This window comes from Lolium perenne, chromosome 2 (assembly GCF_019359855.2).
Source record: "Lolium perenne isolate Kyuss_39 chromosome 2, Kyuss_2.0, whole genome shotgun sequence".
NCBI classification, from domain to species: Eukaryota; Viridiplantae; Streptophyta; class Magnoliopsida; order Poales; family Poaceae; genus Lolium; species Lolium perenne.
The window spans coordinates 60467817-60539905 of NC_067245.2; the positions used below are offsets into that span (position 1 = coordinate 60467817).

Below are 72089 nucleotides of genomic sequence, written 5' to 3' on the forward strand. Positions count from 1 at the left end.
TCTCTCCCACACAAGCATGATGTAATCCAATTTATTCAAACAAAAACAAAAACAAAAGCACACAGACGCTCCAAGCAAAGCACATAAGATGTGACGGAATAAAAATATAGTTTCAGGGGAGGAACCTGATAAGTTGTCGATGAAGAAGGGGATGCCTTGGGCATCCCCAAGCTTAGACGCTTGAGTCTTCTTGATATATGCAGGGGTGAACCACCGGGGCATCCCCAAGCTTAGAGCTTTCACTCTTCTTGATCATAGTATATCATCCTCCTCTCTTGACCCTTGAAAACTTCCTTCACACCAAACTTCTCATAAACTTCATTAGAGGGGTTAGTACATAATCGAAAACTCACATGTTCAGAGGTGACACAATCATTCTTAACACTTCTGGACATTGCTCAAAGCTACTGGAAGGTAATGGAACAAAGAAATCCACCCAACACAGCGAAAGAAGCAATGCGAAATAAAAGGCAGAATCTGTCAAAACAGAACAGTCCGTAAAGACGAATTTCTAATAAATACTTCCGTTGCTCAAATCAGAAAACTCAAAACTAATGAAAGTTGCGTACATATCTGAGGAACACGCACGTAAATTGGCATATTTTTCTGATTTTTATACAGAGAAAACAGCCCAGATTCGTGACAGATAGAAATCTGTTTCTGCGCAGAAATCCAAATCTAGTATCAACCTTCGATTAGAGGCTTCACTTGGCACAACAAAACACAACACTAAGATAAGGAGAGGTTGCTACAGTTGTAAACAACTTCCAAGACACAAATATAAAACAAAGTACTGTAGCAAAATAACACATGGGTTATCTCCCAAGAAGTTCTTTCTTTATAGCCATTAAGATGGGCTCAGCAGTTTTAATGATGCACTCATAAGAAATAGTAATTGAAGCGAAAGAGAGCATCCAGAGGCAAATTCAAAACACATTTAAGTCTAACATGCTTCCTATGCATAGGAATCTTGTAAATAAACAAGTTCATGAAGAGCAAAGTAACAAGCATAGGAAGATAAAACAAGTATAGCTTGAAAAATTTCAGCACATAGAGAGGCATTTTAGTAACATGAAAATTTCTACAACCATATTTTCCTCTCTCATAATAACTTTCAGTAGCAACATGAGCAAACTCAAAAATATAACTATCACATAAAGCATTCTTATCATGAGTCTCATGCATAAAATTATTACTACTCCCAACATAAGCATAATCAATTTTATTAGTTGTAGTGGGAGCAAATTCAACAAAGTAGCTATCATTATTATTCTCATCAAGTGTTGGAGGCATAGTATAATCACAACAAAATTTACTCTCCATAGTAGGTGGCACCAAAAGACCACTATCATTATAATCATCATATATGGGAGGCAAAGTATCATCAAAGAAAATTTTCTCCTCAATGCTTGGGGGACTAAAAAGATCATGCTCATCAAAACCAGCTTCCCCAAGCTTAGAATTTTCCATATCATTAGCAACAATGGTATTCAAAGTGTTCATACTAACATGTTCCATGGGTTTTTTAATTTTCGGATCAAACCATCCATGTCTTAAATCAGGAAATAGAGTAAAAAGCTCATTGTTGTCCATTATGCCTTACTAGTGTAAACAAGAAACAAAAAGATGCAATTGCAGGATCTAAAGGAAATAGCTTCGAGTACTTACAATGCGCCGGAAAATAGCTTGGTAGCCGAGGTCCGGAGTGTGAGTACCTTTTACCTTTCCTCCCCGGCAACGGCGCCAGAAAATAGCTTGATGTCTACGTTCCCCCTCCTTTCCTGTAGACAGTGTTGGGCCTCCAAGAGCAGAGGTTTGTAGAACAGCAGCAAGTTTTCCCTTAAGTGGATCACCCAAGGTTTATCGAACTCAGGGAGGAAGAGGTCAAAGATATCCCTCTCATGCAACCCTGCAACCACAAAGCAAGAAGTCTCTTGTGTCCCCAACACACCTAATAGGTGCACTAGTTCAGTGAAATACAGGTGGTATGAATATATATGAGCGGTAGCAACGGTGCCAGAAAATAGCTTGCTGGCGTGTAGTTGATGGTGGTAGTATTGCAGCAGTAGTAACACAGTAAAACAGTAAACAAGCAGCGATAGCAGTATTTAGGAACAAGGCCTAGGGATTACACTTTCACTAGTGGACACTCTCAACATTGATCACATAACAGAATAGATAAATGCATACTCTACACTTTTGTTGGATGATGAACACATTGCGTAGGATTACACGAATCCTCAATGCCGGAGTTAACAAGCTCCACAATAATGCTCATGTTTAAGTAACCTTATAGTGTAAGATAGATCAATAGACTAAACCAAGTACTAACATAGCATGCACACTGTCACCTTCATGCATATGTAGGAGGAATAGATCACATCAACATTATCATAGCAATAGTTAACTTCGCAATCTACAAGAGATCATGATCATAGCATAAACCAAGTACTAACACGGTGCACACACTGTCACCTTTACACACGTGCAGGAGGAATAGAACTACTTTAATAACTTTGCTAGAGTAGCACATAGATAAATTGTGATACAAACTCATATGAATCTCAATCATGTAAAGCAGCTCATGAGATCATTGTATTGAAGTACATAGGAGAGAGATGAACCACATAGCTACCGGTACAGCCCCGAGCCTCGATGGAGAACTACTCCCTCCTCATGGGAGCAGCAGCGGTGATGAAGATGGCGGTGGAGATGGCAGCGGTGTCGATGGAGAAGCCTTCCGGGGGCACTTCCCCGCTCCGGCAGCGTGCCGGAACAGAGACTCCTGTCCCCCAGATCTTGGCCTCGCGATGGCGGCGGCTCTGGAAGGTTTCTGTGGTTTTCGTCGAACGTATCAGGGTTTTCGATCCAGGGGCTTTATATAGGCGAAGAGGCGGCGCAGGAGGGTCGAAGGGGCGACGACACCATAGGGCGGCGCGGCCAGGGCCTGGGCCGCGCCGGCCTATGGTCTGGGGGCCCAGTGCCCCCCCTCTGGTCCTTCCCGGGTGTTCTGGATGCTTCCGGTGAAAATAGGAACTTGGGCGTTGATTTCGTCCGATTCCGAGAATATTTCGTTACTAGGATTTCTGAAACCAAAAACAGCAGAAAACAGGAACTGGCACTTCGGCATCTTGTTAATAGGTTAGTTCCAGAAAATGCACGAATATGACATAAAGTGTGTATAAAACATGTAGATAACATCAATAATGTGGCATGGAACATAAGAAATCATCGATACGTTGGAGACGTATCATAAGCAAAGGTTGGGGGGAGTGTCATCATAATAAAACTAAAATAAAAAGGCACTCCTTCATGGTATGAGATTGTTGGCAGGCACCCGAGGATTCGGTTAGCCATGGTTTGTGAAAGAAAGGTTGGAAGGAGTGCCGCATAAACATAAAAATAATTCATGGGAGCCGCTCTTGGAAGTCCGGTTGGCGAGGTAGTTGGTGTACCCATTACCATTCGTTGACAACAACAAACACCTCTCAAAATAATTTTACTCCTGTTTTAAAGATGAAAAGCTCTAGCGCATGTTAATCCCTGCTTCCCTCTGCAAAGGGTCAATCTTTTACTTTTTGTGTTGTGTCTCCATTCTTTCTTTGAGCACTATCTTGAGAGCACAACTGTCATTCTTAGTATAATATGCTTGTCTCAAAATATGATTGATTGTGGTATAACTTTGATGCTTTTATCTTTGACAATCACTACTTCTAGTCTTTCTATGAACTTCAGAGGTGCCTGGGCATTTATGTTTTGCCGATCAAATACGGGCAAGCGAGATACCACTTTATCATACTCCCTTATGAACATTGCAATCCTGCTTATATACATGATTCATGATGCTTATTATTAATTGTTGGTACCTCTCCATGATTGACATAGCTGTTAGATGATCTTATTTGTATGCATCTCATTATGAACTGCTTAAGTATTAGCCATAGCATGAGAATATATACATCATATGAGCAAATGTGTTCGTGAAAGTTCTTTTATCGCTCAGTTGTTAACTGAATTGCTTGAGGACAAGCAATAAGCTAAGCTTGGGGGGAGTTGATACGTCCAAAACGTATCTACTTTTCCGAACACTTTTGCTATTGTTTTGCCTCTAATTTGTGTATTTTGGATGCAACTAACACGGACTAACGCTGTTTTCAGCAGAATTGCTCTGGTGTCTCGTTTTTGTGCAGAAATCCAACTTTCAGGAAAATCCTCGGAATTTATGCAGAAGGCCCTATTTTCCCAGAATATTGGCGGAGCCAGAAGGACAAGTCAGGTGGAGGCCCGAGGGCCCCACACCATAGGGCGGCGCGGCCCGGGGGGGCCCGCGCGGCCCTGTGGTGTGGAACCCTCGGCCGGCCTCCGACGCCCTCCTTCGGACTATATATTGCCTTCCACCTAAAAACGCACGGGGAGAAGTCGAAGTCACCAGAAAGCCTCCAGAACGCCGCCACATCGCGAAACTCCGTCTCGGGAGCCAGAAGTCTCCGTTCTGGCACTCCGCCGGGACGGGGAATTGGAGGAGATCATCGCCATCATCACCACCGACGCCTCTCCATCAACCAGCCATGCTTCCCCCATCCATGTGTGAGTAATTCCCCCGCTGTAGGCCGAAGGGTATGGTAGGGATTGGATGAGATTGGTCATGTAATAGCATAAGATTGTTAGGGCATAGTGCCTAGTGTCCGTAATTGGTACTTTGATGATATTGTTGCAACTTGTTATGCTTAATGCTTGTCACTAGGGCCCGAGTGCCATGATCTCAGATCTGAACATGTTATTGTTTCATCATGATATTCATTGTTTATGGTCTTACCTGCAAGTTGTATACACATGTCGCTGTCCGGAACCAATGGCCCCGAAGTGACAAAAATCGGGACAACCGGAGGGGATGGTAGTGACGTGAGGATCACATGTGTTCACGGAGTGTTAATGCTTTGCTCCGGTGCTCTATTAAAAGGAGTACCATAATATCCGGTAGATTCCCTTGAGGCCCGGCTGCCACCGGCTGGTAGGACAAAAGATGTTGTGCAAGTTTCTCATTGCGAGCACGTACGACTATAATTGGAACACATGCCTATTGATTGCTTTGTACTTGGACACCGTTTTATTATTATCTGCAAATGCCCTGCTATGATTGTTACATGAGTTTCTCTCATCCATGCAACGCCCGTCATCCGTCCCCGTGCCTACAGTATTTTAATCCTGCTGTTTACTAAAATCACTACTGCTGTCTCTGTTACTCTGCTACTGTTATTTCACTACTGCTACTGCTATAAAACTGTTACTACTGATAAACTCTTGCGAGCAAGTCTGTTTCCAGGTGCAGCTGAATTGATAACTCCACTGTTAAGGCTCCAAGTATTCTTTGTCTCCCCTTGTGTCGAATCAATAAATTGGGATTTACTTCCCGCGAAGACTGCTGCGATCCCCTATACTTGTGGGTCATCAGCTACCCAGCCCGGCAGCCTGATGTTCTTCTTTTCCCTGAGAATGATTTCTCCCAGCACCTCTCTGAGTGTAAGCCCCCCATCACCTCCAGGGATTTCGAGCTCCAATGTCTCCCACGATGGGACAACTGAATCCACCCCGACACGAGCATAGCCAGCTGGAATCGGATTGCCATGCCATGTTGCCGGCTCACCTTCAGGTCCAAATGCCGGTAAGACATAGCCGACCGCCACCTTAACAGACACCTTCCTGAACACCTCATGGAGATCACAAGGTGTTTGCTCCTTGATTCCATCCAAGGGGTCGCCAGGACCGGCATCTATCATCATCCGTGTAGGAGGGGCCTCCGAGTCGGCCACGCTGCTGTCTCGTCGCTGAGATATGCCAGCGGTATTATCTGGCGGGTGCTGTCCTTTTAGTTCATTTATTTCCCGCTGCTGCTGCTGAAGCTCCCGCTGCTGCTGGTCAAGTCGGCGTTGGAACTCGGCCATCCGGTCATTCTGCACCTCCAGCTGGCGTTGTTTAGCTCTCGCTCGGCTTCTATAAGTCTCCACGTCGGCCGGAAACCCAAGCGACCATGGAACACTAGGGCCGAAGCCTCTTGTTCGTCCTCCCTTCTCAGGATTACCGAGGACAAGCGTCAGCAATTCTTTCTCTCTATCGGGAGCAAACTTTAGTTTTCCCGCCTTTATATCTGTCGTCACTTCAATCCATTTTTTCCTGGGTACCCTAACCCTGCTGTCACTTTCAACAATGTTCCCTGTCTTCATGTCATACTCACAACCATGCGCGAGGAACCAATTTCGAGCCCTAATGTCCCATCCTTCTCGCGTGGGTTCTGGAGTGATCCCATTCAGCTCCATCTCAGCCTCTTGTGCATCCCACTTAGGCATGGCTACTCCGTAGCCCCCTCGCCCCGTATGATGGTGATATTTCTTTTCGCTTGCATTCTTCTTGTTTTTCTTGGACAGGTTCACAGCCTCCTCTGATTCTTTGTACTCCACAAATTCTTCCCAATGATGCTCCTGCTTCGCTAGATAGTTCTCGAATAATGGAGGCTTCTTGTCTTTCTTATAATTTTTCCATAACCGGTTCTTATACGCCCGGAAAAGTTCCCCCATCTTCTTAAGAGCCCATTTCTTCACTAGCGCCCTCTGCTTAGCATTCTCAGACTCCGATCCCAAATCTGGCAAAGTGAAATGTGCCATGAGGTCGCTGAAAAGTGTGTCTTTGTACCTATCGGCAACCTGATTTTCGGACACATTCTTGGTCTTGTTCCATTCTCTGATAGTGATCGGGAGACGATCTCTAACCACAACTCCGCACTGATTTTTAAATGTCACTCCGACATTCGCGGGTACCACCGGTTGGCCTTCCGGTGATATAGCTTCAATTGTGAAGTGGTATTTTTTGCCCAACTTCTTTGCCGGGCCTCGTTTCTCTATCTTATCTTCGGAGGCCTAAGAGAATACATATAGAATTGCATTAATGCCTCTATACTAATGCCTCTATACATATGTACATATAGAATTCCATTAATACCTCGTCATGACCGGAGCCGTCGGCTTCTCCGTCACCGGAGCCGTCGGCTTCTCCATCACCGGAGCCGTCGGCTTCTCCATCACCGGAGCCGCGGGCTTCTCCATCACCGGAGTCGCGGGCTTCTCGGTCGGCTTCTGTACCATCGCAGATTATGTCCGCGAACATGTCTTCCTGTTCCAAGTCCCGTTCGAATGGATCCATTGTTTCTGCAAAAGAATTAAATCGATAAGTACATATTCTAACCCTAACCCTAATCAAACACAAACCAAACCCTAACCCTAATCAAACACAAACCAAACCCTAACCCTAATCGGCGACACGTGTTTGCGAGAGGGAGAGGGTGTCGGCGACGCGTGTTTGCGAGAGGGAGAGGGTGTCGGCGACGCTTGTTTGCGAGAGGGAGAGGGTGTCGGCGACGCGTGTTTGCGAGAGGCTCGGATGTTCGCGAGAGGTAGAGGAGAGGGAGAGAGAGGGGAGTTGCGGCGTCGAGTGATCGCGAGAGGGAGAGGGAGCACGGGACGAGGGCGATTGCGCGAGAGGGAGAGGAGAGGGCCGGTGTCGGCGTCGGGGGTGTTTGCGAGAGGTAGAGGAGAGGGAGAGAGAGGGGAGTTGCGGCGTCGAGTGATCGCGAGAGGGAGTGGGAGCACGGGACGAGGGCGATTGCGCGAGAGGGAGAGGAGAGGGCCGGTGTCGGCGTCGGGGGTGTTCGCGAGAGGGAGTCGTCCGCTAGGGCTATGTACTAATTAATTTTAAACTAACTATAACTAAATACACTAAATAACTAAGTAAATACATATACTAAAAAACTAAAATAAATACATATACTAACTAACTAACTATAAACTAACTACTAAATACATGAACTAAAAAACTGTATTAAATACATTAACTTAAAAACTAACTAACTAATTAACTATTAAACTAACTACTAATTACATAAAACAAATGAAATAAAAACTAAAAAATTAAAACTATAACTATACTAACTAAACCTAAAACTATACTAACTAAACCTAAAAACTATACTAACCTAAAACAATTACAGAAACTATACTAACTATACTAATTAAACTATACTAACCATACTAATTACTAAACTATACTAATTAACTATACAAAAAAACTATACAAAAAAACTAAAAAAAAACCCGAGCTTGATCAGCTCGGCAGAGATGCAGCGGTGCCGGCGCGCTACCTGACCGAGGCGGCGGCCCGAGGCGCGGCGGCGCGTATAGGCGGCGGGCAGCGCGAGGCGGCGGTTCGAGGCAGCTTAAGCGGCGCTGAGTCGAGCGGCAGGAGGCGCGCGGCGGTGAAGCCCGAGGCGAGAGCGCACTGTGCCGGCGGCGGTGGAGGAGCGCGCAACGACCGAGGGCGCTGGCGGCGGCGGCGGGCGCATCCGGCAGCTGGCGGCGCGCAATCTAGGGTTTGGCCTCCTGGTCGTCGCGGGTTCGCTTGGCCCGCGACGCGCAGAGCTTTATACGCAGGGGCCTTTTGTCGCGGGTGGTGGCTCAACCCGCGACAAAAGGGGGTCTTTTGTCGCGGGTTGAGCCACCGCCTGCGACAAAAGGCCCTTTTTGGCACAACGATCCGTGGCCTTTGCGCATCCAACGGCTCCGGCCGTTTGATCCAACGGCCCTGGAGCCGTTGGACACGGATCAGCTCTGTTTTTTTTCTTTTTTCTTTTTTTCTTTTTTGTTTTTTCTTATTTCAATAACTTTTAAATGGTAAATCAAATAGAAAAGTGTTATATATGAAAATTTGTCAGAAAAATACAATGAACATGAATATGACATCCATATAACTATTTGCATCTCACAATGAACATAGTCGTGTATGTTTCACCCCTAATGATATGCGGAGTGACACCGAGTAAGGTTTCACCTCGCCACGTGTCGCCGCCGCTTCCACGTGCCTCGCCCCGTCGCTGCCGGCGTGCGACGTTTGTAGCCGTGGCTTACACGTGCCTCGCCACGTGTCGCCGCCTCTTCCACGCGCCTCGCCCCGTCGCTGCCGGCGTGCGACGTGTGTAGCCGTGGCTTACACGTGCCTCGCCACGTGTCGCCGCCTCTTCCACGCGCCTCGCCCCGTCGCTGCCGGCGTGCGACGTGTGTAGCCGTGTCTTACACGTGCCTCGCCACGTGTCGCCGCCGCTTCCACGTGCCTCGCCCCGTCGCTGCCCGCGTGCGACGTGTGTAGCCGTAGCTTACACGTGCCTCGCCACGTGTCGCCGCCGCTTCCACGTGCCTCGCCCCGTCGCTGCCCGCGTGCGCTATATAGAGCGACGAGTGCGGGCGCAACCACACGTCTCCACCGCCTCTGCTCATTCATCTCTGGGATGCCTCCACGTCGTCGAGGGGCGTCCGGTTTCCGTGGCGTTCGAGTGCGTCCGAGCGGTAGGTTCTACGCCGAGATACGCGCCGGTGGCTTCCGCCTCACCCTCGGCACGTACAACACGCCGGAGCTGGCGGCGCGCGCTTACGACGCGGCGGCGTGGCATTTTCGGCGGCCATGGCGTGGCGTTTTCGGCGGCCACGGCGCGACATGAACTTCCCGGATGTTGAATCGCTAGAGGAGGCTGAGTTCCTCGCGCCACCGCCGTGCCTCGTCGATGACGAGGACCATCGACGGCACCGCCAGGTGCAGCGCAGGATCGCCATCGCCGAGCACGACGAGCAGTTGATGCGCCAGTGGAGGGCGCAGTTCCCCAACGACGTCGACAACACCGACGCGTTCTTCGCTACCCTTAGGGCACAACGCAGGTCCAACAGGCGCCACCGTCGGGCCGTCGCCACCTTCGAGCTCGAGAACCCGAATACAACTTGGACCGAAAACGACCCTCGGTGGGATGACATTTGGACGGAGACAACCTCCGACGATGACTGAGACTAGACTAGTAATTTATCTATTTTATTGTAATTTCAATAAAGTCGTTGTCGGTTCTATTAGTTTAAATTTAGTTTATAAAGTCGTTGACGGTTGTTTTTGTTCAATAAAGTGGTTGACACGAAATTTATTACGACTGAACTGAAATTAAAGTACAGAGCTCAACTGAAAATTAAGATACATGGCCAGATTCGAATGTTGGAGCCATTCAATCATAGTCGTGCCTAGCCCTATAATAGTCGCCACTGTAGTCATCATAGTCGCTGACGTCATCGTCGCTAGCATCGGGGTCGCGGTTGTCCAACCTCGGCGGGTGAGCACGCGTGGGCTGGGATTGAGGGTAGCGCAGGCGGGGGCCACGATAGGCCATGACGCTCTGGAGAGTCCGGCCGCGCCACCACATCCGACGGCCGGCCTCGTTGAAGTTCGGAGGAGGCGGGCCGTCCTCCTCGTACCTGGCAACCACCCTCTCACGCCGATTGATGAAGAAGCTGTCCCAAGTCGGGCTGTAGTCGGGATGCCACTGGGGATTCCTCCGCTGCTCAGGAGTGAGCTCGAAATAGTAGTGGTTCGTGATGGCCATCTCGCGTGGCACACCAAGAGGGATAGGAGGGACTGGTACGCCTCCGACGCTCAGCAACCAGCCGGTCGGGACGCGGTAGCCGGGCGGGCAGGGGTAGTTCGAGGCGCAGAGTGCCTCCGCCTCCCGGGGTGTTAGACATACGATGGAAGCCATGGGAGAGAGTGATGAGGTTTGCAGATATGAGTCCAAGCCTACATATATATAGTGGAAAAATGGCGGGAATGCGGGAAGAAAATAGGCGGGAATTAACGAAGTGGCGCGCGAAACTTTCATCCCGGGTGGAGGCTCAAACCAGGACAAAAGACTGGGGGAGGCTTATCTAGGAGGGCCTTTTGTCACGGTTGGTGGCTGCAACCGCGACTAAAGCTATCGGCATGATAAGGATGTGTCGGTAACCTTTTGTCATGGTTGGTGGCTGCAACCGCGACTAAAGCTGTCGGCAGGATAACGACGCGTGCGTGGATGCACTGCTCGATGAGATAAAGCATGTAGCGCACGACGCCCTGTCGAAGGAATAAGACAAAGTAGAAGCGGTGCCGTGCCTATAAAAGGAGCATCGATACGCCTTGCCAAGAAAATCAACAAGCCAAGCACAGTTTCATTCCCATGGATGAAGGAAAGGGTTCTCATTATTACATAAATGTAGAGATTGTCTTGGGAACTATATATGAAGAATACATTATTACATCGCCATCTAGTGTTGTGATCTTCTACGCCGTAGCCATGGAGAATCTTCATCATTTAGCAAGATGCTTGGGTCAATTTTCACCGTGAAGGGCGGAATTTCTTTAAACTTATTATAATCTTCTGACATGTCTGTCTTGTCATCGACTCCCACGATGTTTCTTTGCCCCGAAAGAACTATGTGGCGCTTTGGCTCCTCGGTTGATGTATTCTTTTGTTGATTTCTTTTTCTTGATTTGCTAGACATGTCCTTCACGTAGAAAACATGAGCCACCTCGCTTGCTAGGACAAAAGGCTCGTCTGTGCACGCAAGATTGTTGGGATCCACTGTTATCATACCGTACTTATCGTCAATATGTATAGCGCTGAGCTTCACCCATTTGCACCGAAACAAAGGGACCTTAAAAGTGGGACCATAGTCAAGTTCCCATATCTCCTCTATGTATCCATAATATGTGGTGGTCTGCCCATTCTCGTCTTTTGCATCGAAGCGGACACCGCTGTTTTGGTTGGTGCTCTTTTTATCTTGGTCGATCGTGTAAAATGTATTCCCATTTATCTCGTACCCTTGGAATGTACATATGTTTGAAGATGGTAACCTGGCCAACAAGTACAGCTGCTCCACAACATATGGGTCATTAATGAGATGTCTTTGCAACCAACTGCCGAAGGTATTCATGTGTTGATGTGTAATCAAGGACTCGGGCTGGCTCCGGTTTATTTCTCGTAAAACATTCTTATGTTTCTCGATGTACGGAGCCACCAAGCTGGAATTGTATAGAACCGTGTAGTGTGCTTGATTGAAAGAAATCTTGTCCCTGCACACCGTTGCTTTCCTTCCTAGTGTGCCTTTTCCAGTCAGCCTCCCCTCATACCGAGATTCAGGAACACCAATCGGCTTAAGGTCAGGAAGAAAGTCAACACAAAACTCAATGACCTCCTCAGTTCCGTAGCCCTTTGAGATACTTCCTTCCGGCCTAGCTCGGTTATGAACATATTTCTTTAAGACTCCCATGAACCTCTCGAAGGGGAACATATTGTGTAGAAATACAGGACCGAGAATTCTAATCTCTTCAACTAGGTGAACGAGGAGGTGCGTCATAATATTGAAGAAGGATGGTGGGAACAACAACTCGAAGCCGACAAGACATTCGACCACATCTTCACCGTAATCCCGACAAAGTTTCGGATCCATTACCTTCGAGAAATTGCGTTGAGGAATGCACATATCTTCACAATGGCTAGTCGAACATTTTCGGTAGAAGTCCCCTCAATGCAACCGGAAGCAATTGTGTCATAAGCACGTGACAGTCATGGGACTTCAGGTTCTGGAATTTTTTCTCCTTCATATTTACTATCCCCTTTATATTCGATGAGAAACCAGACGGAACCTTGATACTGAATAGGGCTTCAAAAAAGATCTCCTTCTCTTGTTTGGTAAGAGCGTAGCTGGCAGGCCCTACAAACTGCCCTGGATGATTGCCGTTTCGTCCTTTATGAAGTTCCTGGTCCTCCCGTGCTTCTGGTGTATCTTTTGTCTTTCCATACACGCCCAGAAAACCTAGAATATTCACACAAAGATTCTTGGTCAGGTGCATCACGTCGATTGCAGAGCGGACTTCCAGGACTTTCCAATATTCTAGCTCCCAAAAAATAGATTTCTTCTTCCACATGGGCGCGTGTCCGTCATCGTCTTTCGGAACAGGTCGACTGCCTGGACCCTTTCCAAAGATAACATTTAAATTCTTGACCATGTCAAATATATCAGCACCACTACGGGGGACAGGCTTCGGACGGCGGTCTGCCTCGCCATCGAAATGCTTGCCTTTTTTCCTTAAGGGATGCTTGCGCGGAAGGAAACGACGGTTGAACGGGTACACAACTTTTCTGGTTTTTCCCAAATATTTACTTTCAGTCTCATCTAAACAGTGTGTGCATGCATTGTATCCTTTGTTCGTCGGTCCTGAAATGTTACTGAGAGCAGGCCAATCATGGATGGTTACGAATAGCAACGCTCGTAGGTCAAATTCTTGCTCCGTGTGCTCATCCCACACACGTACACCTGGTTTGGCCCACAACTCCAAAAGTTCATCGACTAATGGCCTTAGGTACACATCAATGTCGTTGCCCGGTTGCTTTGGGCCTTGGATAAGCACTGGCATCATAATGAACTTCCGCTTCATGCACAACCAAGGAGGAAGGTTGTAGATACATAGAGTCACGGGCCAGGTGCTATGACTGCAGCTCTGCTCCCCAAAAGGATTCATGCCATCTGTATTTAGACCAAAGTATAAGTTCCTTGCCTCACCTGCAAAATCCGGGAACTCTCTCCCGATGTTTCTCCACTGCCGACCATCAGCGGGGTGCCTCAACATCGCGTCTTTCTTACGTTCTTCCATGTGCCATCGCAACAACTTGGCATGCTCTTTGTTTCTGAACAAACGTTTCAACCGTGGTATTATTGGAGCATACCACATCACCTTCGCAGGAACCCTCTTCCTGGGTGGCTCGCCCTCAACATCACCAGGGTCATCTTTTCTGATCTTATACCGCAATGCACCACATATCGGACATTTATTCAAATTCTCGTACTTCTCATCGCGGTAGAGGATACAGTCATTAATGCATGCATGTATCTTCTGCACATCTAATCCTAGAGGGCAGACAAGCTTCTTTGCTTCATATGTACTGACGGACAATTCATTATTTCTTGTAAACAGCTTCTTTAATATTATCATCAATTTCTCAAATCCCGAGTCAGTCACACCGACCTCTGCCTTCCATTTCAGCAATTCCAATATGCTACCCAGCTTTCTATACCCATCTTCACAACCTGGGTACAACAATTTGTGGTGGTCCTCTAACATCTTGTCGAACTGCAACCTCTCCTTATCCGTGCCACAGTCTCTTCTTGCATCAGAAATGGCCCGACGAAGATCATCATCAACAGGATCATCTGATGCCTGTTCTTCACCTCCTTCTTCTTCATTGCCGTCCATTGCGGTATCATCGCATTCAGAGAACATAGATCGGTACTGCTCATCATTATCTTCTTCTTCATCATCGTCTTCCATTATAACCCCTTCTTCTCCGTGCTTGGTCCAAACATTATAGCTGGACATGAATCCAAACCGAAGCAGGTGGCTCTTAATGTCTCTTGAGCAAGAGTAATCCTTCTCGTTCTTACATTTTAGACATGGACATCACATAAAACCTTGCTTCGACTTGTTGGCCTCGGCCACAAGCAGGAAAGAATTCACGCCCTCTCTGAAAGCGGGAGCACATCGGTTACCGTACATCCATGGATGACTCATCTGCATCATAAGTACAATTATATATGTATCAGATGCAATCACCTTGCTAAAATTAGTATTGTACGGACTATGCATATATATATAGTCGAGAAAATAGTTGCTAACCTTTTAGGATCAAAAGAGGAGAAATCTTATCAAATAAAACCAAGTGGCATCCCTCTCACAAGCATTCCATCAAACACCTCTTGTGCACATGTAGAAAAAATGATCTAGCATACACCTCCACCTTCACCACCAAGGAAAAAATGAGGTGGGGGTGGCTGGCTGCTTCTATATATATAGGCATGGACATTTTGTCGCGGGTCAGACACGACCATGACAAAGGGGTGGCCACATCGCTCCGACCCCTTTTGTCGCGGGTCGTAATACGGCCCGCGACAAAAGGCCGCGACAAAAGCCTCTGCTGTATTCGGAGCGACGTGGCCACCCCATTTGTCGCGGGTGCAGGCGCGCCCGCGACAAATGGCTCCCACGGAAGCCCTATTTTCCACTAGTGTTATAGCCAACAGTTAGCTCTACTATTGAACTTGCTCTAAGCAGTCTTATGAATCTTTATTTTATTAATTAAAGAAGATGAATAAGGATATTGGTGGCTGAGGTGGAGGAGAGAAATGGAGATTGGAGGATGAAGTTGGAGAGTGATTACGAGGAACTAATTACATTAATTTACTGTATTGGTATTATAGATAAATTTGAAACTAGAAGTAGTGCACTTCATTTGAGGACAGAGAAGGTACGCATGATTATTTCTAGAATATAGGTACGGCGCCCCGAGGCTCTCATTTCCCCCCCTCCTCGCTCTCATCGCGCTACAGTTCCTGGTCGCTCTCTCCTCCTGACCGGGCAGATCCGGAGCCACTCCGCCGGAATAGCCGGCCGGAGGCGGTGAAGGTGACGCGCCGGAGTAGTATAGGTTAGTTCTAGGTCTTCTCTTTCTAGTTTTGCTGTTTACCCTTGTGGATTTTGGCGAGATGCCCGTGTTGAGGTGGTGGCGGCGGAGTCTGGGCTTCTCCCTGCTGCTGGCGGCGGTGCTGCAGCTGCTCGTGGTGCTCCGGCGGTCGGAGCCGGAGGCGAGCGGCGGCAGGTCGACGTCATCCTCTCCAATAAAAGTCTTCCCCGAGTCACCAGATCTGGCCGAGTTCGTCCTGATTCCCTCTCTCTCTGGTCACCATGGCGGTGGAGATTGGGAGAGGATCTCCGACGACCCTACTTTTGGCAGATCTGCTGGCTCCCTCTTTGGAGCTGATCTTCGTCGAGCGGAACACATGGTGACCAAGCTTGTCACCATGATCTTTGGCCAATATGGTGGCCCGTCTTCATCTACCTCCATGGCGGAGGCCTTCTCGGTTGGCTGCTGGAGCTCGACGCCACGAGGGAGACAAGTGGTTCGTCCCCGTCTCTCTGGTGGTCGCCAGGGGCTTGACCTTGTCGTCGGCAATGGGCGTTCGAGCATCATGCGCTCGGAACTCGGCGGTGACGCCTCGAGTTCACCGGCGGTGCGTGGCGGAGACTACCTTGGACCCGATTGCCTTTCTTCAAATTTTAGGTTTCTCTGGGCAAGAGATGTAAAAGGGCTTTTCTGTAAAATGTACCTGCCACTTGGTTTAATATAAAAGCTCCACCGGGGTCATCTGACCCCTCTTATGTGCAAAAAAAAAAAAAAAAAAAAAAAAAAAAAAAAACCACCCATAGTTTGCTCCACCCATGCATGGTGCACATCCATCTAAAACCAAAACCCTACCTGACGCGTATTTCAAGACCACTGATGTAGAACCTACACCTCACGTCTACTATACACTAGCTAGGCCCTTACCTGCATTTCTGTAGAGAAAGGGGGGAGGGGAGGGGGGGGGGGGGGGGAAGAGGAAATATTCACCATGCTCTGGGTATAGGTAGCCATGCATTATCTCGAAAGACTCTGCTTCATCATGCACGCAAAAGAGCTATTCTTTATACTACTAGCATAATCCCAGTGCCACCGCCACAGAAAGTGACCACGACTTACTTTGTAGAGAGCATTTGCAGTGGTCGATGAAAGTATATCTAGTACTTGCTAATGGCAAGTACAGTAAACAAGCATATGCCACAGGTCCATGCAGAGAACCTAGCCACGGCGCTACCGACCCTGCCTAGGGCAGAAAGCAACCCCAAACCGGCGACGCAGGCAACGCCCCCCCGGAGGTTCCCATTACTCCTCCAGGACCAACAGTGGCGCCACCGTCGTCTGTGTCACTCTCGATGTTGGGCGCCTGCCTGCACGCCAGCTTACACGGCTGGCCACGCTCCGCAGCAAAGAGGAGATGGAGATGCTAGAGACTTTTGCGCGGAATGCAACGTCTCCGGTCGCTGGTATATTAGTGTACAATGTGGTATGTGGACGCATGGCTCCCAAGTCGCCGTGTCCAGAAGAGGTTCTTGGAGGGGCTCGTCGCCTTCGACAGTTGGGATCCGGTTGGACGGACGAGCAAGTGCTTGATGCATGCATGTCGTCCACTGTATTCTCGCCGCTGACTCACCGGCAAATGTTTAGTTCCCGACGAACTTATCCCTTGATGTTTCACTTGGAGATTATAGTAGTATTAGGTGGCCTAGCTTGAATACACGTACAATATTTATGTCCATTCTGTTGTATTGTGATCCAAATTCATATACTAAAGGGAGGCTAACTTCTGACGAGCGGAGCGAGGCCCGTCGCCGGAGGCTTCCACGTTATTTGATTGTCGCTTTTATAACACATTCCAGCAATACGCAGAGATTCCTCTGATACCCCGTTAAACAAGACCACGACCACAACATTGAACTCCACAAAAGTTTGGAAAATTCCGAGAACACAATGAATCATGTTCTTCCTTCAACAAAGGCAATTTCTTGGAGATCCTTGATTGGTAAAGAAACGAATAGGAAAGTGAAGCTTGAATTTGACGAGATATTTCCTAAAAACATCATAATGACTTGCTCAACAATTTACAAAACACTTGCCAAACATTATTCGGATGGGAACACCAAATACGTCAAAAAAAGATGAATGTTGGTCTTTTCTTAGTTTTTATAGATGAATCGTGTGATATATCGGTCAAAGAACAAATGGCCGTGGTTGTGAGGTACGTATTGAATAATGTTAAGTAATTGTGTGTTTTACTTTTCCTACTTGTTGTTGGGCGTTTTGGTGAGTATCTAATGATGTGTGTACGTGTGAGGTCCGAGCATGAGGCACCGACATGGCCACCCCCTTCATCAAACAGGTGTTGCGACATCTGTCACTAGTGAGGCAGCTTGGGTTAGTTTGATCTTTGTATTTTTCTTGTAAGGCTCCGTTGAATAATTTTAATAAAAATGTAGTGGATATCGATGCTCCAACCATAATTTCTCCAATTAACGGAACGTGTCCTCACATCCATAACCAAAGAGATTGTCTGAAATGATACAATTATAAGTTTTCTTGCTTGAAATGGACCTAAATAATCTCATTTTATGGTAACAAAATGGGGTAAAACAAGAAGAGGGTGAAGGGGAGGGCCTACTTGGGTGTTGGGAGCGGTGGAGGTGCGCGCAATGAGGACGGAGGCCTCCTGGGTGTCGTGGATGGAGCACGTGTACGCGAGCGCCACCATGAATCTCGCTCGCGGACACCAGCCTCCGCCTGCGAGCCTCCAACCACGACGATGTTGCGTCGGTAGGTTGGACGCTCGAGTCGGCGAGCAGAGTCGTGGCTGCTCTCGGTGCTTTGCCATGGGGGATTTGGTGCTCGGTGCAGTTGAGAGAGAGAGAGAGAGAGAGAGAGAGAGAGAGAGAGAGAGAGAGAGAGAGGATGGAGTGGGACTTGGGGTTTATTTGACTGGCATGTGGGCCAAATTGCAGGGAATCCAACATGAAGCAGCGTGAGTTTGGTGTCGGCGTGTCCGGTAGCCTCCCTTCCTACGGGGATCTTTTGAATTCTGTCGACGCTTTTATTTGGCTCGACCTGACGCTTTTGTCGACCTGACGTTTTTGGGTTTATTTTCTCTTGAGGTAGCTAGTGTGCACATTTTTTATAGTTTGGACTCCAATAGCCGTCTCGTTTGAGGGACGCTATGAGGCTCGTATGTAGAGATGCTTTATTGGTGTGTTTGTAGGGTCTACTTATATTTCAATATGGTGTTAGTAGTACTGCAATTGTATTAAGTGATTATGCCTTAGATCATATCAAGTATTAATGTGGCAAGAAAATTTTATTTTTTGCACCAATTATTTTATGCTTTTAGAGTTTGCTCAACAACTTTTTTTTAGTCCTCCGCCACTGAACAAACATATGCGGATATGCCACAGGTCCATGCAAAGAACCCTTCCCAGGACAGAAAGCAACCCCACGCCGGCGACCGCAGACAACTCCCGGCGGTTCCCATTACTCCTCTCCTCCCGGACCAACAGTGGCGCCACCGTCGGCTGTGTCACTCTCGATGTTGGGCGCCTGCCTGCAGGCCAGCTTACACGGCCGGCCACGCTCCACGCCAACGCCAAGGAGGAGGAGGAGGAGAAGAGACTTTTGCGCAGGATGCAACGTCTCCTATCCGGTCGCTGGTACGTAGTACGCGTACAATGTGGACTCATGGCTCCATCGCCAAGTCGTCGTGTCCAGCAGCAGAGTGCACACGCTGCTTCCCGTACCAAAAGATGTTCTTGGAGGGGCTTGTCGCCTTCGATCGACAGTTGGTATCCAGTTGGATGGACGATGAAGTGCTCGATGCATGCATGTTGTTCGACAGTGTTCGCCGCTGACTCACTCACCGGCAAATATTTATGCAGCGCGCGCAAACTGACCCTTCAATTTTTTTCCTAGGACATATTAGGTGGCCTTGAATACCCGTATTCATGTTCCAGCAACATCATGAAAATTCGAATATTCGTGGGCGAAATTCACAAGAATTGGCGGGAAGGAACGCTTTGCTTCACACGTGAGTAGGGCCGGGAAGCATGTATACTAGCTGGCCGGAAATCTAACGAACTCCTTGAATACGCAGAGATTCCTCTGCTTTCATCGTCCTCATTAAACAAGACCACGACCACCGCATTGAATCCCACAATTTTTGAAAAGTCCAGTGCCGGGAATCTCTTGGAAAATTTCAGTAGCCGGAAATTTCTTATTCGTCGATCTTCCTTATGTTAACATGGCACCACGAATTAATCCGTTCCACAAGTATAATCCTTTTATTCTAGTACGTTTGAACTTCGCTAGGGACACACATGAAAAGTTAGTGCGCAAATGGATAATCATTTTGCAAATTCTGGATTGATTTGTTACCATGCTACCAGGAGTATTCAGCAAAGGAAGAAGATGAGGATGGAGGAAGCAAGGTACTGGATGGCGATGGTCCAACCCCGAAAGGGAGCAGCCATGGTGCCCCCAGATCCACCTACACTGGTCCCGGGGCCCCACCGACAGGCGCCTCAATGCGCATGTTCTCTAGCTTGTGTTTTTGTTTGCTACTCCTCCGCCTCCGATCCTCTGAGAGCACAGACAACAACTACTGCGGTACGACAACTACAACCACGTACACCTGCTTGCTTTGCTTTGCTTGCGTTCGCAGGGAAGAAATGTCTTTCAGAAGGTTGGTCACTTAATTTGCTGCGGCAGAAAGTTTACGGCACGGTGAGGAGCTCGTCCCCGAATGGCCGAATCACCTCCACCGTGTCGTCGGCTCCGGCTCCGGCGCGCGCGGCTGCGTCTGGATCGGTGGATCATGGCGTTGGGACTTGGTGCCGGTGGCGGCGACACATGGAGGACCACCGCCGCGCCATGCATATCAGAGTGCGAGCAGTCGCCGCCATGCTCCTTGATTGGCCCTAAAACTACTCCATTCACCCGCCAAGCCGATCCGTGGCCGTTAGACAATGTTTGTTCCAAACGGATCCAGAAAAAAGTGAGCTATGCCGGTTATTAAGCAATGCACGTGAGCCTCATTTCTCATACTTCTTTGGAATAGTGAAGCAATGCCACGTTGGCATCGTCGCGCATTCCTAGATCCCTCGAACACATGGCTGGTGTCGATACCACGCCATAGAAAATGGTACGTTTGGTGGAGGAATGGGCGCGAGCGTCACCGATGAACGAGAGAGGTGCCCGACACATGGCCCACAATTTGGAGTAGGTTTAGTTGAGGTCGAGGTCGAGGGTGACAGTGCCGGCCTAGCTATTGCTTTCTTGAAATCATGCACAATCGGAGAGAACACACCGTCAAGGTTGGCGGTGGGATTGTTCTCGCCTATCTTTGGAGAGGACAATCTAGTGGGCGTCGGCTCATCGGGGCTCTCGTAGTAGTAGGCTGGCGAGATGCTCCTTGAAGAACCCGCGGTGGTGCTCCATTGGCTTGCCCGACTGTGCCATGGCATTTGCTTCCAAGGAACTCCGATTCCATCGTCGCATTATGGAATTTCGTGGCTCTGCGCTTGGCCAATTTGTTCTTAGTGGGTTCATTTATCCTCACATTTTGCCTGCATCCAATCTACCGTCTTCTCCATCCGCCGGGGGCATTTATCCTCACATTTTGCATGCATCCAATCTACCGTCTTCTCCATCAGCCGCATCTTTTGCGGGTTCTTAAATTTTCAATTCTTAGGCGGGTTCTTCAGAGGTATCGTGGCGACAGCGGAGGTGTAGGGTGACGGTGGTGGAAGACGACATGGTTTTGGGCTGGAAGAGGATCGGCGGACGGGAGAATGGATTGTGAGGTAAGTAGAAGTAGGGATCTTTTTTGTGTGTGTGTCGATGTCGTTGCAGGTTCGCCGAGAAAATACAACGATGGCCGTGCTTGCTATTGCCCATGGCCAATCCCTATATGTCGAGTCCGGCGTGGGGTTGCTGATGGAGTTTTAGGCTACGCCCACTGCCGATATCCTTCTTCGGAAGCTGGTGCTAGCCCATTTTGAAGTGGACGTCAAAAAAGCCCTATTGCTGTGTGTGTGTGTGGGGGGGGGGGGGGGGGGAGGAGGTCGAGTGGCAGTTTGGGACGCCTGTGGAGCTGTTACCAAATTTATTTTCGAGTGTGACGGGGGGCAAAAAACCCACCGTTTGTATATTACCTCGAACGACTTGGAGTCAGTCCAATACAAAGAGTATCTCAGATACAAGGAGGGAAGTAGGAGAAGAGAGTACAACAAGCGGGCACAAAGCCAGCAATCTAAACCGTATCATTCAGTACATTTCAGAAGGAGGAAGGATCGAAGGTCGTCGAGTCGCTGGCGCTCAGCTCCTTGAGTCGCCATCGCTAGGTGCCAAGATCCTCGCAGACACGGTGCAGAAGGATAGTCGTGGAGCACGGGCGCGAGTTGAAGACCAAGTCATTGCGGGCTTTCCAGATAGCCCACAGGATCGCCGTGCAACCGATGTTCCAAGAGCCAGTATCGGTGCCAGAGGGTGGTAGCAGGCTCCAGATGGAGAAACACCCGACGGGGATGTGGATCCCCAACCACGCCCAGACCGAGCAGGCGAGGGTGCAGTCGAAGAAAAGGTGTCTGCCGGTCTCCGTCTCGTCGCAAGCCGCGCATGATTCCGTCGGTGCACAACTTTTGGCGAAGAGGTTGGCCCGAGTGCTAAGTCGGTCGATGTCGCAGATATAGGCGAAGATCTTCACCTTGGTGGGCATCCGAGTAGCCCAAGCAATGACCGTAGACGTGTCCACTGAGCCAACATGAGAGAGCCAACGGTACGCCTCACGAGAGGAGAACGGCGGAGCAGAGGGCGAGTCGATGCGGCGCCGATCCGTTCCATCAATGAGGGTGAGTCCGTCGAGGATGAGGCAAACATGCACGAGCTCAGCGGAAGCCGCACCAGAGAGAAGAGGCTGAAGAGTGAGGCCGTCGGTGGAGACACATGCCACGGTAGCGTGCGGCCCGGTGCAGTGGGAGAACAGGGCGGGAAATCTGTCCGCCAGGCGGCTCCCAAGGAGCCACCTATCCAACCAGAAGGCAGTAGAGGTACCGCTGACAATGACACACCTCGTCATTGCCCGGTAGAGGGGAAGGCATTCCAGCACAATTTTGTCGAGGAAGGATGGTGAAGAAGACACGTCTCCCAGGTCCCGCCCATCACGGCGGTACCAATCGATCCAGGGCAGCCGCTCATGTTGGTGGAGTTTGTGGATGAAGTTGAGCAAGAGGCACTTGTTCTGCCGGTGGAGGTCCTTGATACCAAAGCCGCACTCCTGTGTAGATAACAAAACCTTTTCCCAAGCAATTAGACATCTAGCACCCGAGCAAGTATCATTGCCGGTCCATAAGAAAGCACGGCGCATTTTATCAATGCTCTCAATAACACCACGGGGCAGCAGGTAAGAGCACATATAGTAAGTGGCGAGGTTATTAAGCATGGCGTTGCATAACACTAGGCGCCCACCCGACGAGAGAAGCGCAACCTTCCAACCGGAGAGACGGTGGTCGAAGGAGAGAAGAAGCGGGGCATAAGCGGAGGAGGGCAGTTTGGTGGGGGTAGGGGCAGCGCAAGATAGGGTTGGGGGAAGGAGGAGACAGGCCACTGGAAGATCGCCACCATGTCGATGGCCTCAGAGTCAGGGACATTCATGGGGACGAAACAAGACTTATGGAAGTTAATAGCGAGATCCGTAGCCGCGGCAAAGCTATCTAGGACCGCCTTCAGGAGGGTTGCGGCACCGATGGAGGCTTTACAGAGGATAAGCGTTTCATCGGCGTACTGAAGAACGGGGCAGGGGAGCTTGGAGGAAAGCGGGTGGTAGAGGTGCCCATCAACCCAAGCCTCGCGGATGAGACGCTGGAGGACATCGACCACAATGATAAAAAGATAAGGGGAGAGGGGATCCCCCTGACGAAGGCCATTGCGACAACGGATCTAGTCGCCGGGCACTCCATTGAGGAGGATAGCCGTATGTCCAGTGGAAAGAATATCGGAGAGCCAGCGGCACCAACGGTCGTCAAAGGAATCGAAAACTTTTTGTGGAATCAATCTTAAACACGATGGCGGGAGCTTTTCTAGAGTGACAGACCCACACAAGGCCAGCGGCGTAGACGATGTTCTCGGAAATACGCCGACCAAAGAGAAACCCAGTCTGGTCACCGTCCACATGGGAATGGATGAGCTTTTGGAGTCGAGTGGTGAGGACTTTGGTGATGGCCTTCATAATGCAGTTTTGAAGCGAGATGGACCGAAACTGAGAGGGATGAGTTGCAGAATCAATCAGATTTTGGGAGGAGGACAAAATTAGTGTTGCCATGTGTCATGTCTATAACAGTTTTGTACTGATTTGCACCTCAATGACAAATTTGTGTACTACCTGGCCACATTTTTCAAGTTGTTGTATGAATTCGCTCCCACCATGCAAGTTGTTGTATGGCTGGTGCTATTACCTCCATAGCTTTTATGTATCTTCGATGAACGGAGAGTAGATGGAATTGTTATTATCACAATGCGCAAATTAAGCGAGCCACTACTACAGTGCTAACTGGTAGTACGGACGAGAGGTTAATTGACCGACGTCGTGCAGCCTCGTTACGCTTGAACCCGTCCCCCACGGGCCAGCCAAGCCATCGAGCAAGGGCACAGGCAGCGACACTGCTGCCTCAGTGTTAAGAGCGTGTTAGTAGCAGTTAAACACGACACCTGCCCCGGCTTGAATTCGGATCGAGCACTAAACTCCATTAGCTGGCCGTACGTACACGGTGGAGTACCTCATAACTGCCCTGCCCAAACACGCATCCATGATCCACCCATTTCCAGATCTCCATTTCATTCTTTCGCGTAAATTCGGGGGAATCGAGAGTTGCTTGCACTAACAAGTTTTCCCAAACGCTGCAAGCACAGGTATTAGCCAAACCATGCAAGAATTGAAGCCCCGGGGCCCCAGGAAGGAGCGCAGGCAGTAAAAGAGATCACAGATTCACCGTGATCGATCCCACACAGTAACATCAGCGAGCGACAGGGTGATCGCGGGTTCAGAGCGGGCGCACGGCCGGAGTAAGTAGGGCGGTACACCGCACGCACAGGTTCCTCCTGCGTGTGTGCCCATCACGACAAAACGCACCCAGAATTTACCCGTTCCCTTCACTCGGAGGCCGTAAATAGCTTAGTTAGTCCCCGCGTCACTGTCACGTACACACGCACAGACGCAGTTACGGATCACACGCGCGCGCATCTGGCCAAAGCAGCGGTATATTGCGGTAGCAGCAACTGGCACGTACGTACGTATACGTATCCTGTATCTCGCTATCCCAGTCACACGCGCGACCGTACTGAACGTAATGATACCGCGCATGTACGTATAGCAGGTCTGGTCGCGTACGGGGCCGGGCCGTCGTTCTCCCGTCATCCCTCGCCGTGGCTGGCACCGCGGCACGGCCGACCGGCCCCGTCCCACCCATGAGCTGTCGTCCGATCCATCCATCCATCCATCGGCCCAGCCAGCCAGCCAGCAGCGACATCATCTGCATCGGCCAATGGATAGCGCGCACGGCGCCTGCGTACCCGGCGCCGGGGCTGGAGTGCTGGACGCCGTACGCGGTGGGCGCGCCGTGCCGGTGGTTGCCCGCGCGGTGGCGCTGGCTGGCCGTCCGGCCGCGCGCCTGGACCGGCGATCGGCGGGAGGAAGCTCCTGTGCGGGTCTGACACAACTCACATGGCGTTTCGCGCGCGCACCCAATGGCCAACGGAGTGCACGCAATGATCAGGCCGCACATGGGCATGGGGTTGTGATGGATGGACATTGGACGACGCGCGCGCGCGAAGGACCAGCGACACGGCTTGACCCACACCAACACCCCATTGCCCCCCGCCCCCACACGCAGCAGCCACGCTCGCCTCATAAAGCTCCCAGCCCCGCCTCGCCCCTCCCTCCTCCATCCATCTTCACCAGGTCACGAGAACCCAGCCTGCATCACTGCATGAGCGAGTGACGCACAACATTCCTCCGCTGAACTCACAACACCCATCCCCAGCACCAGACTCAACTTCTATATCTGCACCTCCATCCGCATACGCGAGCGAGGATAGATAGATACAGCCACTGCGATACAGCCACTGCCGCCGCCGCCGTTTCTTGCTCTGCGACTTCTCTGCTTTCGGAACCTTTCGCTCTGGTCGGTGCCGCGCGCCTCGCCTGCTGGGGCGGCGAATGCGAAGAACCACCCCGGTTGGGACCGGCGTCTGACGTCCGATCGGATCGGTTCAGGAGATGCCGCCGGCGAGGAGGGCGCTCAACCTCAACGCGCTGGCCGACGACATGCCGGACCTCGACCGCCACATGGGCTGCATGGCCGGCATCTTCCAGATCTTCGACCGCCAGCGCCTGCTCACAGCCGCGCCCCGCGGTGGACGCCAGCCGCGACACAAGAGCCTGCCTCCACCTCCCAAAGGTAACACCAACACCATCCATTGCCTTCGTCTCCATCATCCATGCCCTGCTACCTCTAGTCCTCTACCATTGCCATCGACATGCTCTGCTCTGCGTGTGTCGGCTGCCAAGCTCTATCCATGGTCTCGCGTAACCTCCCCAATCCTTTTTTTTCCCTTCTCCTTCTCGATTACAGTTTCCATGTTCAGTTAGTTTACTTGTTTCCGAGTTCTTACTCGCTCTCCGAATCGCGCGCTTCCTGCAACTGGCTCTGCTACCGTTGACTAGATATATCAGAAAGTTAGGTAGGTGGCTTTTCTTTTCTTTTCTTCTCTGGTCAGAAAGATTGCTTCTTGTGTTCACTCAACGCTAGTCCTTTCAGACTGCCATGCCATCCAGACTTGGGTAACATGGACACTTGGGACCTGACAAGTTCAGTAGCAGTACAAACAAATATGCCTTGGTTAGTAAAAACAGTAAAATAGGATTAAACTTCCTCTTGCAGTATGGTAGGTTTCTCAAACAAAACAGGATAAAACCTCCTCTTGCAGTATGGATGGTAGAGTTTTTCTGAAGTTGGGAACAAGTTTTGAGGATGGTATCTGTTTGCGGTTTTCTTCTTCTGAGAAGAAACTAATTATAAACAAGTATTCTTCTGCTAAGGGAAACACCTATAACTGCAAACGGAAATACTAATAACTATAAACAGTGAAAGCGGATTCCCACCATCAAAATCTTTTCCCTAAGAATGTTCAGCGACAGCGCACGACTACTTTTAGCACTGTACGAACCGGGCATTCATATAATGGCACCCAACCGTTATGTGTATTTCTGCATCCAGAATTAGCATAACTACTTCTCACTGAAGAGGACAGCTGAGCAGTAGGTTACTAAAAACCCATATTATTTTAATGAAACTGACTGAAGAGGACAGCTCAACTTTTGGTTAAAGAAACGTTCCCCCGATGACCGATTAACCGAAGATGACAGCTTAACAATTGGATTTAAAATGTTAATGCACCTAAACATAAACAATAAGGTGGATAGAAACAAGAAAATTTCTCGTCACCTTTTCTCCCATCAAATCCATCCATTTCATTATGTATGTACTACCAGAATTTACACGATAATGTTCTCTGTCTTCTCTGTTTAAAAAATTATTTACGAAACTATTCTGACGTCGTATTATTTTGTCCAGGCCGTACTCCGCCAAAAAGCAGCAGCAGCAATGTTCCAGCGCAGAGCTCAAGTACCCCAAAGATCATCCTGGTAATTCCACTGTCTGAACTAAAGCAACTTTATGTTTTCAGGGAAACCAATATACTCATGAATAAAAAGTGTAATACTGAACACATCAAGGACCATGGCTCTAACGTACGGATTGATTTTGCAGGAGAAAACATTCAGCAAAAGCATGACAGAGAACAGCAGCCTCTCAATAGAGTCGTCGAGAGCTTCTTGTTCTTCCTCTTCCTGCTCATCCTTCTCATCAATCGATGCCAGCAAATCAGTCCAACAGGAGCCTCCATACATCAACGAGGAACCCTTTGTGCAGAGACCACTGAAGAACTCACCAAGTCTCAAGGACGCTAGCGCTGACGCCAAGGCCGGGCAACCGAACGAGGTTGGTTTCAGGGACATCGTGAAGGACTCCATCAACCGGGACTCTGGGGGCCTAACTGTGAAGACTTCAGCTTTGGAGCCAAGAAAGAACATGCAGTACAAAGACTCGCCGAGGCCATTGCTTCTTTCCAAGTCGATGGACGGAACCTACGTCATCGGCATCGATAGGAGCAGCAAGGTCGTCCCTGTGAACGTCGTCGAACCAAGCAGGCGTTTCCAGGAGCATTCACGCTTCTCATGCGATGATCGGCGGCTCCTGCGGTCGGCAGAAACCCAAGAAGCCAAGAAGCCTGCTCCCACACGGGCCAAAGAGCTTCCCAGACTGTCCTTGGACAGCAGGAAAGAATCTCTGAGCCCAAGTTCACGTCTGAAGAACTACAGTTACAGGAGGACCGACGACTCTCTCCTGGATGCTCTTAGACCTCAAGATTCCCCAAGCCACAGGCGGTCCAACAGTGTCATCGCCAAGCTCATGGGATTGGAAGAAGCGCCAGATGCGACCGGGATGCTAATCGCTGACAGCTATGAGCCTGCAAAATCACCGAGACCAGCAGAACAAGCCACCCAGAGCGAGCGTCCATCGCGTTCGCCCAGGAGGGCTTGCCAGGATCAGTGTGTGTCTCTACCGAAGAATGAGCCTTCAGCACCAAAAACCAAGCCTTCTCCAAGAACTCTCACCGAAGCCGCTCCATGGAGGCAGCAGGAGAGAGGTGTCAGCGTCACCAACAGCAAGGCTTCACAATGCCGAGACTCTGAGGTGAGGCCAAGAACCCCGTCTCTGTATGCCGATATAGAGAGAAGGCTCGGTGGTCTCGAGTTCTCAGAGTGCAACAAGGACTTCAGAGCACTCAGAATTCTGGGTGCATTGCATTCAAAGGATGCTAAGCGCCAGAACGGCGACGGCGATAGTGAATCAGTGGCTTTTCAGGGGCAAAAAGAGGATCTAGCCACCACCAGTTGCAGAAGCTTTGAGTCTCCCATTGTAGTCATGAAGCCGGCAAGAACCACTGAGAAATCTGGGGTCTCAGCTGCTCCTCTTGCAGGGCTCAGAAGCCTCAGGAAGCTGCAGGCCAGAGATTCATCCCTTGACAAGAACGAAAGCAGCACAAATGAGAAGATCCATTCTCGCACTGCAAGGGCTCAATCCAAGTCTGAAGAACCTGCAAGCAGAGCAAGCTCCCCGAGGCCGACAGGCTCATCAAGCCCCAGGCTGGTCCAGAGGAAGGCAGAGTCAGAGAGGCGGTCCCGGCCCCCAGTCTCACCGAAGTCGCCGAGCAAGAAGTCGAATGAAGCAGCATCCCCAAGAGGAAGAACAAGATCAAAACCTTCTCAAGTGAAGAGCAACCGTGACAATGAGGTCTCGCAGAGTCCGAGAAGAAGGATCAGCTTGGCGAAGCAGATTGATGTCAGTATAATGGATTGTCAAAAGCCTACGGTTGTCAGTTCATCGTCCGTTCAACCAAACTACACTGCTGCAACACCAGCCCAAAAGGTAAAGATAAATAGATAACCATAAACGAAAGAAACCAGCCAGCTCTAAGATTCTTTCTGATATGCTTGTTCTTTATAACCAACTAACCAAAAATTCTCATTTCTTTCAGAGCCCTTCTTTCATCCTGGGGTCAGATCACAGGATTCATTCATTGGAGAATGTCCCAAGCCCCGTCTCGGTCCTCGACACATCCTTCTACCATAAAAGTATTTCGGATTCATTCAAAGGTGAGAAGTTGATCTAGCAGTTACTTTTCCTGCATATGACATAAACACCAATTTTTCATAATGGATAGCCACCAACTGCAAGATCAATGGCATGATCGATCCTACTATTTGGTCCCATTCAATTCAAAAGCCCATAGTGCTATGCGAAGGACAAACATAGTTAGCTGTAAGCATACCGATGACGCTAGTGACAGATAATCTGCAATAAAAGCTACCACCAGGTAGCTCGTGGTCCTGCGAATGGGAGGAACCATAGCATACTGATAGTTGCATCTGATGTGCTGGTAGTGAACAGTGCTATGTTAGCAAGCCCCACATGTTGCAATTATGCAGCAGCATGATGCATGTCCTCTGGTGTCTATACATTGCTACTATAGATGTGCCCACCAGTGCTCCTTTACAAATACAGCTAGTGTGTGTGATTCAGTGGATCATGTAGACAGAATAGTAATTTCACTTCTATGTGATCCATATACGTATTTTTTTTAGTTGTGCTGTTGTAATTCTGTACTTCTGTCTGCCACAAAAAAATCTTAGGTTTGTTAACTGGTTTCTGAATATATGTACCTTCTCTGTTTGTTCAGATGGTGAGACACATACTTCAGATGAATGCTGGAATCCAAACAGCCTGCCAGACACACCGCAGTCAAAGACAAGCAGTGAAGTCAACCAGATCAAACCGGAAAATCTAGAAGCCCTAATTCAGAAGCTTGAACAACTGCAATCGATGAACGATGAAGCTGCAAGCTCTAAAGATAACCAGTATATCTACGAGATACTCTTAGCATCTGGTCTTCTGCACAAGGAACTCAGCTTCGCAGCGATGCCTGGTCAACTATGTCCATCCAGCTGCCCGATCAATCCGGAGCTCTTCCTCATTCTAGAGCAAACAAAGCCACACTTCATTTCAGCAACCCAAGCTGTTACTGGAGCTAAGAAGAGTTCTGACCCTAACATGGAAAAGCTTAACCGCAGAATTATATTTGATCTGGTAAATGAAATTATAGCTCAGAAGATGAACATTTATAGTTCTGCAAGTGGAATGGCAAAACTTCTTCGATCAAGGAAGTTAAGTGGGTGCCGACTTTTCAAGGAATTGTGCACAGAGGTTGACAGGCTCTTATCCGAGAGCTCACCAGCAAAATGCTCCGAAGAGGATGAGGCTGAAAACATGCTGTTAGCTGAGGATGCATTGTATGATATGAAAGAATGGGGGAGCTCTGATGGTGAGATACAAGGAATGATTTTGGACATTGAAAGATCCATCTTCAGGGACCTTATTGACGAGGTCATAGGTGGAGAGGCTACAGAGAAGATGCAAGCTGGGCAACCAAAATTGCGCAGGCAACTGTCTTTCAGTAGTACATAAACTAAATATGATTGGCGATAGTTGTTTCCGTTTGGAAGCTTAGCCACTAGTAAATGTAACCCTCTGTATTTTGCTGAAGACTGAATTATATAGAAGAAATATAATTATTCCTGGCCTCAGTGTCATTGACACTAGAAGAAGCAAGCAACTGATTATGAACTCATATCCTTTTATAAGGTCCTCTCTGTCGATTTTTTTTACGGGAGTTCTCTGTTGAAGTTACTTTGATCAGATCATGTTCCTTTTCTTGAATACATACATAACTACTGTTTGTTTCGCAAGATATGATCACACGAAGCAATAGTTTTTACCCAATCTGCATCTATTTTGGATAAGAAGGGACCATTTGGCTCCTGCATGCTAGGAACATCACACACTATTATAGATAACAAGATGTTTCCTGCCAGATAGGTGTGATAACGCCCACTTGAAGTTTCAGACCTGTAGTTAGTTCCCAAACTGTTTGTACACCATAAAGGAAAAAAAATTCTACAGCAATCCTACCCCGACATTCGCACGAGGATGGTGTCGCTTGAACCAAACAAATAACTCATCGTCTTGCAGTAAATTGAATTGCTATATCTTGTGAATGAATATAGCATCCACAGGTTGCAATGGAGGCTCAGTACAGACAAACCACCCCTCTACTGGGCGGAATGACACGTCAAACTCTCCAATAAGAGGACTGTACTACAGTCAGTGCCAGATCATCCAGGACACCGGGCACATGATGCAGGGTGTGAATTAATTGGAAGCAGCTAAAGAGGAATGAACAGGAGAGGACACCGGAGCATGACACAGGACGAAGCTTCATTGGCAACAGCTAGAGGAATGCACAGGAGGGAGGGTGGGGGGCAGGCATTTGTGCGAGGGCGACAGAAGGAAGGCATACCTGGGCCACAGCGAGCATGCCGCGAGCGCGATGATCCTCCTCCGGACAGTTCTGGGCAGGCAAGGGGAACTTTGCACTGTAAGGATTTCAACGCCACTGTTAAACAAGTCAGTGGTTGATCATCTCAAGTTCTCAACACATGTGGAACTGTATCATAGCGATGGGCATTACCGGGGCCTGGGGAAGTGGAAAGGAAGACGCCTTCCAGCACATGGAGTGCCACCACTCAAGCTTGCTATCTGCTTGGCCGGAGTACCATGGGATGGTCGTCTGGAACAGGAGCCGCACTGGTCAGTATCAATGGAGCACGCCGTCCTGCCATCGACTACCAGCAAGGCACCAATCGATCACAGACCTCGTGCATGCATAGGATCGAGCACTTGGTGGGCATGGCGCAGGGGAACAACTGTCCCTGCCACAGCAAACTACACAGACCCGTAAAATCTCTGGAGCAGATCGCTGGTGTCCAAGGAACGCGAACTGGCCAACCTAAGCAAAACAAAGGAAAAAACAGTAAGCACCATGACTGAAGGTGACACGAGCTATACGTGGAAGAAGGCACTACTAGTAGTCTAGTGCTAGTCTACTACGGCAAGGACGCACCACAATCTCACCGCGGACACCCATTGAAGACGAAAACACCTACTTGAGCACACAAAACAGCATTCATCAGCTACAGACACGTAGACCATTACACTGCTCATCATCTTTCCTCCAGCCACACCCACATTTTTAACGGTGTGCAGAAATTCTGCAGCGCACAGGCAGTAGTATACAACTTGCATGCATACAATGATACAAGAAAAGAAAAGAAAGAGCAGAGGGTATTGAATTGCATTAGGATTAATTATCGGTGACATTTAACAACACTCAAAAGGGTTAAAGGGATTAAGAAGGTCAGGCTACAGATAAACAATCCGTTTTCGGGGAGCAGAAATACAGTGTCAAAACTCAAAACTGGGTTCTCCAGACAAGTCTGAACCTAGGCATTCTGATAGTGGTGCAGCTTGTACAGTAAAACTTTTCCACCAGCATGTCCGACAGAGAGGAATCCCGCTACCCGGGCTGAAGTCCAGGCAGTCAGGCACCTCGGGTACTGAAGGCTGAACCGAGGCCCTGGCCAGTTCTGGAACACGGTGAAGGATGGGACGTGCACGAGCCTCATCCCGTTCCTCTCATTCCTCGAGCTTATCGCCAGAATCTGAGCATCATTGTTGAACTTCATTTGACCAATCTCGGCTGTGAGGTTTTCAATTGTCTTCAATTGCTTGCTTTTCCTGCCAAGGAACTCATCCCTTTTGTACACATTCACGATGCCACTGCTGGAGCCTGTTGCAAAATAAGAGCTGTCCCGAGAGGTGCAGAGAGAAATGTCTGTCAGGGAACCCTCATCAGTAGCCTTGTGCATACACTTCCTTGTTCTAAGATCCCAGTGGTAAACATGGCCATCCCCACCGCTGCTCAGTAGCTGATTCCCACCGTCCGCAAAAGCCAATGTATGTACGTTCCGTTCATCTTGAGGGTTCCAATGATTTGCTTTGTTTTGGAAGATATCAAAAGAATGTACCCCTCCTTACCAACAAATTCAATGGTTCTAGAATCAGGTGATATCTCCAAGTTTTCCAGGCTTTTCTCCTCGCGTCCAGTCAAGGGTCCAGTCCTACTGACTGCAGCTTTCACCAATCAAATGAGTAGAAGAACTTCCTCCTGCCTGAAAGGATCACCTCAGAGCCATCAGGTAGAAAACGTGCCTTGCCTTGTGAACCGGACAATCCTCGATAAATATGCTCTGAATATTGGGGTTTCTCTTCCCGTCAATCTGGAAAAACCTCAGATGTTTGTCCAGGCCAGCAGCAAGCATCAGTTGCACATTCCTATGAAACTGCACTGAATTGATTGGACCACTGGATGGATCCTGCGCATTAGCATCGACAAGCCTTGAGAAGTCCAACATGCCAGGCAGGAGCTTAGTAGAACCCTTTACAACAAGCTCATCATTGTTCTGAAGAATACTGTCAACTACACCGTCCTCATTGGATTCATCATCAGACAACCCGGGGAGAGGAGCTTTACGGTGCATATCTTCCCAGCCAGTGAATGGGTTTAACTTGGTGTGGTGGCCACGCAGCCGAGCTTCATACTCTTTGCCGGATATCACATGCTCATCAGCCTCCTTTCTCAACTTCCTCAACCTTGCAACCTTTAAGATGTCCACCTCAGTGCTCTCCTCCTCATCATCTACCCATGCAGGCTTCCTACCCTTATATTGACAATGCCATCTTCATCAACTTCACTGCCCAAGTCCTCCTCATAAACAGGCAAGTCATCCTCACCATCACCAGCTGACCGATCCATGAATAACAAAGGACCATCCTGGTCACAAGCCGGCAGCGCAACCCAACCTCAGTGCCAAACTCCAGCGGCGCATAGATGGCGCGAACTCTCCAGCTGTCTCACCCCCTCCGCCTCTTTGTTCTGCTTGGCTTCGAACGCCTTCACCTTCTTTTTCTTCCAATCCTTATTGTGATTCCCCTTACCCCTCCTCTTTTGCTTCCGATCCTCATTGTGATGCTCTCGCCTGGCTTCCTTGCCAACCTCTGCATCCAGAGCAATGGGGGAGCCAATGCCCTGACAACTATCATGATAAACTCCAATTTTCTCCATGTGGCGCTTCAGGATCGCGTTGTGGGATATCAAGCTCATCATCCTGACCCCAGGAAGGAACAGCCTGCGAATGACAACAACAAATCAGCCAATACCAATCCCACAAATGCACAGAGCTTCTATCGGCTGCAAGGTAGTAGCATACTGCGGCCTCTGCTCACCAGCGTAATAGCCAAGATACATTGTGGAGGTTTAATTGGTTTGGATTTATTAAGAGCGCTCATTTATTAAGTAGTAATTATTACTGGATGATTAGTAAAAGCTCATACCTCAAAAAACCAATGTCCTCCGACCGGATACTGCTGAATGGGTGGAGAGAGACGGCAGGGGCACGATGCCGTGGTAAGAAGGAATGGGATGTGAGGTGTCGGAGACGCGCGTGAGACGTCGGGGCCGATTCTAAGCGACTGCGGCGGCGGATTGGGATTGGGGCAGGAGCAGGCCGGAGCAGGAGCTAGGTCAGGAGAAGAAGAGGGCGTACGGGGTTGGTGGGGGAGAAGCGAATGCGAGCACGCGGAGGGTCAGGGAGACGCCGGAAGTGCGCCGCCGCCGCGCCGCCATGGTAGAGGGGCCGGGAAGGGTAGACATGATTCTAGAAGGTCCAAGAAAATAATAAAACGAAAAGACGAACCGTCGGGATCGTAACAGGAAAATCCTGGGTCGGACCGAACCGACGAGCGGGTCGGACCGTGACCAGCCGAGCGAGGCCCACAAGTCAGTGAGACGCAGAGTGAACACTCGCCACCCCGCAAAACCCTTCCCGTTATAAACCCCTCTTCCGGCTCCATCCATTCCCCTTCTCTCTCTCTCTCGCTCCGCCTCGATCGACCCCAACTGCCCGCCGCGCCGCGTCTAGGGTTTGCCGTCCCGCCCTCCCGTCGGCGGCGGCGGCGGCCGTCCGCCCGTGCGCGGTCCGGAAGGTACCTCCCCTGCCACCCCCACGCGGCGTCGATCTCTCCCCTCTTTTTTTCACGCTTTTGGCGCGGTCGATTTTTTTGGGTTTGCTCGGCGGTCCGCGCGCGCGCGCGCTCGTCCTCGCCGTTCCGGGGGTTCGCCGTTCGCGAGACCCTGCGTGTTTCGGTGCTCTGTGTGGGGGATCGGGCTCCGTGCGGGGTAATGCTGCGGGTTTTGCCTTTTGCGCAGATTCAGGTTGAAATTCGCGCCCGTCTGCAAATTCGCGCTACATAACTTGCTGTCGGTGGATTTGTTGAACGAATTGGTCTCTTAGGGTCGCGAACTAGCTTGCGTGTGCTTGCGGGGGTCGAAAATAGCTCCCTTTTTAGTGCCCAATTCGACGTGCTGTATGAATCGCTCGCTGAGGTTTACGTGATGGTGTTGTTTTGTGAATTTGTCATCTTTATTTGCGCAGATTCTCTGTTTCTATTGCACTGATGCTCGCCGTTGACCTGTTTGGAGCGTCAGGACAACCTAGCCTGTTTGCGGCCATTAGATACGTAGCTTTGGTGGGAATTTTGTATGGTTTAAGAATTTGCTTTGGTGGGAGTGCTTCAGTTTGCACTTGGCAGCAGAGCTTCAGGCATTTCGTATTGCCTTTGCCTTGTGGGAAATGATTTTTGCCATATTATGCTAGGTTTATGTGCATCAGATGTGGTGGATGGTTTGATGCGTAGTTTCTTCATTTTGTTAGCTACCTTACTGTTTCGGTTCTGAAATTCCAATCATTATCCTTTTGTGAGTTGTTATATCTGCATGGTTATTAGTCTGTCGTTTAGTCAAATTTCCTTTGCAGAAAGAGGTTTTATCTAGCTTGCTTGTGGATTCTACTATTCCTGGTGCTCGATAACAACAGCTTGAGTCTGCTCAATAAATGGTTTTTGTTTTCTCAATATGACATGATAGTTATTGCCAATTTATGCTATGTAAGTTGTGCCGATGATTTGTGGAACACGTGTCAGCATGATAGCAATATTCCTGCACAAAGACCACTGTGCTAGCTGCTGCGTTTTTGTTTGCCAGTGGTTTGGGTGTTTGGAAACTGACGACTTTATAGATGGTTGCTCAGCCAATTACTGTGTATTCCTCTGTAGCAACTACTTGTTTTCCTGCAACAGCATTGACATTTTTACTATGAGCATTTCTGATTGACTACAGCTTTTGAATCGCTTAGGCTGCTCATTTGTACTATGTAAATTAGGCCAATAATTTGTTTTCCAATGGTTTGGGTGTTTGGAAACTGAGGACTTTGTAGAGGGTTGCTCCGCCAATTACTGTAAATACTTCTCTGTAGCAACAATTTGTTTCCCTGCAACAGCATTTGCATTTTACTACGAGCATTTCTGATTAGCTATCGCTTTTGAACCGCTGACGCTGCTCGATAGTCTCACGATATTCATTCGCCTTGAAACATTAGATGCTAATCAGTCTTATGTCTGTGCAGCAATGGCTACGGAAAGTGGGAATTCTGACGGTTCTCCTCATCCGAATGTGGTATTTTTTCTCTCCATTTGTTGTTATTAATCTGCAAATAATAGCAGTACTGTTAAACGTGATTGGTCTTGCTTGCAGATTGGGATTGCATTTGCTCAACAATACTACAAAATTCTGAATTCGCAACCAGAAGATGTCCACAAGTTCTATCATGATGAAAGTACTCTTGGTCGACCAGATTCTGATGGTACATTGACAACTGTAACAACTACAGATGTAAGTTCTCTGCAGCACAGCAGCAGTATTCTATGATTTTACCATTAAGCATAAGATGTATAAATTAAATGTGGACACCAGAAGTAAGGGCGCACCTCTCCACTCTTCTCTAAAATTTTAGAGCTTGGTTCTCATCCATACCGTAGACTCCACTTCTACCACTTGTTACTTAGAATTAAAAAACCTTGAGGGCATATAATGGTAGATATTATGCCATTTGGTTATACGTTTTGCTGGTATGTTGAGGACATCAAGCTGCTTTGGCATGGTAATTCACAATTGCACACTACTTCTGGATGTTCTGCCTTGCTGTATGTAGAGTGAATTTTGGCTGTAAATTGGGCATGTAATTGCGCATTTAATCTAATTTATAGGCCATATGTGTTGATGAAATTTGACTAATGAACATCGATTAGCTAAAGATTGTGCCTGTATATATCTTATACAACCATGTAATATCATTTGCTCGTAGTATAGCTATTCCAACACTTCTCTCACTTAATATGCCATGTAATCAATTAAGCAATGTCACATGCCTAGTCATGTGATTTGTTATAACTGATCTGTTTCTCATGCTGGACCAGGCTATCAATGAATACTTCTTATCTACAGAACTGAAGGACTGTTTGATAGAGTTGGAGAACATAGATACTCAGCCATCCCTGGCGGGTGGTGTGTTCATTGTGGTTACTGGATTTTTTACAATGCGTGATACTGTGAAGCATAGATTTACTCAGTCATTCTTCCTTGCTCCACAAGAAACTGGAGGCTATTATGTTTTGAATGACGTGCTTCGATATGTGCGGGAGATGCCATCCCCTGAGACAAATGAAGCTTTTGTTGACCATTCTAATGGAAACACTCAGATTGCCCCCTTTCCAGCTGAGCCAGGTATTGGAATTTCATCTTCCAAAAACTTTTCCTTTGTAGGCTGTTGACATTTCATATTTTATCAGAAACATCTATCAAGGAGAGCTTGGACCCAGAGCTTCCGTCTGCAGAGAGTGTTCCTGTCAACTGTGAAGTCATAAATCCATCTGCAGAGACTACTTATGTGGATGTTGAAGTCATAAATCCATCTTCAGAGAATATTGCTGTGAATGATGAAGTCATGGATCCATCTGTAGAGAGTATTTCTGTCAACGACAAAGTCAAAACTTCAGTTGGAAATCAAAATTCTCAGATTAAGAATGGTATTACTAAGATACCTGAGGCAGCCCCTGCTCCTCCTGCTTCAGCTCATAAGGATGTTATCAAGAAGTCTTATGCGTCGATTGTAAGTTTTCTATTGTTTACCTGCACTTTCCCTGCTTAGCCTGAACTGCGTGAGTTCTGAATACCAAATGGTAATTAACTTGATGTTTCATGCTTACTTGCTGGCTTCTATGAGGATAGGTCAAGACCAAGAATGAGAGCACACAGCCTGCTCCAGTTACCAAGCCCATACCTAGACCAAAACCTACAACAAAGAGAGCTGAAAATGTAGAAAATTCTTCATCTGTTCCTGCAAAAACTACCCATGCAGCTGATACCGCGCCTCCAAATGACAGAAATATTTTTGATGGTCAGTGGATCCTCCATATTTTTGTAAACTAAACTGAAGCATGAACCTTCACTGTACTGAAGTATAACACTACCTTGTTCCTTAGACCAAGGGTATTCAATCTTTGTGAAGAACTTGCCTTTGGATGCAACTGTTGAAATTGTTGAGGCTGAGTTCAGGAAGTTTGGTGCTATCAAGCCTTGCGGTATCCAAGTTATACACCGTGAGGTTAGTTAATATTGTATGAATGCAGGGCTTGGTTTCCCTAAATCGTATGCTTGCTGACATTTTTGTGATGGTTTTCCAGTCTGAGGGGTTCAGCTTTGGCTTCGTTGAATTTGAGTCTCAACAATCCATGTATGCTGCAATTGAGGTTTGTTCTCATAGATGTTTGTCACAGTCTGTAGTAATAATACTTACAAGTGCAATATTTGGCTATGCTCCATAATTGTGTTCCAGTTTTACTAGCACTTGCTTTGCAGTATTAGAATGCTGTGTTGAGTCCATTTGTGGAACTTAAGTTTTCTGGAGCACATTTAGGTTCATTTTGTAAATTAATTGCAGGGCTAATTGTGACTTGGCCTACTTATCCATCGTGGTTTCAACCTTTCAGTATCTGCAAGATGTTGCAAGAGCTGACTAATACTTGTTTTGATTTTTAGGCAGCGAAAATTCGCTTTGGCTCGTACGTGTCTGTTGTTCAGGAGAAACGAACCCCAAGACGAGGTGAGACAGCATTATGATCTCCACATCATACACAACTAAAATAGAATTATCTCTTCCATAGTCTTAGTCTGGCTTGCCCAGGTATACCATTGCTGTTCTCTTAGTTTTGAACATGCATGTGCCTTCTAGTCCTTACTCCATCTGAAAATAGTCCTTAATATAAACAATATAAGATGCATGACTAGTGATAATCATGTCTGGTAGGTTAGAAACTTGTTAAATTGCAATTTTTTCTTTTACATCACCCAACAATTTATGATGCTGATAACTGATCAAGTGTACAGAGATTGCTGCCTCCTTACACAATTGTTTTAGTTTTAGTCAGTCGTTTCAAGTTACCTTTTCGCTGGTTATTAGGCATTGATATAGCTCAATTGTCTCTCCTATGTTTTAACCTTCAGTTGTTAATTCTCTTAAAAAACTTCCAGTTATTAATTATGCCACCCATAGCAACAACAATGACAATCCTCGGGACAGTCGGGTCCTGCCAGGCAGAGCACTTTTTGTGAACAATGGCAGCAACCGTGATGGCGACAACTTCAAGGGACAGGGAGCAGGTTTTGTGAACAATGGCAACAACCGTGATGGCGACAACTTCAGGGGTCAGGGAGCGAACTTTGTGAACAATAATAAGTACCATCATGGTGAAAACTTCAGAGGACGCTTCGTGAACAACGACAACCACCGTGATGGCAATGGCATGAGGAATGAATCCAGAAATCAGAATGAGTACCCGGGCCGTGGTCGAGGATTGCAGGGGAACGATTACCGTCAGAATGGGAATGACTACCGTCAGAACAGGAACGGATACAGTCCGAACAGGAGTGGCTACAACCAGAACAGGGACGGTGGCTACAACCAGAACAGAGAAGGCGGCTACAACCAGAACAGGGAAGGCGGACAGAACAGGGAAGGCGGCTACAACCAGAACAGGGAAGGCGGCTACAACCAGAACAGGGAAGGCGGCTACAACCAGAACAGGGACGGTGGCTACAACCAGAACAGGGACAGCTACCGCCAGAACGGGGCTGGCTACCGTCAGAATGGGAACGGATACCATCAGGCACGACCATTCTACAATGACAATGGGAATGGGAGGTCTGGCCGCTTCAATGGTACCAAGCAAATACCTGTTGCTGCATAGAAACTCTGCAATCCAGCAAAGTAGGAAACTAAGACTATTCGCCCCTTGATAATATTCCCACCCCATAGTCCTCTAGGAATCTCTGAAATCATCCGCATTCTCTTGCATCCTATTAGGCCAAGAAAATTCTGTTTTAACCTGATGATGCCTCATTTTGACGTGCTGGTGCCTTTTTTGTGGCTAAGTTATTGCCGGATTTTGCAATGCTCTGACATGTAAACTTCAGTATCTGTGTTTGTTAAATGTTAGTGGCCGTTTGTAGCGACCTGTAAACTTGTTTAGGTATCTGTTATTATATTCAGCTGTTTCTCTCTTGCAGTTTGTCATCCTTGATTACCCTGCATTTGAATCAGTGTCTCAGCTCTTGCTCTCTTGTACATTTTTTGATGCTTATGTGTGTGTAGTGATACTGGAATGTGCTTATATATAGGAAAACACTTGTAATCGGTCGGCCGATCCAGCGCGAGGATAACGTCTCAAATCGCGTTTCCCTTTGGACCACCTTCCGCGCGCGCTGAGTTAGTACCATGCATGTGATGGGGTGCCCGACTGCTTCACACGCACGGTTCTCTCTCAATAAAACAGGAGAATGAGCATGCATGTACGCACATTTTGCCAGCTGCAGTTTATGCATGCGTGCTACCTAAATGAATGCATGGCTAGCTGTTGGCTAGTTCGCTAAGCCCAATCACTCGTCATGGTGTTTGCTGGTTCGTCACGTTGTCGTCTTAGGATGTTCACGAGCATCAAGTCGGCACTTATCCTACTTGAAGATGGAGACATTTGAGCCTACTTTTGTGACTTTATCTGATCCCTCCGACGGTTGTGACTACCACGATCTTGGGGAGACGGTAGACCAGTGGGGACGGCCCGGAGTTGCACTATCTAGTGCCTAGGGGCTTTCGGCAAGCCGGATTCTTGTTCATCGGCCCCGAAACGGCAAGTCGGGCTGCCACAGACGATGGTTTGAGGTAAGTGATATGTTATTGTTGTAATTGTTTGTGGCTGTCGTAAAAAATAGTTGATGATTTTTGTTGTAATTCAATTCCTAGCAAATTAATTGTTGCTTGACCATTTTTTGCATTCTTCACAAACATATGGATTTTTTGGTAATCACTTGTAACTTTCGTAAAAATAGTTGATGATTTTTTTTTGCAATTCAATCTGCATCAAATTAATTGTTGCTTCAACACTTTGCATTGTTTGCAAACATATGGATTTGTTGTAATCATTTGTGACTTTTTTTTTAAAAGAAATTGTTATTTTTTTGTATTCAATCTGAAGAAAATTAATTGTTGCTGGACCACTTTGCATTGTTTACATATGGATATTTTGTTGTAATACTCTACGGTTTTTGTTCGGAGATGGCTCGCCGTAGGTACATCATCGTCGACTACTCCGACGAGTCCTACGACTTCTCCAACGTCGACACCGGCAACAACTTTGACACCAAGGACACGTGAAGCTCAAGCGCTCTCGCAATCGCCGACGAAGAACCCCAAGTCCCGATGATGTAGACGAAACCCAGGCTAGCTAGCTAGAAATCAGTGTAGGATTTTGTATTTTGCGAATCGTTGTAATTTGTAAATTATCTCGAATGAACTAGTTTGAAATTCTCACGCCAAATTTGAGAAATCGTGTTTAGGGTTCGGGATAGAGGATATGTTCTATGGCTTAAGATTATCACGCGAAATTAGTCGATACAGTTAACCCCATCCACGCGAGTTAAGGATTCTGAATGGGTAGCTGCTAGAGATGCTCTTAGCGAGTACCATGCACAAGCCTGCCAGCAACAACTATGATGCGCGTGGAGCAGAAGCTAGTAGTGAGCCTGCCTGCAAGCAAGGAAGGCAGGCACCCAATGCTTTTGTTTGTGTGCATTAGGGGTGTAAACGAACCGGCCAAAATCTATTTTAAGGTATCTATACCCGATTTTAAAGACTTCGGTACATAAGGATATCCGATTCCAAAATGGTATTCCAGATACGGTACATGATATGATATAACAAATAGCATGCTCATATGTACTATCTAAAGTTCAATTAGGATAATCTGAAGGTTTTAATCCGGATAATCCGATTTTAGTCCAAATCCAAGCCAAACTCAAAAGATTAGTAGTTATTAAGTTACAAATTTCATTTGGCGAGCATGCTTAGCTTAAATTTATATCAATGCTTGATTTTTAGTGTACCGTGCCTCTTTTTACTTAACTTACACAAGGATGAAAGTTTAAATCTCTCTTAAGAACTATAACTATCTACCGACAATTTTTTTTTTGTTTCCTGTCCGTGTCCGCCACATTTCTGATTTGAATCCACAGTTTTATCCGCATTCGAATCTCATGGTCAATATATGCTCCGGTCTGAATTTGAGAAAAATATATGGTAAATGACACTAGTAGGAAAACAGATAGAGCCAATATCGCTAGCAGTGGCACACATTGCTAGTGATGCGCCACTGCTATAAGCAGTGGCACACCACTAAGACGTGCTCCACTGCAAGCCCGTTACCAATGGCGCAGTAGGGGTTAGAGGTGCGCTACTACTATTTCCAAGATAAGGGATCTCCTTCCCTAGACATACTAGTGACGCACCACACCTAGGTGTGCTGCGCAATTGGTAATGTCTAGTGACGCACCACACCTTCCCTAGACATACTAGTGACGTATCCACGGAAAAAGTTATATTCGATTTCAACGGCCTATGCAAGTTTAACAATTCTTTTTAGAATCCTCAAAATCATCAAAATCAAAAAGGAAATAGGAGTTTTGGAAGAGATTAAATTATGAGAAACAAAAGTCAAAAAGAAATATTAGGAGTGGCGCACCTTGAGGCCTCCTCCCTCTCTTCCTTAAATGGGCATCTTCCTCTCTTCTTCCTTCCTCACTTCTTCTCTTCTCTGCTCTGTAGGATAACGTTGCATAGAAAACAAAAAATTTACTACCGCGAACACGCAATCCAAGCCAAGATGCAATCTAGAAGACGGTAGCAACGAGGGGTTTATCGAGTCTCACCCTTGAAGAGATTCCAAAGCCTACAAGATGAGGCTCTTGTTGCTGCGGTAGACGTTCACTTGCCGCTTGCAAAAGCGCGTAGAAGATCTTGATCACCGGCGCCACGAACGGGCAGCACCTCCGTACTCGGTCACACGTTCGGTTGTTGATGAAGACGACGTCCACCTCCCGTTCCAGCGGGCAGCGGAAGTAGTAGCTCCTCTTGAATTCGACAGCACGACGGCGTGGTGTCGGTGGCGGTGGAGAACTCCGGAAGCGTGCGGGAGCTTATGGAGGAGAGGGGGCGGCTAGGGTTTGGGAGGGGGTGGCCGGCCACTCAAGGGGGGCGGCCAGGTTGTGGTCTTGGGGTGGCCGGCCCCCTCCCCTTGGCCCCTCATTATATAGGTGGAAGCCCCAAGTGTTGGACTACAAGTCTCCGAATAAGACCCGAACCCAAAACCTTCCATGTGATAGGGAAACCTACCCAAGGTGGGAATCCCACTTGGGGTGGGATTCCCCCCTTCCATGTGGGGGGGTGGCCGGCCCCCATAGGGGGAGTCCACTTGGGACTCCTCCCCCTCTAGGGTTGGCCGGCCATGGAGGTGGAGTCCCTCCATGACTCCACCTTCCTTGGGGGTTTCTTCCGGACTTTTCTAGAACCTTCTAGAACCTTCCATAGAACCTTCCGGATCATTTTAATTCACATAAAATGACATCCTATATATGAATCTTATTCTCCGGACCATTCCGGAACTCCTCGTGATGTCCGGGATCTCATCCGGGACTCCGAACAAATATTTGAACTCCATTCCATATTCAAGTTCTACCATTTCAACATCCAACTTTAAGTGTGTCACCCTACGGTTCGCGAACTATGCGGACATGGTTGAGTACTCACTCTGACCAATAACCAATAGCGGGATCTGGAGATCCATAATGGCTCCCACATATTCAACGATGACTTTAGTGATCGAATGAACCATTCACATACGATACCAATTCCCTTTGTCACGCGATATTTTACTTGTCCGAGGTTTGATCTTCGGTATCACTCTATACCTTGTTCAACCTCGTCTCATGACAAGTACTCTTTACTCGTACCGTGGTATGTGGTCTCTTATGAACTTATTCATATGCTTGCAAGACATTAGACGACATTCCACCGAGAGGGCCTAGAGTATATCTATCCGTCATCGGGATGGACAAATCCCACTGTTGATCCATATGCCTCAACTCATACTTTCCGGATACTTAATCCCACCTTTATAACCACCCATTTACGCAGTGGCGTTTGGTGTAATCAAAGTACATTTCCGGTATAAGTGATTTACATGATCTCATGGTCATAAGGACTAGGTAACTATGTATCGAAAGCTTATAGCAAATAACTTAATGACGAGATCTTATGCTACGCTTAATTGGGTATGTCCATTACATCATTCATACAATGATATAACCTTGTTATTAATAACATCCAATGTTCATGATTATGAAACTAATCATCCATTAATCAACAAGCTAGTTAAGAGGCATACTAGGGACTCTTTGTTTGTCTACATATCACACATGTACTAATGTTTCGGTTAATACAATTATAGCATGACATATAAACATTTATCATAAACATAGAGCTATAAATAATAACCACTTTATTATTTCCTCTAGGGCATATCTCCTTCAGTCTCCCACTTGCACTAGAGTCAATAATCTAGATTACATTGTAATATACCTAACACCCATAGCATTCTGGTGTTGGTCATGCTTTGCCCTAGGGAGAGCTTTAGTCAACGGATCTGCTACATTCAGATCAGTGTGTACTTTGCAAATCTTTACTTCTCCATCTTCGATGTACTCACGAATCGAGTGGTAACGCAGCTTGATATGCTTCAGCCTCTTGTGTGACCTTGGCTCTTGTGCATTGGCGATGGCACCCATGTTATCACAGTAAATGATTAATGGGTCCAATGCACTAGGAACCACACCGAGCTCTACAATGAACCTCTTCATCCATACCGCTTCTGATGAAGCCTCTGAAGCCGCTATGTACTCTGATTCTGTTGAAGACTTCGCCACCGTGCACTGCTTCGAGCTTGCCCGACTTATCGCAGCACCATTCAATATAAACACGTACCCAGATTGTGACTTAGAGTCATCAGGATCAGTGTTCCAACTTGCATCGGTGTAACCACTTACAACGAGCTCTTGGTCACCTCCATAACAAAGAAACATATCCTTAGTTCTTTTCAAGTACTTCAGGATATTCTTGACCGCTGTCCAGTGTTCCATTCCTGGATCACTTTGATATCTGCTAGTCAAACTAACAGCATGTGCTATATCCGGTCTAGTACATAGCATGGCATACATGATAGATCCTACTGCAGAGGCATAGGGGATATTTGTAGGATAACGTTGCATAGAAAACAAAAATTTTCCTACGGCGAACACGCAATCCAAGCCAAGATGCAATCTAGAAGACGGTAGCAACGAGGGGGTATCGAGTCTCACCCTTGAAGAGATTCCAAAGCCTACAAGATGAGGCTCTTGTTGCTGCGGTAGACGATCACTTGCCGCTTGCAAAAGCGCGTAGAAGATCTTGATCACGATCGGTTCCGGCGCCACGAACGGGCAGCACCTCCGTACTCGGTCACACGTTCGGTTGTTGATGAAGACGACGTCCACCTCCCGTTCCAGCGGGCAGCGGAAGTAGTAGCTCCTCTTGAATCCGACAGCACGACGGCGTGGTGTCGGTGGCGGTGAAGAAGTCCGGCGGAGCTTCGCTAAGCTACGCGGGCTATATGGAGGAGAGGGGGGCGGCTAGGGTTTGGGAGGGGGTGGCCGGCCACTTCAAGGGGGGCGGCCAGCTTGTGGTCTTGGGGTGGCCGGCCCCCTCCCTTGGCCCCTCATTATATAGGTGGATCCCCAAGTGTTGGTGTCCAAGTCTTCGAATAAGACCCGAACCAAAACCTTCCATAAGAGGGGAAACCTAGCCCAACTAGGACTCCCACCAAAAGGTGGGATTTCCACCTCCCATGTGGGGGGTGGCCGGCCCCCTATGGAGGAGTCCACTTGGGACTCCTCCCCATCTAGGGTTGGCCGGCCATGGAGGTGGAGTCCCATGTGGACTCCACCTTCCTTGGTGGTTTCTTCCGGACTTTTCTAGAACCTTCTAGAACCTTCCATAGAACCTTCCGCGACATTTTATTTCACATAAAATGACATCCTATATATGAATCTTATTCTCAGGACCATTAGGAACTCCTCGTGATGTCCGGGATCTCATCCGGGACTCCGAACAAATATTCGAACTCCATTCCATATTCAAGTACTACCATTTCAACATCCAACTTTAAGTGTGTCACCCTACGGTTCGTGAACTATGCGGACATGGTTGAGTACTCACTCCGACCAATAACCAATAGCGGGATCTGGAGATCCATAATGGCTCCCACATATTCAACGATGACTTTTAGTGATCGAATGAACCATTCACATACATTACCAATTCCCTTTGTCTCGCGATATTTTACTTGTCCGAGGTTTGATCTTCGGTATCACTCTATACCTTGTTCAACCTCGTCTCCTGACAAGTACTCTTTACTCGTACCGTGGTATGTGGTCTCTTATGAACTCATTCATATGCTTGCAAGACATTAGACGACATTCCACCGAGAGGGCCCAGAGTATATCTATCCGTCATCGGGATGGACAAATCCCACTGTTGATCCATATGCCTCAACTCATACTTTCCGGATACTTAATCCCACCTTTATAGCCACCCATTTACGCAGTGGTGTTTGGTGTAATCAAAGTACCTTTCCAGTATAAGTGATTTACATGATCTCATGGTCATAAGGACTAGGTAACTATGTATCGAAAGCTTATAGCAAATAACTTAATGACGAGATCTTATGCTACGCTTAATTTGGGTGTGTCCATTACATCATTCATATAATGATATAACCTTGTTATTAATAACATCCAATGTTCATGATTATGAAACTAATCATCCATTAATCAACAAGCTAGTTTAAGAGGCATACTAGGGACTTCTTGTTTGTCTACATATCACACATGTACTAATGTTTCGGTTAATACAATTCTAGCATGATATATAAACATTTATCATAAACATAAAGATATAAATAATAACCACTTTATTATTGCCTCTAGGGCATATCTCCTTCAGTCTCCCACTTGCACTAGAGTCAATAATCTAGATTACATTGTAATATACCTAACACCCATAGCATTCTGGTGTTGGTCATGCTTTGCCCTAGGGAGAGCTTTAGTCAACGGATCTGCTACATTCAGATCAGTGTGTACTTTGCAAATCTTTACTTCTCCATCTTCGATGTACTCGCGAATCGAGTGGTAACGCAGCTTGATATGCTTCAGCCTCTTGTGTGACCTTGGCTCTTGTGCATTGGCGATGGCACCCATGTTATCACAGTAAATGATTAATGGGTCCAATGCACTAGGAACCACACCGAGCTCTTCAATGTACCTCTTCATCCCTACCGCTTCGATGAAGCCTCCGAAGCCGCTATGTACTCGATTCTGTTGAAGACTTCGCCACCGTGCACCGCTTCGAGCTTGCCCGACTTACCATCGCAACACCATTCAATATAAACACGTACCCATTGTGACTTAGAGTCATCAGGATCAGTGTTCCAACTTGCATCGGTGTAACTGTTTACAACGAGCTCTTGGTCACCTCCATAACAAAGAAACATATCCTTAGTTCTTTTCAAGTACTTCAGGATATTCTTGACCGCTGTCCAGTGTTCCATTCCTGGATCACTTTGATATCTGCTAGTCAAACTAACAGCATGTGCTATATCCGGTCTAGTACATAGCATGGCATATATGATAGATCCTATTGCCGAGGCATAGGGGATATTACTCATCCTTTCTCTTTCTTCTGCCGTAGCCGGTCCTTGAGTCTTACTCAATACCTTGCCTGGTAACATAGGTAAGAACCCTTTCTTACTTTCGTCCATTCTAAACTTCTTTAGAATCTTGTCCAGATATGTACTCTGTGATAGCCCTATTAGGCGTCTTGATCTATCTCTATAAATCTTGATGCCTAATATTTACGATGCTTCACCAAGGTCTTTCATTGAAAAACTATTATTCAAATAACCTTTAACACTGCTTAATAGTTCTATATCATTCCCAATCAATAATATGTCATCTACATATAATATCAGGAATGCTACAGAGCTCCCACTCACTTTCTTGTAAATACAGGCCTCTCCATGACACTGTATAAACCCGAAGTCTTTGATCACCTTATCAAAGCGTCGGTTCCAACTTCTTGATGCTTGCTTCAGTCCATAGATTGAACGCTGAAGTTTGCATACTTTGTCAACATTTTTAGGATCGACAAAACCTTTGGGTTGTACCATATACAACTCTTCCTCAATGTCTCCATTAAGGAACGCCGTTTTGACATCCATCTGCCAAATCTCATAATCAAAAAATGCAGCTATTGCTAACAAAATCCTCACAGATTTTAGCTTCGCTACGGGTGAGAAAGTCTCATCGTAGTCAACTCCTTGAATTTGTCGGAAACCCTTTGCGACAAGTCGAGCTTTATAGACAGTAATATTACCATCAGCATCTGTTTTTCTCTTGAAGATCCATTTATTCTCGACAGCCTTTCGGCTATCAGGTAAGTCTACCAAAGTCCATACTTTGTTATCATACATGGATCCCATTTCGGATTTCATGGCTTCTTGCCATTTGTTGGAATCTGGGCTCATCATCGCTTCTTCATACGTCGCAGGGTCCTCATCATTGTTATCCACAATCATGACATTTAGACAAGGATCATACCAATCAGGAGTGGCACGTTCCCTTGTCGATCTGCGAGGTTCGGTAGTTTCCTCGTTCGAAGTTTCATGATCATTATCATTAGCTTCCTCTGTTGCCGGTGTAGGCGGTACAGTACAACTTCCGGTACTACGCTACTCGATCAACGAGTATAGATTCATCAATCTCATCGAGTTCTACTTTTCTTCCAGTCACTTCTTTAGTGAGAAATTCTTTCTCAAGAAAGGTTCCGTTCTTAGCAACAAAGATTTTGCCTTCGGATCTGTGATAGAAAGTGTACCCTATAGTTTCCTTAGGGTATCCTATGAAGACGCATTTCTCCGCTTTGGGTTCTAGCTTGTCCGGTTGTAACTTCTTTACATAGGCTTCGCAACCCCAAACTTTCAGGAACGACAGCTTAGGTTTCTTATTAAACCATAATTCATACGGTGTCGTTTCTACGGATTTTGATGGTGCTCTATTTAAAGTGAATGCGGCTGTCTCTAATGCATAACTCCAAAATGATAACGGCAAATCAGTAAGAGACATCATACTACGAACCATATCTAAGAGAGTTCGATTACGACGTTCGGACACACCGTTTCGTTGAGCTGTTCCCGGCGGTGTCAATTGTGAAAGTATTCCGCATTTCTTTAAATGCATGCCAAACTCATAACTCAGATATTCACCTCCACGATCAGATCGTAGAAATTTGATCTTCTTGTTACGTTGATTTTCTACTTCACTTTGAAATTCCTTAAACTTCTCGAAAGTTTCGGATTTATGTTTCATGAAATAGATATACCCATATCTACTCAGATCATCTGTGAAGGTTAGAACATAACGATAACCACCGCGCGATGCTACACTCATTGGTCCACATACATCGGTATGTATGATTTCCAATAAGTCTGTAGCTCGCTCCATCATACCAGAAAATGGAGTCTTTGTCATTTTTCCCATTAGACATGCTTCGCATCTATCAAGTGACTCAAAGTCAAGTGATTCAAGTAATCCATCAGTATGGAGTTTCTTCATGCGTTTCACTCCAATATGACCAAGACGACAGTGCCACATATAAGTAGAATTATCATTCAATTTAATTCGCTTAGCATCAATGTTATGTATATGCGTATCACTACTATCGAGATCTAACAGAAATAAGCCATTCTTTTGTGGTGCTCGACCATAAAAGATATTATTCATAAAAATAGAACAACCATTATTCTCAGACTTGAATGAATAACCGTCTTGCATTAAACAAGATCCAGATATAATGTTCATGCTCAACGCGGGTACAAAATAACAATTATTTAGGCTTAAAACTAATCCCGAAGGTAGATGTAGAGGAAGTGTGCCGACAGCGATCACATCGACTTTGGATCCATTTCCAACACGCATCGTCACTTCATCTTTCAGTTGTTTTCGTTTATTCTTTAGTTCCTGTTTCGAGTTACAGATATGAGCAACCGAACCAGTATCAAATACCCAGGTACTAGTACGAGAACCAGTGAGATAAACATCTATAACATGTATATCAGATATACCTTCTTTCTTCTTCTTGACAAGGCCGCTCTTCGAGATCAGCAGATACTTGGAGCAATTACGCTTCCAGTGTCCCTTCTCCTTGCAGTAATAGCACTCAGCATCAGGCTTAGGGCCGTTCTTAGGTTTCATAGGAGGCGTGGCAGCTTTCTTGCCACCCTTCTTGAATTTTCCCTTAGACTTGCCCTGTTTCTTGAAACTGGTGGTCTTGTTGACCATCAACACTTGGTGCTCTTTCTTGATCTCAATCTCAGCAGCTTTTAGCATGCCAAAGAGTTCAGGTAACTCCTTGTTCATGTTCTGCATATTGTAGTTCATCACAAAGTTCTTGTAACTTGGTGGCAGTGATTGAAGGACACGATTAATCCCCAGTCTGTTAGGAATCACTATTCCCAAGTCACTGAGTTTCTTCGCATGCCCGGTCATGGCGAGCATGTGCTCACTAACGGAGCTGCCTTCTTCCATCATACAGCTGAAGAAATGTTTTGATGCTTCATAGCATTCCACGGCCGCATGAGTCTCGAATATAGCTTTCAGCTCATTCATCAACTCATGAGGATCGTGGTGCTCAAAACGTTTTTGAAGATCGGATTCAGCATCGCACAGGATGGCACACTGAACTTGAGAGTACCGAGTTTTCCGAGTCGCGTAAACAGCTTTTACTTCATCGGATTCATCTTCTGCAGGAGGGTCACCTAGCGGTGCATCAAGCACAAATTGCAGATTTCCGCCAGAGAGGAAGATCCTCATATGACGGAACCAGTCGGTGAAGTTGCTACCGTTGCTCTTAAGTTTCTCTTTCTCTAGGAACTGATTAAAATTGATTGGGGACGCCATCTCTACAACATATATTTGCAATAGTTTAGACTAAGTTTATGACAAATTGAGTTCAAATTTTAATTCAACATAATTAAAAATCTAAGTGAACTCCCACTCAAAACAATATCCCTCGCATTGTCTTAGTGATCACACGAACCAAATCCACCGCACCTAAGCCCGATCATCACGAGAAAAGGTGTGACTTCAATGGCGAACACTCAAAGTGTTCATCATATCAACCATATGATTCATGCTCTACCTTTCGGTATCACGTGTTCCGAGACCATGTACTGTACATGCTAGGCTCGTCAAGGCCACCTTAGTATCCGCATGTGCAAAGCATCTTGCACCCGTTGTATGCACTTGTTGATTCTATCACACCCGATCATCACGAGATGCTTCAAACGACAAGTCTTGGCAACAGTGCTACTAAGGATGAACACTTTATTATCTTGAGATTTTAGTGAGGGATCATCTTATAATGCTACCGTCGCGATCTAAGCAAAATAAGATGCATAAAAAGGATTAACATCACATGCAGTTCATATGTGATATGATATGGCCCTTTTGTCTTTGCGCCTTTGATCTTCATCTCCAAAGCACGGACATGATCTCCATCATCTTCGGGCATGATCTCCATCATCGTCGGCGTAGCGTCAAGGTCAATGGCGCCGTCTTCATGATTGTCCTCCATGTAGCAACTATTATAACTACTTTGAAATACTACTCAACATGAAATTTAAAGACAACCATAAGGCTCCTGCCGGTTGCCACAATACAATAATGATCATCTCATACATATTCATCATCACATTATGGCCATATCACATCACCAAACCCTGCAAAAACAAGTTAGACGTCTCTAATTTGGTTTGCATATTTTACGTGGTTTAGGGTTTTCGAGAGAGATCTAATCTACCTACGAACATGAACCACAACGTTGATACTAATGTTTTCAATAGAAGAGTAAATTGAATCTTTACTATAGTAGGAGAGACAGACACCCGCAAAGCCTCTTATGCAATACAAGTTGCATGTCGAACGAGGAACAAGTCTCATGAACGCGGTCATGTAAAGTTAGTCCGAGCCGCTTCATCCCACTATGCCATAAAGATGCAAAGTACTCAAACTAAAGATAACAAGAGCATCAACGCCCACAAACCATTGTGTTCTACTCGTGCAACCATCTATGCATAGACACGGCTCTGATACCACTGTAGGATAACGTTGCATAGAAAACAAAATTTTTCCTACGGCGAACACGCAATCCAAGCCAAGATGCAATCTAGAAGACGGTAGCAACGAGGGGGTATCGAGTCTCACCCTTGAAGAGATTCCAAAGCCTACAAGATGAGGCTCTTGTTGCTGCGGTAGACGATCACTTGCCGCTTGCAAAGCGCGTAGAAGATCTTGATCACGATGGTTTCCGGCGCCACGAACGGGCAGCACCTCCTTACTGGTTCACAGGTTGGTTTTTTGTTGAAGACGACGTCCACCTCCCTTTCCAGCGGGCAGCGGAAGTAGTAGCTCCTCTTGAATCCGACGACACGACGGCGTGGTGTCGGTGGCGGTGAAGAAGTCCGGCGGAGCTTCGCTAAGCGTGCGGGATGTGGAGGAGTGGGACGGCTAGGGTTTGGGAGGGGTGGCCGGCCACTTCAAGGGGGGCGGCCAGCTTGTGGTCTTGGGGTGGCCGGCCCCCTCCCTTGGCCCCTCATTATATAGGTGGATCCCCAAGTGTTGGTGTCCAAGTCTTCGAATAAGACCCGAACCAAAACCTTCCATAAGAGGGGAAACCTAGCCCAACTAGGGACTCCCACCAAAAGGTGGGATTTCCACCTCCCATGTGGGGGGTGGCCGGCCCCCTATGGAGGAGTCCACTTGGGACTCCTCCCCATCTAGGGTTGGCGGCCATGGAGGTGGAGTCCCATGTGTACTCCACCTTCCTTGGTGGTTTCTTCAGGACTATTATAGAACCTTCTAGAACAATCCATAGAACCTTCCGAGAAATTTTATTTCACATAAAATGACATCCTATATATGAATCTTATTCTCAGGACCATTCCGGAACTCCTCGTGATGTCCGGGATCTCATCCGGGACTCCGAACAAATATTCGAACTCCATTCCATATTCAAGTACTACCATTTCAACATCCAACTTTAAGTGTGTCACCCTACGGTTCGTGAACTATGCGGACATGGTTGAGTACTCACTCCGACCAATAACCAATAGCGGGATCTGGAGATCCATAATGGCTCCCACATATTCAACGATGACTTTTAGTGATCGAATGAACCATTCACATACATTACCAATTCCCTTTGTCTCGCGATATTTTACTTGTCCGAGGTTTGATCTTCGGTATCACTCTATACCTTGTTCAACCTCGTCTCCTGACAAGTACTCTTTACTCGTACCGTGGTATGTGGTCTCTTATGAACTCATTCATATGCTTGCAAGACATTAGACGACATTCCACCGAGAGGGCCCAGAGTATATCTATCCGTCATCGGGATGGACAAATCCCACTGTTGATCCATATGCCTCAACTCATACTTTCCGGATACTTAATCCCACCTTTATAGCCACCCATTTACGCAGTGGTGTTTGGTGTAATCAAAGTACCTTTCCAGTATAAGTGATTTACATGATCTCATGGTCATAAGGACTAGGTAACTATGTATCGAAAGCTTATAGCAAATAACTTAATGACGAGATCTTATGCTACGCTTAATTTGGGTGTGTCCATTACATCATTCATATAATGATATAACCTTGTTATTAATAACATCCAATGTTCATGATTATGAAACTAATCATCCATTAATCAACAAGCTAGTTTAAGAGGCATACTAGGGACTTCTTGTTTGTCTACATATCACACATGTACTAATGTTTCGGTTAATACAATTCTAGCATGATATATAAACATTTATCATAAACATAAAGATATAAATAATAACCACTTTATTATTGCCTCTAGGGCATATCTCCTTCAATATTACTCATCCTTTCTCTTTCTTCTGCCGTAGCTGCTCCTTGAGTCTTACTCAAGACCTTGCCTGGTAACATAGGTAAGAACCCTTTCTTACTTTCGTCCATTCTAAACTTCTTTAGAATCTTGTCCAGATATGTACTCTGTGATAGCCCTATTAGGCGTCTTGATCTATCTCTGTAAATCTTGATGCCTAATATATACGATGCTTCACCAAGGTCTTTCATTGAAAAACTATTATTCAAATAACCTTATACACTGCTTAATAGTTCTATATCATTCCCGATCAATAATATGTCATCTACATATAATATCAGGAATGCTACAGAGCTCCCACTCACTTTCTTGTAAATACAGGCCTCTCCATGACACTGTATAAACCCGAAGTCTTTGATCACCTTATCAAAGCGTCGGTTCCAACTTCTTGATGCTTGCTTCAGTCCATAGATTGAACGCTGAAGTTTGCATACTTTGTCAGCATTTTTAGGATCGACAAAACCTTTGGGTTGTACCATATACAACTCTTCCTCAATGTCTCCATTAAGGAACGCCGTTTTGACATCCATCTGCCAAATCTCATAATCGAAAAATGTAGCTATTGCTAACAAAATCCTCACAGATTTTAGCTTCGCTACAGGTGAGAAAGTCTCATCGTAGTCAACTCCTTGAATTTGTCGGAAACCCTTTGCGACAAGTCGAGCTTTGTAGACAGTAATATTACCATCAGCATCTGTTTTTCTCTTGAAGATTCATTTATTCTCGACAGCCTTTCGGCTATCAGGTAAGTCTACCAAAGTCCATACTTTGTTATCATACATGGATCCCATTTCGGATTTCATGGCTTCTTGCCATTTGTTGGAATCTGGGCTCATCATCGCTTCTTCATACGTCGCAGGGTCCTCATCATTGTTATCCACAATCATGACATTTATACAAGGATCATACCAATCAGGAGTGGCACGCTCCCTTGTCGATCTGCGAGGTTCAGTAGTTTCCTCGTTCGAAGTTTCATGATCATTATCATTAGCTTCCTCTGTTGCCGGTGTAGGCGGTACAGGTACAACTTCCGGTACTGCGCTACTCTGATCAACGAGTATAGATTCATCAATCTCATCGAGTTCTACTTTTCTTCCAGTCACTTCTTTAGTGAGAAATTCTTTCTCAAGAAAGGTTTCGTTCTTAGCAACAAAGATTTTGCCTTCGGATTTGTGATAGAAAGTGTACCCTATAGTTTCCTTAGGGTATCCTATGAAGACGCATTTCTCCGCTTTGGGTTCTAGCTTGTCCGGTTGTAACTTCTTTACATAGGCTTCGCAACCCCAAACTTTCAGGAACGACAGCTTAGGTTTCTTATTAAATCATAATTCATACGGTGTCGTTTCTACGGATTTTGATGGTGCTCTATTTAAAGTGAATGCGGCTGTCTCTAATGCATAACTCCAAAATGATAACGGCAAATCAGTAAGAGACATCATAGAACGAACCATATCTAAGAGAGTTCGATTATGACGTTCGGACAAACCGTTTCGTTGAGGTGTTCCCGGCGGTGTCAATTGTGAAAGTATTCCGCATTTCTTTAAATGCATGCCAAACTCATAACTCAGATATTCACCTCCACGATCAGATCGTAGAAATTTAATCTTCTTGTTACGTTGATTTTCTACTTCACTTTGGAATTCCTTAAACTTCTTGAAAGTTTCGGATTTATGTTTCATGAAATAGATATATCCATATCTACTCAGATCATCTGTGAAGGTTAGAACATAACGATAACCACCGCGCGATGCTACACTCATTGGTCCGCACACATCGGTATGTATGATTTCCAATAAGTCAGTAGCTCGCTCCATCATACCAGAAAATGGAGTCTTAGTCATTTTACCCATTAGACATGCTTCACATCTATCAAGTGACTCAAAGTCAAGTGATTCAAGTAATCCATCAGTATGGAGTTTCTTCATGCGTTTCACTCCAATATGACCAAGACGATAGTGCCACATATAAGTAGAATTATCATTCAATTTAATTCGCTTAGCATCAATGTTATGTATATGCGTATCACTACTATCGAGATCTAACAGAAATAAGCCATTCTTTTCTGGTGCTCGACCATAAAAGATATTATTCATAAAAATAGAACAACCATTATTCTCAGACTTGAATGAATAACCGTCTTGCATTAAACAAGATCCAGATATAATGTTCATGCTCAACGCGGGTACAAAATAATAATTATTTAGGCTTAAAACTAATCCCGAAGGTAGATGTAGAGGAAGTGTGCCGACAGCGATCACATCGACTTTGGATCCGTTTCCAACGCGCATCGTTACTTCATCTTTCAGTAGTCTTCGTTTATTCTTTAGTTCCTGTTTCGAGTTACAAATATGAGCAACTGAACCAGTATCAAATACCCAGGTACTAGAACGAGAACCAGTGAGATAAACATATATAACATGTATATCAGATATACCTTCTTTCTTCTTCTTGACAAGGCCGCTCTTCAGATCAGCCAGATACTTGGAGTAATTACGCTTCCAGTGTCCCTTCTCCTTGCAGTAATAGCACTCAGCATCAGGCTTAGGGCCGTTCTTAGGTTTCATAGGAGGCGTGGCAGCTTTCTTGCCACCCTTCTTGAATTTTCCCTTAGACTTGCCATGTTTCTTGAAACTGGTGGTCTTGTTGACCATCAACACTTGGTGCTCTTTCTTGATCTTAATCTCAGCAGCTTTTAGCATGCCAAAGAGTTCAGGTAACTCCTTGTTCATGTTCTGCATATTGTAGTTCATCACAAAGTTCTTGTAACTTGGTGGCAGTGATTGAAGGACACGATTAATCCCCAGTCTGTTAGGAATCACTATTCCCAAGTCACTGAGTTTCCTCGCATGCCCGGTCATGGCGAGCATGTGCTCACTAACGGAGCTGCCTTCTTCCATCATACAGCTGAAGAAATGTTTCGATGCTTCATAGCACTCCACGGCCGCATGAGTCTCAAAAATAGTTTTTAGCTCTTTCATCAACTCATGAGGATCGTGGTGCTCAAAACGTTTTTGAAGATCGGATTCCAGACTGCACAGGATGGCACACTGAACTTGAGAGTACCGAGTTTTCCGAGTCTCGTAAACAGCTTTTACTTCATCGGTTTCAGTTTCTGCAGGAGGGTCACCTAGCGGTGCATCAAGCACATATTGCAGATTTCCGCCAGAGAGGAAGATCCTCACATGACGGAACCAGTCGGTGAAGTTGCTACCGTTGCTCTTAAGTTTTTTCTTTCTCTAGGAACTGGTTAAAATTGATTGGGGACGCCATCTCTACAACATATATTTGCAAAAGTTTAGACTAAGTTTATGACAAATTGAGTTCAAATTTTAATTCAACATAATTAAAAATCTAGGTGAACTCCCACTCAAAACAATATCCCTCGCATTGTCTTAGTGATCACACGAACCAAATCCACCGCACCTAAGTCCGATCATCACGAGACAAGGTGTGATTTCAATGGCGAACACTCAAAGTGTTCATCATATCAACTATATGATTCATGCTCTACCTTTCGGTATCACGTGTTCCAAGACCATGTCTGTACATGCTAGGCTCGTCAAGGCCACCTTAGTATCCGCATGTGCAAAACTGTCTTGCACCCGTTGTATGCACTTGTTGATTCTATCACACCCGATCATCACGAGATGCTTCGAAACGACAAGTCTTGGCAACGGTGCTACTAAGGATGAACACTTCATTATCTTGAGATTTTAGTGAGGGATCATCTTATAATGCTACCGTCGCGATCTAAGCAAAATAAGATGCATAAAAGGATTAACATCACATGCAGTTCATATGTGATATGTGATACGCGTACAGCACGCGTCCGTTGGGAACCCCAAGAGGAAGGTGTGATGCGTACAGCGGCAAGTTTTCCCTCAGTATGAAACCAAGGTTTATCGAACCAGTAGGAGCCAAGAAGCACTTTGAAGGTTGATGGCGGCGAGATGTAGTGCGGCGCAACACCAGGGATTCCGGCGCCAACGTGGAACCTGCACAACACAAACCAAGTACTTTGCCCCAACGAAATGAGGTTGTCAATCTCACCGGCTTGCTGTAACAAAGGATTAGATGTATAGTGTGGATGATGATTGTTTGCAGAAAACAGTAGAACAGTATTGCAGTAGATTGTATTTCAGTATAGAGAATTGAACCGGGGTCCACAGTTCACTAGAGGGGTCTCTCCCATAAGATAAACAGCATGTTGGGTTAACAAATTACAGTTGGGCAATTGACAAATAAAGAGGGCATGACCATGCACATACATATTATGATGAGTATAGTGAGATTTAATTGGGCATTACGACAAAGTACATAGACCGCTATCCAGCATGCATATATGCCTAAAAAGTCCACCTTCAGGTTATCATCCGAACCCCCTCCAATATTAAGTTGCTAACAACAGACAATTGCATTAAGTATTGCGCGTAATGTAATCAGTAACTACATCCTCGAACATAGCACCAATGTTTTATCCCTAGTGGCAACAGCAGATCCATAATCTTAGAGGTTTCGTCACTCCCAGCATTCACGGAGACATGAACCCACTATCGAGCATAAATACTCCCTCTTGGAGTTACAAGCATCTACTTGGCCAGAGCATCTACTAGTAACGGAGAGCATGCAAGATCATAAACAACACATAGATATAAATTGATAATCAACATAACATAGTATTCTCTATTTATCGGATCCCAACAAACACAACATATAGAATTACAGATAGATGATCTTGATCATGTTCGGCAGCTCACAAGACCCGACAATTAAGCATAATGGGGAGAAGACAACCATCTAGCTACTGCTATGGACCCATAGTCCAGGGGTAGACTACTCACACATCACTCCGGAGGCGACCATGGCGGCGTAGAGTCCTCCGGGAGATGATTCCCCTCTCCGGCAGGGTGCCGGAGGCGATCTCCTAAATCCCCCGAGATGGGATTGGCGGCGGCGGCGTCTCTGGAAGGTTTTCCGTATCGTGGCTCTCGATCGGGGGTTTCGCGACGAAGGCTATTTGTAGGCGGAAGGGCAGGTCAAGGCGTCACGAGGGCCCACACCATAGGTCGGCGCGGCCAGGGCTTGGGCCGCGCCGCCTCGTGGTTTGGCCACCTCGTGGCCCCACTTCGTCTCCTCTTCGGTCTTACGGAAGCTTCGTGGCAAAATAGGACCACTGGGCGTTGATTTCGTCCAATTCCGAGAATATTTCCTTACTAGGATTTCTGAAACCAAAAACAGCAGAAACAAAGAATCGGCACTTCGGCATCTTGTTAATAGGTTAGTTCCAGAAAATGCACAAATATGACATAAAGTGTTCATAAAACATGTAGATATCATCAATAATGTGGCATGGAACATAAGAAATTATCGATACGTCGGAGACGTATCAGCATCCCCAAGCTTAGTTCCTGCTCGTCCCGAGCAGGTAAACGATAAACAAAGATAATTTCTGGAGTGACATGCCATCATAACCTTGATCATACTATTTGTAAGCATATGTAGTGAATGCAGCGATCAAAACAATGTAAATGACATGAGTAAACAAGTGAATCATATAGCAAAGACTTTTCATGAATAGTACTTCAAGACAAGCATCAATAAGTCTTGCATAAGAGTTAACTCATAAAGCAATAATTCAAAGTAAAGGCATTGAAGCAACACAAAGGAAGATTAAGTTTCAGCGGTTGCTTTCAACTTATAACATGTATATCTCATGGATATTGTCAACATAGAGTAATATAATAAGTGCAATATGCAAGTATGTAGGAATCAATGCACAGTTCACACAAGTGTTTGCTTCTTGAGGTGGAGAGAAATAGGTGAACTGACTCAACAATAAAAGTAAAAGAATGGTCCTTCAAAGAGGAAAGCATCGATTGCTATATTTGTGCTAGAGCTTTGATTTTGAAAACAAGAAACAATTTTGTCAACGGTAGTAATAAAGCATATGTATCATGTAAATTATATCTTACAAGTTGCAAGCCTCATGCATAGTATACTAATAGTGCCCGCACCTTGTCCTAATTAGCTTGGACTACCGGGATTATTGCAATGCACATGTTTTAACCAAGTGTCACAAAGGGGTACCTCTATGCCGCCTGTACAAAGGTCTAAGGAGAAAGCTCGCATTGGATTTCTCGCTATTGATTATTCTCAACTTAGACATCCATACCGGGACAACATAGACAACAGATAATGGACTCCTCTTTTATGCATAAGCATGTAACAACAATTAATTTTCTCATTTGAGATTGAGGATATATGTCCAAAACTGAAACTTCCACCATGGATCATGGCTTTAGTTAGCGGCCCAATGTTCTTCTCTAACAATATGCATGCTCTAACCATAAGGTGGTAGATCTCCCTTACTTCAGACAAGACGAACATGCATAGCAACTCACATGATATTCAACAAAGAGTAGTTGATGGCGTCCCCAGTGAACATGGTTATCGCACAACGAGCAACTTAATAAGAGATAAAGTGCATAAGTACATATTCAATACAACAATAGTTTTTAAGCTATTTGTCCCATGAGCTATATATTGTAAAGGTGAAGAATGGAAATTTAAAGGTAGCACTCAAGCAATTTACTTTGGAATGGCGGAGAAATACCATGTAGTAGGTAGGTATGGTGGACACAAGTGGCATAGTGGTTGGCTCAAGTATTTTGGATGCATGAGAAGTATTCCCTCTCGATACAAGGTTTAGGCTAGCAAGGCTATTTGAAACAAACACAAGGATGAAGCGGTGCAGCAAAACTCACATAAAAGACATATTGAAAACATTATAAGACTCTACACCGTCTTCCTTGTTGTTCAAACTCAATACTAGAAATTATCTAGACCTTAGAGAAACCAAATATGCAAACCAAATTTTAGCATGCTCTATGTATTTCTTCATTAATGGGTGCAAAGTATATGATGCAAGAGCTTAAACATGAGCACAACAATTGCCAAGTATCACATTATCCAAGACATTATAGCAAATTACTACATGTATCATTTTCCAATTCCAACCATATAACAATTTAACGAAGAAGAAACTTCGCCATGAATATTATGAGTAGAGCCTAAGGACATACTTGTCCATATGCTACAGCGGAGCGTGTCTCTCTCCCATACAATGAATGCTAGGATCCATTTTATTCAAACAAAACAAAAAACAAAAACAAACCGACGCTCCAAGAAAAGCACATAAGCTGTGATGGAATAAAAATATAGTTTCAGGGGAGGAACCTGATAATGTTGTCGATGAAGAAGGGGATGCCTTGGGCATCCCCAAGCTTAGACGCTTGAGTCTTCTTGATATATGCAGGAGTGAACCACCGGGGCATCCCCAAGCTTAGAGCTTTCACTCTCCTTGATCATGTCGTATCATCTCCCTCTCTTGATCCTTGAAAACTTCCTCCACACCAAACTTAGAACAACTCATTAGAGGGTTAGTGCACAATCAAAATATACATGTTCAGAGGTGACATAATCATTCTTAACACTTCTGGACATTGCACAAAGCTACTGAAAGTCAATGGAATCGAAATATCCATCGAACATAACAAAACAGGCAATGCGAAATAAAAGGCAGAATCTGTCAAAACAGAATAGTTCGTATTGACGAATTTTATTGAGGCACCAGACTTGCTCAAATGAAAATGCTCAAATTGAATGAAAGTTGCGTACATATCTGAGGATCACTCACGTAAATTGGCATAATTTTCTGAGTTACCTACAGAGAATTTTGCCCAGATTCGTGACAGCAAAGAAATCTGTTTCTGCGCAGTAATCCAAATCTAGTATGAACCTTACTATCAACGACTTTACTTGGCACAACAAAACACTAAACTAAGATAAGGAGAGGTTGCTACAGTAGTAAACAACTTCCAAGACACAAAATAAAAACAAAGTACTGTAGTAAAAACATGGGTTGTCTCCCATAAGCGCTTTTCTTTAACGCCTTTCAGCTAGGCGCAGAAAGTGTGTATCAAGTGTTATCGGAGGATGGTGCATCAACCTTACCTTGGGCTTTACCCCTACCTTTCTTGTTCTTTTTCTTTCTCTTTGATTTAGGAAATATATGATTCCCCCCCGGTGTAGAGGTGAATTCCAGGGTGCCTTCTCCCACATCTATGACTGCTCCCAATAGTTTCAGCAGGGATCTTCCGAGTGTGATTTTTCCTGTCCCTACACATTCAATAACAAGATAATCAATGGATATTGTTCTTCCAAGAATGGTTGTATGCACACCTGCAGCTATTCCCTTAGGAATTATAACAGAGTTATCAATGAGAGTTATTTCTTCTCCTCCTTCATCAACTCCCCAAAGTTTCAAAGATTTATAAATGCTCTCAGGTATAAGGCAAAATTCAGACATAATATCACAATTGGCATGAAGAGTTTGATCACCGATAACAATTTTAACAGTAGGATCCCATAATGAAGGTTCAGAGTTCACTAAAACTTGTTCAAGACGATTACGAACATAGCGATAGTTGTCATCCAAGCGAGATGTACTTATCTCGAGATTGTTTAATCTATTATAAATGCTAATAAGGGCTGAATCAAAGTTATTAGCTGAATCATGTGATGCAACCAATTTCTTTATGGCATTAAAAGCTTGATCCCCATTGCAATGAAGGAAATCTCCTCCCACTAAAGCATCCAAAGCATATCTATAGCGAATCATAAGACCAAAATAAAAGTTACTAAGGAGCAAACTTAGAGTCATTTGAGGTTCAGTTTTACGATAAGAAGTAAAAATTCTAGACCAAGCATCCTTAAAACTCTCCTCATCCCCTTGTTTAAAAGTGAAGACTAATTCCTCAGGCGAAGAAGTAACAGGTTCAGAGCTAGACATGGTAACAAAAGTAACTAATTTTTTTGTATTTTTAATATAGAATGCAAGACAGTAAATAAAGCAAACTAGATAAAGTAAATGCGAGTAACTAATTTTTTTGTGTTTTTGATATAGCAAACAAGATAGCAAATAAAGTAAAACTAGCAACTAATTTTTTTTGTATTTTGATTTAGTGCAGCAAACAAAGTAGTAAATAAAACTAAGCAAGACAAAAACAAAGTAAAGAGATTGGGATGTGGAGACTCCCCTTGCAGCGTGTCTTGATCTCCCCGGCAACGGCGCCAGAAAAAGAGCTTGATACGCGTACAGCACGCGTCCGTTGGGAACCCCAAGAGGAAGGTGTGATGCGTACAACGGCAAGTTTTCCCTCAGTATGAAACCAAGGTTTATCGAACCAGTAGGAGCCAAGAAGCACGTTGAAGGTTGATGGCGGCGAGATGTAGTGCGGCGCAACACCAGGGATTCCGGCACCAACGTGGAACCTGCACAACACAAACCAAGTACTTTGCCCCAACGAAACAGCGAGGTTGTCGCTGTAACAAAGGATTAGATGTATAGTGTGGATGATGATTGTTTGCAGAAAATAGTAGAACAGTATTGCAGTAGATTGTATTTCAGTATAGAGAATTGGACCGAGGTCCACAGTTCACTAGAGGTGTCTCTCCCATAAGATAAACAGCATGTTGGGTGAACAAATGGGCAATTGACAAATAAAGAGGGCATGACCATGCACATACATATTATGATGAGTATAGTGAGATTTAATTGGGCATTACGACAAAGTACATAGACCGCTATCCAGCATGCATCTATGCCTAAAAAGTCCACCTTCGGGTTATCATCCGAACCCCCTCCAGTATTAAGTTGCTAACAACAGACAATTGCATTAAGTATTGCGCGTAATGTAATCAGTAACTACATCCTCGAACGTAGCACCAATGTTTTATCCCTAGTGGCAACAGCACATCCATAATCTTAGAGGTTTCTGTCACTCCCCCAGATTCACGGAGACATGAACCCACTATCGAGCATAAATACTCCCTCTTGGAGTTACAAGCATCTACTTGGCCAGAGCATCTACTAGTAACGGAGAGCATGCAAGATCATAAACAACACATAGATATAAATTGATAATCAACATAACATAGTATTCTCTATTCATCGGATCCCAACAAACACAACATATAGAATTACAGATAGATGATCTTGATCATGTTCGGCAGCTCACAAGACCCGACAATTAAGCATAATGGGGAGAAGACAACCATCTAGCTACTGCTATGGACCCATAGTCCAGGGGTAGACTACTCACACATCACTCCGGAGGCGACCATGGCGGCGTAGAGTCCTCCGGGAGATGATTCCCCTCTCCGGCAGGGTGCCGGAGGCGATCTCCTGAATCCCCCGAGATGGGATTGGCGGCGGCGGCGTCTGGAAGGTTTTCCGTATCGTGGCTCTCGGTCTTTGGGGGTTTCGCGACGAAGGCTATTTGTAGGCGGAAGGGCAGGTCAAGGGGCGTCACGAGGGGCCCACACCATAGGTCGGCGCGGCCAGGGCTTGGGCCGCGCCGCCCTGTGGTTTGGCCACCTCGTGGCCCCACTTCGTCTCCTCTTCGGTCTTCTGGAAGCTTCGTGGCAAAATAGGACCCTGGGCGTTGATTTCGTCCAATTCCGAGAATATTTCCTTACTAGGATTTCTGAAACCAAAAACAGCAGAAAACAGCAACTGGCACTTCAGCATCTTGTTAATAGGTTAGTTCCAGAAAATGCACAAATATGACATAAAGTGTGCATAAAACATGTAGATATCATCAATAATGTGGCATGAAACATAAGAAATTATCGATACGTCGGAGACGTATCAATATGATATGGCCCTTTTGTCTTTGCGCCTTTGATCTTCATCTCCAAAGCACGGACATGATCTCCATCATCTTCGGGCATGATCTCCATCATCGTCGGCGTAGCGTCAAGGTCAATGGCGCCGTCTTCATGATTGTCCTCCATGTAGCAACTATTACAACTACTTTGAAATACTACTCAACATGAAATTTAAAGACAACCATAAGGCTCCTGCCGGTTGCCACAATACAATAATGATCATCTCATACATATTCATCATCATATTATGGCCATATCACATCACCAAACCCTGCAAAAACAAGTTAGACGTCTCTAATTTGGTTTGCATATTTTACGTGGTTTAGGGTTTTCGAGAGAGATCTAATCTACCTACGAACATGAACCACAACGTTGATACTAATGTTTTCAATAGCAGAGTAAATTGAATCTTCACTATAGTAGGAGAGACAGACACCCGCAAAGCCTCTTATGCAATACAAGTTGCATGTCGAATGAGGAACAAGTCTCATGAACGCGGTCATGTAAAGTTAGTCCGAGCCGCTTCATCCCACTATGCCACAAAGATGCAAAGTACTCAAACTAAAGATTACAAGAGCATCAACGCCCACAAAACCATTGTGTTCTACTCGTGCAACCATCTATGCATAGACACGGCTCTGATACCACTGTAGGATAACGTTGCATAGAAAACAAAAAATTTCCTACCACGAACACGCAATCCAAGCCAAGATGCAATCTAGAAGACGGTAGCAACGAGGGGTTTATCGAGTCTCACCCTTGAAGAGATTCCAAAGCCTACAAGATGAGGCTCTTGTTGCTGCGGTAGACGTTCACTTGCCGCTTGCAAAAGCGCGTAGAAGATCTTGATCACCGGCGCCACGAACGGGCAGCACCTCCGTACTCGGTCACACGTTCGGTTGTTGATGAAGACGACGTCCACCTCCCGTTCCAGCGGGCAGCGGAAGTAGTAGCTCCTCTTGAATTCGACAGCACGACGGCGTGGTGTCGGTGGCGGTGGAGAACTCCGGCGGAGCTTCGCTAAGCGTGCGGGAGCTTATGGAGGAGAGGGGGGCGGCTAGGGTTTGGGAGGGGGTGGCCGGCCACTCAAGGGGGGCGGCCAGGTTGTGGTCTTGGGGTGGCCGGCCCCCTCCCCTTGGCCCCTCATTATATAGGTGGAAGCCCCAAGTGTTGGACAACAAGTCTCCGAATAAGACCCGAACCCAAAACCTTCCATGTGATAGGGAAACCTACCCAAGGTGGGAATCCCACTTGGGGTGGGATTCCCCCCTTCCATGTGGGGGGGTGGCCGGCCCCCATAGGGGGAGTCCACTTGGGACTCCTCCCCCTCTAGGGTTGGCCGGCCATGGAGGTGGAGTCCCTCCGTGACTCCACCTTCCTTGGTGGTTTCTTCCGGACTTTTCTAGAACCTTCTAGAACCTTCCATAGAACCTTCCGGATCATTTTAATTCACATAAAATGACATCCTATATATGAATCTTATTCTCCGGACCATTCCGGAACTCCTCGTGATGTCCGGGATCTCATCCGGGACTCCGAACAAATATTCGAACTCCATTCCATATTCAAGTTCTACCATTTCAACATCCAACTTTAAGTGTGTCACCCTACGGTTCGCGAACTATGCGGACATGGTTGAGTACTCACTCCGACCAATAACCAATAGCGGGATCTGGAGATCCATAATGGCTCCCACATATTCAACGATGACTTTAGTGATCGAATGAACCATTCACATACGATACCAATTCCCTTTGTCACGCGATATTTTACTTGTCCGAGGTTTGATCTTCGGTATCACTCTATACCTTGTTCAACCTCGTCTCCTGACAAGTACTCTTTACTCGTACCGTGGTATGTGGTCTCTTATGAACTTATTCATATGCTTGCAAGACATTAGACGACATTCCACCGAGAGGGCCCATAGTATATCTATCCGTCATCGGGGTGGACAAATCCCACTGTTGATCCATATGCCTCAACTCATACTTTCCGGATACTTAATCCCACCTTTATAACCACCCATTTACGCAGTGGCGTTTGGTGTAATCAAAGTACCTTTCCGGTATAAGTGATTTACATGATCTCATGGTCATAAGGACTAGGTAACTATGTATCGAAAGCTTATAGCAAATAACTTAATGACGAGATCTTATGCTACGCTTAATTGGGTGTGTCCATTACATCATTCATACAATGATATAACCTTGTTATTAATAACATCCAATGTTCATGATTATGAAACTAATCATCCATTAATCAACAAGCTAGTTAAGAGGCATACTAGGGACTCTTTGTTTGTCTACATATCACACATGTACTAATGTTTCGGTTAATACAATTATAGCATGACATATAAACATTTATCATAAACATAGAGATATAAATAATAACCACTTTATTATTGCCTCTAGGGCATATCTCCTTCATGCTCCACCGGCCACCCCTCCTCTACATCTCCTCTAGTCCATCCACCCTCCTCCATTTTCCCTCCTCCCTCCTCCCTCATCCCTCCACCCCTCTCCTTTCTCCATCCTCCCTCCTTACTACTTCCTCCTCTTCTTTCTGCTTTCTCCTCCCTCCTCCCCATCCCACGCCTCTCCTCTTCAGCGCCGGCCACCATGCCCCTCCTCTTCAACGTCGGCATCCATGCCCCTCCTCTCCAACACCGGCCACCGCAAAGATGTGGAGTGGCAGATGCAGAACAAAATTCAAAACAAACAATCACAAAGAATTACAAATAAAATGGGGCCAGATTTAGATCTATATCCAGATCTATATTTCAAAAATAGCAGTGACGCACCTAGGGGTACCAGCGGCGCACCTTGGGAGAGTAGCAGTGGCGAACCGTTTGGTTGGCCACTACTATTTTTAGGTGGAGTGCTAGTAGTAGCGCACCATAGTGTGCCCACTGGTAGTATGAGCAAAATCTGATCTGATCTATTTACATCCCTAGTGTGCATGCATGCAGTGGGCCAGCAACCATGTGTAGAAAGCGACGTGAGCCATCATTGTAGGAGCCTGACACAACACAATAGGTCACCAGCAAGTACGAGGTGATTTTCTCATATCTATGGTTGCACCTAATTTAGGCTCGGCCTCTAAGAAAATAAAACTTGACAAAATATTCAGCATGTTGTGTAGAAATCTAAATGCTAAGTATATACATACTACCCTTGGGAACGCTTGTCAAATATAAGTTCACACACAAACTTGAGCTTGTCATGTTGGTGCATAAAGGATTGGGCTTTCTAACATTGAGAGCGACCTAGCGCTGATCAGCTTCTCCTTTTTCCGTAGGCCCGTTAAGAGTCGACCCCCGCTCTTCGTCTTCGCCCCTTCCCGTCTCTCTCTCCGGTGGCGTTGCCGGCCAGTGGGAAGATGGAGTAGGTGGTTGGCCACTGTTTGTATATAGGAGTGGTAGTATTAGGATCAGGTCTAGGCTTTGTGTTGTCCTGGTGGCTTCTGGCGTTATGCCGTGTTTGAGCTACCCCCTGGTGCTGGTGAGCAACGCTGGGGGGCTGCCGGCTCTGCCTTGGCCGCGCTGTCCATGGTGGATGGTACGAGGCTGGGATAGATCTGCTGATTGCTCTGCAAATAAGCTCATGAGGTGGCTGGTTCTGGCGGATTTGGGGATGATTTCATCCTGGCCTTTCTGCTGCCATGGTGGAAGTGGAGATGCTGAAGGTGTGTTCGTCGCTGGATTTGTCAGATTCGTCATCGCGTCGGAGATGGGTCTTCGGCGTTGGACCAGGAGCAGGTTCTGCTGCTCCATCTTGGGCTCATCCTCGGCGACGTGTGTCGTCGTCGACTCTGCTGGCCGAATGGTGGCCATTTGGAGTGCTGGCGAGCTGCGCAGCCTCCCCTTATTCCTCCCGGCCTTGATGCCTGATGGGAGGCAGTATGGCTTCAAGCTGGCGTCTGTAGCTCGTCTGTTCGGCATCTGCCGGCGACGTGGCGACGGCGAGGTCTTCATCCCAAGTGGTTTGTCCCCGGTGGTGAAGATCTCGGTCAGGCGATGGAGCCTGGTGGAAGATGGACCCGATTGCTTTCCACAGCTTGCCTTCAGGGTCTTTTATGTAAAGTTCCTATGTGCGGTTGAAATTTTCTGGGTCACTTGTACTCTAATGCAAAATCAATGAAAGTATCTGGGTCCTTCGGGACCCATCTCCTGTTCAAAAAAAAAAAAAAACATTGAGAGCATTTACTCAAAATTTCTACTCCCTTCGTCCCAGTTCACAGGGCTTACGCATATCCATATGTCATAAACTTGACGATAATTGATAATGCAACATATGTATTACAAAATATGTATCATTAGAAAGCTTAGCTGTTCTACTTTCTAATGATATAATTTTTGTAATATAGAAATCATATTATGTTGACTAAATTAACAACCTAGGGATACGCACAAGCCCTATGAACTGGGACGGAGGGAGTTTCAGTTCTTGCACTTTATTTTATTGCAAACTACACACCCAAAATATCAAATCATTACACCATTTTTATTGTTTTACTTGTCAAACATACTAACCAATACCTTCAGCTCTCCGTGAGTTCGACAACCTTTTATTATTGAAAAGTACTATAAATTGATCTCCTGTACTTGGTAGCCATAAAAAATTCGACCTAAATCCAAAGGAAGTAGCTGCCACGAAAAACTATATACCAAATTCGGCTCCGGGATAATGCAGCGGAGCCTCTTGCCATGGCGGTGACGCGAACGACGATGCGGTGGCGGCTTCACTCTCATCCTTGCTGACGATGTCAAAATAAACTTTCCCCTGCCATTTTGCCACCACGTGCCACTCCTTCGCCTTCTCCTCTTCGCGTCGGCTCGTCCGCGACACCAACCCAAGGTTGGTGGAGAGGGGATGGTCGTTGACGAAGCCACCGGGCGCTAAGTCGGTCGCGTCCTCTAGAGTGGGGAGGATCTGCTCAATCTCCGCGTCTTCGACGTAGTCGCCAGGAGCAAAACAGGGCGCGTCCTTGACCCCCATCTTCACTGGATATGGCGGAGCGCGCTAAGTCGACGTGGAGGAGGCGGAGGAAGCAACACAGGTGGTGGGGCGACGGGAGAAGCTCCACTCCTGCCAGTAGAACACGGGCGGCAGCGCCAGCCCGTGCTTTGTGTACCGGTACGGGCCGCGGAGGCGTGCCGCGTCCGACCGCTTCATCATGGCTTCCGATTTCTCGTCGGCGCCTCGCCCGCTCAAGTATCCGCCACGGCCAATCTAGCCGCCCCCGCAACCGCTCGAGCCGTGTCCGGACAACATGGCACCACATGGAGCTTGGATTTAACGCTGCACGGTCAATTTAGGTCACCGACGCTGGAATGCGAGTGGTCGATGCGGCGAAGTGGCAGTAGAAGTGGCGGTGTGGTGTGAGGGTTTCGGTCTGCATCGGGTGCTCCGAACGTGATATATACCGGCCGGACGGGCTAGAAACAGGCCCCGATAAAATATTTACGGACCAGACCGCCTCCACGGGTCTATTCTGATCTAAATTTACGTCCAAATATGCAAACCAACATGCAACAAACATTACGAGCTGCCGTTTAAGGAGTCTGTTAGAGATGCTCTAAGTTTTAGAAAGTTCTGGCATACCTTCTATCACGGCGATAATATTGGTTTGCGCCAAGTGTTAGGACGCCTATTCTTGTAAATGCGCCCACTCAAAACAATTCCCAAACGCAGCTTTTAACGTGATAAAATTTTCTATTAACGTGATCAAATCTTAAGCTGTTTGATTTAGGATAAACGTAAAAGTTTAAATATTTGGAACTTGGTTGCTAAACCCAATGGTTTGATTTTCTCGTTAAACCACCCTTTTGTTGTTCAGAAAATCTGAATGCGAATATAGCGTTTTTGCTCTTGAGTGCATATGCTCATTTTATTTAAAATGCATTTTAAATATATTCTCAAATATTAAAAATGACTGAAAGAAATTGCGCGTAAATCTTCAAATCCTACGTTATACAAAGTCGTTTTAAGAAAAAGAATGATTTATTTTATGTGCCGTGCGAAAAATAAAATACAAAATTTGGTGTCAAAATAATGCTTTTTCCAGGGCAATTTTTTACCTTTTTTTACACAAACCACACAACATATCATTCTTTTTCACGAAACTTCAAGCGAGCACAATGTAGAGAAATATGGGACAAAAAAATGCCGATTTTTTTCCCTCAAAAAAAATGCCGAAATTTTGAACATTTAGAAATTTGTTATTTTTTAGGTCAAGGGAGCATACAAAAGTGCATTTCCGTCAGGTTTCAAATTCAGAGAATTGCACGACAGAGTTTCTATGGGCTCTCGATCGTGCTGTCCGTGGCGTATTTGCTGGAGCCTGAAGCTAGCTTTGAAGGCCCATCCTCCCGTCCTCGTCCTCGTCGTACGCTGGATCCGCTCGTCGCTCGCCGGCCGCCGGCACGCCCAGCCGCCTGTGCACGCACTGCTTCCCCCCTCTTCCCTCTCCGGCTCTCCCCCACGGTTGCCGGACCTCGCCGTCCGCCCGGCGAGCTTGTTGGGCTGTGTAGGCGATGGGCCTGACCACGGGAGCGTCTTTCCCTGCCGGCCACTAGCAAGCGAATCAGCCCACTGGCCTAGAACTGCTCCGGTCACTGCCGAGAAGACGGGGCTGCTCAGATCGGCGGCGATGGCGATCCGACACTACTGGCCGATGGCCGCGGCGGCCGTCGGGTTCCGCCTCGTCCTGGTGCTCTTCGGCGGCGACCTCCATCTTTCCTCCCGCCCGGAGGTCTCCACCCCCCTCACATCCCTCCGCCGCCGTAAGCAACTGCTCGCTCGCATCCCTTCCTCCCCTGCAAACCCCAGCCCCCCGTGTGATGTCGCCGTAATCGGACCTCTGTGTATGTTGCAGTGGCAGAAGGATACTGGCTGAAGCAGGCGTCCATGTCCCCCTATTCCGGTAGGTTCCGCGCTTCCCCTCCTTTCTCGCTTTGCTAACTTTCAGCACTTTCACATTTGCATCTCAGCCAACACACGTTTGAGGCCGCCATAGTAGT

General features: G+C 46.4%; 3 protein-coding genes and 1 pseudogene across 3 annotated transcripts in view; 3 read left to right on the forward strand and 1 right to left on the reverse strand.

Annotated features, from left to right (window-relative positions):
• Positions 1 to 25283: 25283 nt before the first annotated feature.
• Positions 25284 to 30608, forward strand: LOC127332717 (protein LONGIFOLIA 2). The gene is made up of 5 exons (XM_051359045.2): positions 25284 to 25812; positions 26989 to 27059; positions 27184 to 28905; positions 29015 to 29132; positions 29717 to 30608. Exons 1-5 carry the CDS (start codon positions 25632 to 25634, stop codon positions 30499 to 30501), a joined length of 2877 nt encoding a protein of 958 aa, XP_051215005.1. The 5' UTR covers positions 25284 to 25631; the 3' UTR covers positions 30502 to 30608.
• Positions 30609 to 32197: 1589 nt separating this feature from the next.
• LOC127332718 (U3 small nucleolar RNA-associated protein 18 homolog) lies at positions 32198 to 34629 on the reverse strand (annotated as a pseudogene).
• Positions 34630 to 34866: 237 nt separating this feature from the next.
• Positions 34867 to 40499, forward strand: LOC127332719 (nuclear transport factor 2). The gene is made up of 10 exons (XM_051359046.2): positions 34867 to 34977; positions 36456 to 36505; positions 36584 to 36721; positions 37306 to 37612; positions 37678 to 37997; positions 38117 to 38285; positions 38371 to 38492; positions 38572 to 38637; positions 38927 to 38990; positions 39419 to 40499. Exons 2-10 carry the CDS (start codon positions 36458 to 36460, stop codon positions 40132 to 40134), a joined length of 1950 nt encoding a protein of 649 aa, XP_051215006.1. The 5' UTR covers positions 34867 to 34977; positions 36456 to 36457; the 3' UTR covers positions 40135 to 40499.
• A 30888-nt stretch (positions 40500 to 71387) lies between these two features.
• Positions 71388 to 72089, forward strand: part of LOC127332721 (uncharacterized) — a 4655-nt gene continuing 3953 nt past the window's right edge. Inside the window, exons 1-2 of the mRNA XM_051359051.2 lie at positions 71388 to 71852; positions 71945 to 71992. Coding sequence (XP_051215011.1) covers positions 71720 to 71852; positions 71945 to 71992 — 181 coding nt within the window. The 5' untranslated portion in view covers positions 71388 to 71719. The remainder of the gene's footprint in view (positions 71853 to 71944; positions 71993 to 72089) is intronic.

Coding starts and splice junctions, on each gene's coding strand:
- LOC127332719 (XM_051359046.2), top strand. CDS start 36,458: ATGGCTACGGAAAGTGGGAATTCTGACGGTTCTCCTCATCCGAATGTG. Junction 38,493..38,571: donor TCCAAGTTATACACCGTGAG/GTTAGTTAATAT, acceptor ATGGTTTTCCAG/TCTGAGGGGTTCAGCTTTGG. Junction 38,638..38,926: donor CCATGTATGCTGCAATTGAG/GTTTGTTCTCAT, acceptor TTTGATTTTTAG/GCAGCGAAAATTCGCTTTGG.
- LOC127332717 (XM_051359045.2), top strand. CDS start 25,632: ATGCCGCCGGCGAGGAGGGCGCTCAACCTCAACGCGCTGGCCGACGAC. Junction 25,813..26,988: donor CCTGCCTCCACCTCCCAAAG/GTAACACCAACA, acceptor TATTTTGTCCAG/GCCGTACTCCGCCAAAAAGC. Junction 29,133..29,716: donor TATTTCGGATTCATTCAAAG/GTGAGAAGTTGA, acceptor CTGTTTGTTCAG/ATGGTGAGACACATACTTCA.